General features: G+C 31.6%; 2 protein-coding genes across 2 annotated transcripts in view; both read right to left on the bottom strand.

Moving 5' to 3' along the window:
• LOC143245836 (G-protein coupled receptor GRL101-like) overlaps positions 1-255 on the bottom strand; it is a 72,109-nt gene extending 71,854 nt beyond the window's left edge. Inside the window, exon 1 of the mRNA XM_076492092.1 lies at positions 221-255. Coding sequence (XP_076348207.1) covers positions 221-255 — 35 coding nt within the window. The remainder of the gene's footprint in view (positions 1-220) is intronic.
• A 17,605-nt stretch (positions 256-17,860) lies between these two features.
• Positions 17,861-44,487, bottom strand: LOC143245835 (G-protein coupled receptor GRL101-like). The gene is made up of 8 exons (XM_076492091.1): positions 44,361-44,487; positions 39,958-40,074; positions 37,302-37,436; positions 36,824-36,943; positions 23,696-23,807; positions 19,056-19,130; positions 18,438-18,509; positions 17,861-17,936 (listed from the first exon to the last, which is right to left on the bottom strand). The coding sequence occupies exons 1-8, from the start codon at positions 44,485-44,487 to the stop codon at positions 17,861-17,863; spliced, it is 834 nt and encodes a 277-aa protein (XP_076348206.1).
• Positions 44,488-72,089: the final 27,602 nt, after the last annotated feature.

The following is a 72,089-nucleotide window of genomic DNA, read 5'->3' as shown; positions in this document are numbered from 1 at the left end:
TACTCATGGCTGATAACCCCTTCCATGTATATGATACAGAATATCTCATTCTTCAGGGACTTAGTCGTGAGCCTTAAGGCTTAAACGCTAGAAATCGAATTTTGACACCTTTGGTGATTATATCACTGATAGTTCACTGGGTATGTTTGTGTGTAAATCGATAAACAGAGTACCACCTTGGAACATGAGAAACCAAACCACAAGGTCTATATTATCTTACTCAAAATCAACACCAGAATGTAAAACGGTGTACATGAAACTTTGAAAGTAACATCAAATAATAGAACTATTTCGTTGTTGCTAAACCTAGAGCGACACAATTAGCTCTCTGTGCACTATCTACTATTAATAATAATCTCACACAAAATTATAAGTGTTATCTGTCCTGTCCTTTCAGAATCCCAAAATGTAGTATATGGTTGGCATATTTCCATCAAAACATCGTATTCGTCATGTGTAACCGAAAAGCCCAGATCTGGTTAGAATTGTTACGTTGGTTAAAGAAAAAGAGCTACATTATTCATAATTAGAATCAGCTACGAATAGCAGGAATATAAGATCATGTTCGAGTCTCTACATTTCAATACAAACTAAAGTAAGAGTAATATGTAGATTATAAAAGTTATAACATCTGGTAGACAAAGCATTTCAATATCCCCTATATGCTATTATAGAAAAGGATAAACTGTGTAGTCAACTAAACGAAGGTGTATTTATTAAAATATGTTCCTATCCTACTACTGTAAGTAAGAATAAACTGTGTAGTCAACTAAACGAAGGTATATTTATTAAAATATGTTCATATCCCACTACTGTAAGTAAGAATAAACTGTGTAGTCAACTAAACAAAGTTGTATTTATTAAAATATGTTCCTATCCCACTACTGTAAGTAAGAATAAACTGTGTAGTCAACTAAACGAAGGTATATTTATTAAAATATGTTCCTATCTTACTACTGTAAGTAAGAATAAGCTGTGTAGTCAACTAAACGGAGGTGTATTTATTAAAATATGTTCCTATCCTACTACTATAAGTAAGAATAAACTGTATAGTCAACTAAACGAAGGTATATTTATTAAAATATGTTCATATCCCACTACTGTAAGTAAGAATAAACTGTGTAGTCAACTAAACAAAGTTATATTTATTAAAATATGTTCCTATCCCACTACTGTAAGTAAGAATAAACTGTGTAGTCAACTAAACGAAGGTGTATTTATTAAAATATGTTCCTATCCCACTACTGTAAGTAAGAATAAACTGTGTAGTCAACTAAACGAAGGTATATTTATTAAAATATGTTCATATCCCACTACTGTAGGTAAGAATAAACTGTGTAGTCAACTAAACAAAGTTGTATTTATTAAAATATGTTCCTATCCCACTACTGTAAGTAAGAATAAACTGTGTAGTCAACTAAACGAAGGTGTATTTATTAAAATATGTTCATATCCCACTACTGTAAGTAAGAATAAACTGTGTAGTCAACTAAACAAAGTTGTATTTATTAAAATATGTTCCTATCCCACTACTGTAAGTAAGAATAAACTGTGTAGTCAACTAAACAAAGTTGTATTTATTAAAATATGTTCCTATCCCACTACTGTAAGTAAGAATAAACTGTGTAGTCAACTAAACGAAGGTATATTTATTAAAATATGTTCCTATCCCACTACTGTAAGTAAGAATAAACTGTGTAGTCAACTAAAGGAAGGTGTATTTATTAATATATGTTCCTATCCGACTACTGTAAGTAAGAATAAACTGTGTAGTCAACTAAACGAAGGTGTATTTATTAAAATATGTTCCTATCCCACTACTGTAAGTAAGAATAAACTGTGTAGTCAACTAAACGAAGGTTTATTTATTAAAATATGTTCCTATCCCACTACTGTAAGTAAGAATAAACTGTGTAGTCAACTAAACGAAGGTGTATTTATTAAAATATGTTCCTATCCCACTACTGTAAGTAAGAATAAACTGTGTAGTCAACTAAACGAAGGTGTATTTATTAAAATATGTTCATATCCCACTACTATAAGTAAGAATAAACTGTGTAGTCAACTAAACGAAGGTATATTTATTAAAATATGTTCATATCCCACTACTGTAAGTAAGAATAAACTGTGTACTCAACTAAACAAAGTTGTATTTATTAAAATATGATCCTATCCCACTACTGTAAGTAAGAATAAACTGTGTAGTCAACTAAACGAAGGTATATTTATTAAAATATGTTCCTATCTTACTACTGTAAGTAAGAATAAACTGTGTAGTCAACTAAACGGAGGTGTATTTATTAAAATATGTTCCTATCCTACTACTGTAAGTAAGAATAAAGTGCATAGTCAACTAAACGAAGGTATATTTATTAAAATATGTTCATATCCCACTACTGTAGGTAAGAATAAACTGTGTAGTCAACTAAACAAAGTTGTATTTATTAAAATATGTTCCTATCCCACTACTGTAAGTAAGAATAAACTGTGTAGTCAACTAAACGAAGGTGTATTTATTAAAATATGTTCATATCCCACTACTGTAAGTAAGAATAAACTGTGTAGTCAACTAAACAAAGTTGTATTTATTAAAATATGTTCCTATCCCACTACTGTAAGTAAGAATAAAATGTGTAGTCAACTAAACGAAGGTGTATTTATTAAAATATGTTCCTATCCCACTACTGTAAGTAAGAATAAACTGTGTAGCCAACTAAACGAAGGTATATTTATTAAAATATGTTCATATCCCACTACTGTAGGTAAGAATAAACTGTGTAGTCAACTAAACAAAGTTGTATTTATTAAAATATGTTCCTATCCCACTACTGTAAGTAAGAATAAACTGTGTAGTCAACTAAACGAAGGTGTATTTATTAAAATATGTTCATATCCTACTACTGTAAGTAAGAATAAACTGTGTAGTCAACTAAACAAAGTTGTATTTATTAAAATATGTTCCTATCCCACTACTGTAAGTAAGAATAAACTGTGTAGTCAACTAAACAAAGTTGTATTTATTAAAATATGTTCCTATCCCGCTACTGTAAGTAAGAATAAACTGTGTAGTCAACTAAACGAAGGTATATTTATTAAAATATGTTCCTATCCCACTACTGTAAGTAAGAATAAACTGTGTAGTCAACTAAAGGAAGGTGTATTTATTAAAATATCTTCCTATCCCACTACTGTAAGTAAGAATAAACTGTGTAGTCAACTAAACGAAGGTGTATTTATTAAAATATGTTCCTATCCCACTACTGTATGTAAGAATAACCTGTGTAGTCAACTAAACGAAGGTGTATTTATTAAAATATGTTCCTATCCCACTACTGTAAGTAAGAATAAACTGTGTAGTCAACTAAACGAAGGTTTATTTATTAAAATATGTTCCTATCCCACTACTGTAAGTAACAATAAACTGTGTAGTCAACTAAACGAAGGTGTATTTATTAAAATATGTTCCTATCCCACTACTGTAAGTAAGAATAAACTGTGTAGTCAACTAAACGAAGGTGTATTTATTAAAATATGTTCATATCCCACTACTATAAGTAAGAATAAACTGTGTAGTCAACTAAACGAAGGTATATTTATTAAAGTATGTTCATATCCCACTACTGTAAGTAAGAATAAACTGTGTAGTCAACTAAACAAAGTTGTATTTATTAAAATATGTTCCTATCCCACTACTGTAAGTAAGAATAAACTGTGTAGTCAACTAAACGAAGGTATATTTATTAAAATATGTTCCTATCTTACTACTGTAAGTAAGAATAAACTGTGTAGTCAACTAAACGGAGGTGTATTTATTAAAATATGTTCCTATCCTACTACTGTAAGTAAGAATAAACTGTATAGTCAACTAAACGAAGGTATATTTATTAAAATATGTTCATATCCCACTACTGTAAGTAAGAATAAACTGTGTAGTCAACTAAACAAAGTTGTATTTATTAAAATATGTTCCTATCCCACTACTGTAAGTAAGAATAAAATGTGTAGTCAACTAAACGAAGGTGTATTTATTAAAATATGTTCCTATCCCACTACTGTAAGTAAGAATAAACTGTGTAGTCAACTAAACGAAGGTATATTTATTAAAATATGTTCATATCCCACTACTGTAAGTAAGAATAAACTGTGTAGTCAACTAAACAAAGTTGTATTTATTAAAATATGTTCCTATCCCACTACTGTAAGTAAGAATAAACTGTATAGTCAACTAAACAAAGTTGTATTTATTAAAATATGTTCCTATCCCACTACTGTAAGTAAGAATAAAATGTGTAGTCAACTAAACGAAGGTGTATTTATTAAAATATGTTCCTATCCCACTACTGTAAGTAAGAATAAACTGTGTAGTCAACTAAACGAAGGTATATTTATTAAAATATGTTCATATCCCACTACTGTAGGTAAGAATAAACTGTGTAGTCAACTAAACAAAGTTGTATTTATTAAAATATGTTCCTATCCCACTACTGTAAGTAAGAATAAACTGTGTAGTCAACTAAACGAAGGTGTATTTATTAAAATATGTTCATATCCCACTACTGTAAGTAAGAATAAACTGTGTAGTCAACTAAACAAAGTTGTATTTATTAAAATATGTTCCTATCCCACTACTGTAAGTAAGAATAAACTGTGTAGTCAACTAAACAAAGTTGTATTTATTAAAATATGTTCCTATCCCACTACTGTAAGTAAGAATAAACTGTGTAGTCAACTAAACGAAGGTATATTTATTAAAATATGTTCCTATCCCACTACTGTAAGTAAGAATAAACTGTGTAGTCAACTAAAGGAAGGTGTATTTATTAAAATATGTTCCTATCCCACTACTGTAAGTAAGAATAAACTGTGTAGTCAACTAAACGAAGGTGTATTTATTAAAATATGTTCCTATCCCACTACTGTATGTAAGAATAAACTGTGTAGTCAACTAAACGAAGGTGTATTTATTAAAATATGTTCCTATCCCACTACTGTAAGTAAGAATAAACTGTGTAGTCAACTAAACGAAGGTTTATTTATTAAAATATGTTCCTATCCCACTACTGTAAGTAAGAATAAACTGTGTAGTCTACTAAACGAAGGTGTATTTATTAAAATATGTTCATATCCCACTACTATAAGTAAGAATAAACTGTGTAGTCAACTAAACAAAGTTGTATTTATTAAAATAAGTTCCTATCCCACTACTGTAAGTAAGAATAAACTGTGTTGTCAACTGAACGAAGTTCTATTTATTAAAATATGTTCCTATCCCACTACTGTAAGTAAGAATAAACTGTGTAGTCAACTAAACGAAGGTGTATTTATTAAAATATGTTCCTATCCCACTATAGTATGTAAGAATAAACTGTGTAGTCAACTAAACGAAGGTATATTTATTAAAATATGTTCCTATCCCACTACTGTAAGTAAGAATAAACTGTGTAGTCAACTAAACGAAGGTATATTTATTAAAATATGTTCCTATCCTACTACTGTAAGTAAGAATAAACTGTGTAGTCAACTAAACGAAGGTGTATTTATTAAAATATGTTCCTATCCTACTACTGTAAGTAAGAATAAACTGTGTAGTCAACTGAACGAAGGTGTATTTATTAAAATATGTTCCTATCCCACAATAGTATGTAAGAATAAACTGTGTAGTCAACTAAACGAAGGTATATTTATTAAAATATGTTCATATCCCACTACTGTAAGTAAGAATAAACTGTGTAGTCAACTAAACGAAGGTATATTTATTAAAATATGTTCCTATCCCACTACTGTAAGTAAGAATAAACTGTGTAGTCAACTAAAGGAAGGTGTATTTATTAATATATGTTCCTATCCCACTACTGTAAGTAAGAATAAACTGTGTAGTCAACTAAACGAAGGTATATTTATTAAAATATGTTCATATCCCACTACTGTAGGTAAGAATAAACTGTGTAGTCAACTAAACAAAGTTGTATTTATTAAAATATGTTCCTATCCCACTACTGTAAGTAAGAATAAACTGTGTAGTCAACTAAACGAAGGTGTATTTATTAAAATATGTTCATATCCCACTACTGTAAGTAAGAATAAACTGTGTAGTCAACTAAACAAAGTTGTATTTATTAAAATATGTTCCTATCCCACTACTGTAAGTAAGAATAAACTGTGTAGTCAACTAAACAAAGTTGTATTTATTAAAATATGTTCCTATCCCACTACTGTAAGTAAGAATAAAATGTGTAGTCAACTAAACGAAGGTGTATTTATTAAAATATGTTCCTATCCCACTACTGTAAGTAAGAATAAACTGTGTAGTCAACTAAACGAAGGTATATTTATTAAAATATGTTCATATCCCACTACTGTAGGTAAGAATAAACTGTGTAGTCAACTAAACAAAGTTGTATTTATTAAAATATGTTCCTATCCCACTACTGTAAGTAAGAATAAACTGTGTAGTCAACTAAACGAAGGTGTATTTATTAAAATATGTTCATATCCCACTACTGTAAGTAAGAATAAACTGTGTAGTCAACTAAACAAAGTTGTATTTATTAAAATATGTTCCTATCCCACTACTGTAAGTAAGAATAAACTGTGTAGTCAACTAAACAAAGTTGTATTTATTAAAATATGTTCCTATCCCACTACTGTAAGTAAGAATAAACTGTGTAGTCAACTAAACGAAGGTATATTTATTAAAATATGTTCCTATCCCACTACTGTAAGTAAGAATAAACTGTGTAGTCAACTAAAGGAAGGTGTATTTATTAAAATATGTTCCTATCCCACTACTGTAAGTAAGAATAAACTGTGTAGTCAACTAAACGAAGGTGTATTTATTAAAATATGTTTCTATCCCACTACTGTATGTAAGAATAAACTGTGTAGTCAACTAAACGAAGGTGTATTTATTAAAATATGTTCCTATCCCACTACTGTAAGTAAGAATAAACTGTGTAGTCAACTAAACGAAGGTTTATTTATTAAAATATGTTCCTATCCCACTACTGTAAGTAAGAATAAACTGTGTAGTCAACTAAACGAAGGTGTATTTATTAAAATATGTTCATATCCCACTACTATAAGTAAGAATAAACTGTGTAGTCAACTAAACAAAGTTGTATTTATTAAAATAAGTTCCTATCCCACTACTGTAAGTAAGAATAAACTGTGTAGTCAACTAAACGAAGGTATATTTATTAAAATATGTTCCTATCCTACTACTGTAAGTAAGAATAAACTGTGTAGTCATCTGAACGAAGTTCTATTTATTAAAATATGTTCCTATCCCACTACTGTAAGTAAGAATAAACTGTGTAGTCAACTAAACGAAGGTGTATTTATTAAAATATGTTCCTATCCCACTATAGTATGTAAGAATAAACTGTGTAGTCAACTAAACGAAGGTATATTTATTAAAATATGTTCCTATCCCACTACTGTAAGTAAGAATAAACTGTGTAGTCAACTAAACGAAGGTATATTTATTAAAATATGTTCCTATCCTACTACTGTAAGTAAGAATAAACTGTGTAGTCAACTAAACGAAGGTGTATTTATTAAAATATGTTCCTATCCTACTACTGTAAGTAAGAATAAACTGTGTAGTCAACTGAACGAAGGTGTATTTATTAAAATATGTTCCTATCCTACTACTGTAAGTAAGAATAAACTGTGTAGTCAACTAAACGAAGGTATATTTATTAAAATATGTTCATATCCCACTACTGTAAGTAAGAATAAACTGTGTAGTCAACTAAACGAAGGTATATTTATTAAAATATGTTCCTATCCCACTACTGTAAGTAAGAATAAACTGTGTAGTCAACTAAACAAAGTTGTATTTATTAAAATATCTTCCTATCCCACTACTGTAAGTAAGAATAAACTGTGTAGTCAACTAAACGAAGGTATATTTATTAAAATATGTTCCTATCCCACTACTGTAAGTAAGAATAAACTGTGTAGTCAACTAAACGAAGGTGTATTTATTAAAATATGTTCCTATCCCACTACTGTAAGTAAGAATAAACTGTGTAGTCAACTAAACGAAGGTGTATTTATTAAAATATGTTCCTATCCCACCACTGTAAGTAAGAATAAACTGTGTAGTCAACTAAACGAAGGTTTATTTATTAAAATATGTTTCTATCCCACTACTGTAAGTAAGAATAAACTGTGTAGTCAACTAAACGAAGGTGTATTTATTAAAATATCTTCCTATCCCACTGCTGTAGGTAAGAATAAACTGTGTAGTCAACTAAACGAAGGTATATTTATTAAAATATGTTCCTATCCTACTACTGTAAGTAAGAATAAACTGTGTAGTCAACTGAACGAAGTTCTATTTATTAAAATATGTTCCTATCCCACTACTGTAAGTAAGAATAAACTGTGTAGTCAACTAAACGAAGGTGTATTTATTAAAATATGTTCCTATCCCACTATAGTATGTAAGAATAAACTGTGTAGTCAACTAAACGAAGGTATATTTATTAAAATATGTTCCTATCCCACTACTGTAAGTAAGAATAAACTGTGTAGTCAACTAAACGAAGGTATATTTATTAAAATATGTTGCTATCCTACTACTATAAGTAAGAATAAACTGTGTAGTCAACTAAACGAAGGTGTATTTATTAAAATATGTTCCTATCCCACTATAGTATGTAAGAATAAACTGTGTAGTCAACTAAACGAAGGTATATTTATTAAAATATGTTCATATCCCACTACTGTAAGTTAGAATAAACGGTGTAGTCAACTAAACAAAGTTGTATTTATTAAAATATGTTCCTATCCCACTACTGTAAATAAGAATAAACTGTGTAGTCAACTAAACAAAGTTGTATTTATTAAAATATGTTCCTATCCCACTACTGTAAGTAAGAATAAACTGTGTAGTCAACTAAACGAAGGTATATTTATTAAAATATGTTCCTATCCCACCACTGTAAGTAAGAATAAACTGTGTAGTCAACTAAAGGAAGGTGTATTTATTAAAATATGTTCCTATCCCACTACTGTAAGTAAGAATAAACTGTGTAGTCAACTAAACGAAGGTGTATTTATTAAAATATGTTCCTATCCCACTATAGTATGTAAGAATAAACTGTGTAGTCAACTAAACGAAGGTGTATTTATTAAAATATGTCCCTATCCCACTACTGTAAGTAAGAATAAACTGTGTAGTCAACTAAACGAAGGTGTATTTATTAAAATATGTTCCTATCCCACTACTGTAAGTAAGAATAAACTGTGTAGTCAACTAAACGAAGGTTTATTTATTAAAATATGTTCCTATCCCACTACTGTAAATAAGAATAAACTGTGTAGTCAACTAAACGAAGGTGTATTTATTAAAATATGTTCCTATCCCACTACTGTAAGTAAGAATAAACTGTGTAGTCAACTAAACGAAGGTGTATTTATTAAAATATGTTCATATCCCACTACTATAAGTAAGAATAAACTGTGTAGTCAACTAAACAAAGTTGTATTTATTAAAATATGTTCCTATCCCACTACTGTAAGTAAGAATAAACTGTGTAGTCAACTAAACGAAGGTATATTTATTAAAATATGTTCCTATCCTACTACTGTAAGTAAGAATAAACTGTGTAGTCAACTGAACGAAGTTCTATTTATTAAAATATGTTCCTATCCCACTACTGTAAGTAAGAATAAACTGTGTAGTCAACTAAACGAAGGTGTATTTATTAAAATATGTTCCTATCCCACTACTGTAAGTAAGAATAAACTGTGTAGTCAACTAAACGAAGGTGTATTTATTAAAATATGTTCATATCCCACTACTATAAGTAAGAATAAACTGTGTAGTCAACTAAACGAAGGTATATTTATTAAAATATGTTCCTATCCTACTACTGTAAGTAAGAATAAACTGTGTAGTCAACTAAACAAAGTTGTATTTATTAAAATATGTTCCTATCCCACTACTGTAGGTAAGAATAAACTGTGTAGTCAACTAAACGAAGGTATATTTATTAAAATATGTTCCTATCCCACTACTGTAAGTAAGAATAAACTGTGTAGTCAACTAAACGAAGGTATATTTATTAAAATATGTTCCTATCCTACTACTGTAAGTAAGAATAAACTGTGTAGTCAACTAAACGAAGGTGTATTTATTAAAATATGTTCCTATCCTACCACTGTAAGTAAGAATAAACTGTGTAGTCAACTGAACGAAGGTGTATTTATTAAAATATGTTCCTATCCCACTATAGTATGTAAGAATAAACTGTGTAGTCAACTAAACGAAGGTGTATTTATTAAAATATGTTCCTATCCCTCTACTGTAAGTAAGAATAAACTGTGTAGTCAATTAAACGAATGTGTATTTATTAAAATATGTTCCTATCCTACTACTGTAAGTAAGAATAAACTGTGTAGTCAACTAAACGAAGGTATATTTATTAAAATATGTTCCTATCCTACTACTGTAAGTAAAAATAAACTGTGTAGTCAACTAAACGAAAGTGTATTTATAAAAATATGTACCTATTCTACTACTGTAAGTAAGAATAAACTGTGTAGTCAACTAAACGAAGGTGTATTTATTAAAATATGTTCCTATCTTACTACTGTAAGTAAGAATAAACTGTGTAGTCAACTAAACGAAGGTGTATTTATTAAAATATGTTCCTATCCCACTACTGTAAGTAAGAATAAACTGTGTAGTCAACTAAACGAAGGTATATTTATTAAAATATGTTCCTATCCTACTACTGTAAGTAAGAATAAACTGTGTAGTCAACTAAACGAAGGTGTATTTATTAAAATATGTTCCTATCCTACTACTGTAAGTAAGAATTAACTGTGTAGTCAACTAAACGAAGGTATATTTATTAAAATATGTTCCTATCCTACTACTGTAAGTAAGAATAAACTGTGTAGTCAACTGAACGAAGTTCTATTTATTAAAATATGTTTCAATCCCACTACTGTAAGTAAGAATAAACTGTGTAGTCATCTAAACGAAGGTGTATTTATTAAAATATGTTCCTATCCCACTATAGTATCTAAGAATAAACTGTGTAGTCAACTAAACGAAGGTATATTTATTAAAATATGTTCCTATCCCACTACTGTAAGTAAGAATAAACTGTGTAGTCAACTAAACGAAGTTATATTTATTAAAATATGTTCCTATCCTACTACTGTAAGTAAGAATAAACTGTGTAGTCAACTAAACGAAGGTGTATTTATTAAAATATGTTCCTATCCCACTACTGTAAGTAAGATAAAACTGTGTAGACAACTAAACGAATGTGTATTTATTAAAATATGTTCCTATCCTACTAATGTAAGTAAGAATAAACTGTGTAGTCAATTAAACGAAGGTTTATTTATTAAAATATGTTCCTATCCTACTACTGCAAGTAAGAATAAACTGTTTATCAACTAAAAGTATATTTATTAAAATATGTTCCTATCCTACTACTGTAAGTAAGAATAACCTGTGTAGTCAACTAAACGAAGGTATATTTATTAAAATATGTTCCTATCCTACTACTGTAAGTAAGAATAAACTGTGTAGTCAACTAAACGAAAGTGTATTTATTAAAATATGTTCCTATTCTACTACTGTAAGTATGAATAAACTGTGTAGTCAACTAAACGAAGGTGTATTTATTAAAATATGTCCCTATCCCACTACTGTAAGTAAGAATAAACTGTGTAGTCAACTAAACGAAGGTGTATTTATTAAAATATGTTCCTATCCCACTATAGTATGTAAGAATAAACTGTGTAGTCAACTAAACGAAGGTATATTTATTAAAATATGTTCCTATCCTACTACTGTAAGTAAGAATAAACTGTGTAGTCAACTAAACGAAGGTGTATTTATTAAAATATGTTCCTATCCTACTACTGTAAGTAAGAATAAACTGTGTAGTCAACTGAACGAAGGTGTATTTATTAAAATATGTTCCTATCCCACAATAGTATGTAAGAATAAACTGTGTAGTCAACTAAACGAAGGTATATTTATTAAAATATGTTCATATCCCACTACTGTAAGTAAGAATAAACTGTGTAGTCAACTAAACGAAGGTATATTTATTAAAATATGTTCCTATCCCACTACTGTAAGTAAGAATAAACTGTGTAGTCAACTAAACAAAGTTGTATTTATTAAAATATCTTCCTATCCCACTACTGTAAGTAAGAATAAACTGTGTAGTCAACTAAACGAAGGTATATTTATTAAAATATGTTCCTATCCCACTACTGTAAGTAAGAATAAACTGTGTAGTCAACTAAACGAAGGTGTATTTATTAAAATATGTTCCTATCCCACTACTGTAAGTAAGAATAAACTGTGTAGTCAACTAAACGAAGGTGTATTTATTAAAATATGTTCCTATCCCACCACTGTAAGTAAGAATAAACTGTGTAGTCAACTAAACGAAGGTTTATTTATTAAAATATGTTCCTATCCCACTACTGTAAGTAAGAATAAACTGTGTAGTCTACTAAACGAAGGTGTATTTATTAAAATATCTTCCTATCCCACTGCTGTAGGTAAGAATAAACTGTGTAGTCAACTAAACGAAGGTATATTTATTAAAATATGTTCCTATCCTACTACTGTAAGTAAGAATAAACTGTGTAGTCAACTGAACGAAGTTCTATTTATTAAAATATGTTCCTATCCCACTACTGTAAGTAAGAATAAACTGTGTAGTCAACTAAACGAAGGTGTATTTATTAAAATATGTTCCTATCCCACTATAGTATGTAAGAATAAACTGTGTAGTCAACTAAACGAAGGTATATTTATTAAAATATGTTCCTATCCCACTACTGTAAGTAAGAATAAACTGTGTAGTCAACTAAACGAAGGTATATTTATTAAAATATGTTGCTATCCTACTACTATAAGTAAGAATAAACTGTGTAGTCAACTAAACGAAGGTGTATTTATTAAAATATGTTCCTATCCCACTATAGTATGTAAGAATAAACTGTGTAGTCAACTAAACGAAGGTATATTTATTAAAATATGTTCATATCCCACTACTGTAAGTTAGAATAAACGGTGTAGTCAACTAAACAAAGTTGTATTTATTAAAATATGTTCCTATCCCACTACTGTAAATAAGAATAAACTGTGTAGTCAACTAAACAAAGTTGTATTTATTAAAATATGTTCCTATCCCACTACTGTAAGTAAGAATAAACTGTGTAGTCAACTAAACGAAGGTATATTTATTAAAATATGTTCCTATCCCACTACTGTAAGTAAGAATAAACTGTGTAGTCAACTAAAGGAAGGTGTATTTATTAAAATATGTTCCTATCCCACTACTGTAAGTAAGAATAAACTGTGTAGTCAACTAAACGAAGGTGTATTTATTAAAATATGTTCCTATCCCACTACTGTAAGTAAGAATAAACTGTGTAGTCAACTAAACGAAGGTGTATTTATTTAAATATATTTTCCTATCCCACTACTGTAAGTAAGAATAAACTGTGTAGTCAACTAAACGAAGGTGTATTTATTAAAATATGTTCCTATCCCACTACTGTAAGTAAGAATAAACTGTGTAGTCAACTAAACGAAGGTATATTTATTAAAATATGTTCCTATCCCACTACTGTAAGTTAGAATAAACTGTGTAGTCAACTAAACGAAGGTGTATTTATTAAAATATGTTCCTATCCCACTACTGTATGTAAGAATAAACTGTGTAGTCAACTAAACGAAGGTGTATTTATTAAAATATGTTCCTATCCCACTACTGTAAGTAAGAATAAACTGTGTAGTCAACTAAACGAAGGTTTATTTATTAAAATATGTTCCTATCCCACTACTGTAAGTAAGAATAAACTGTGTAGTCAACTAAACGAAGGTGTATTTATTAAAATATGTTCCTATCCCACTACTGTAAGTAAGAATAAACTGTGTAGTCAACTAAACGAAGGTGTATTTATTAAAATATGTTCCTATCCCACTACTGTAAGTAAGAATAAACTGTGTAGTCAACTAAACGAAGGTATATTTATTAAAATATGATCCTATCCTACTACTGTAAGTAAGAATAAACTGTGTAGTCAACTGAACGAAGGTGTATTTATTAAAATAAGTTCCTATCCCACTACTGTAAGTAAGCATAAACTGTGTAGTCAACTAAACGAAGGTATATTTATTAAAATATGTTCCTATCCTACTACTGTAAGTAAGAATAAACTGTGTAGTCAACTGAACGAAGTTCTATTTATTAAAATATGTTCCTATCCCACTACTGTAAGTAAGAATAAACTGTGTAGTCAACTAAACGAAGGTGTATTTATTAAAATATGTTCCTATCCCACTATAGTATGTAAGAATAAACTGTGTAGTCAACTAAACGAAGGTATATTTATTAAAATATGTTCCTATCCCACTACTGTAAGTAAGAATAAACTGTGTAGTCAACTAAACGAAGGTATATTTATTAAAATATGTTCCTATCCTACTACTGTAAGTAAGAATAAACTGTGTAGTCAACTGAACGAAGGTGTATTTATTAAAATATGTTCCTATCCCACTATAGTATGTAAGAATAAACTGTGTAGTCAACTAAACGAAGGTGTATTTATTAAAATATGTCCCTATCCCACTACTGTAAGTAAGAATAAACTGTGTAGTCAACTAAACGAAGGTTTATTTATTAAAATATGTTCCTATGCCACTACTGTAAGTAAGAATAAACTGTGTAGTCAACTAAACGAAGGTATATTTATTAAAATATGTTCCTATCCCACTACTGTAAGTAAGAATAAACTGTGTATTCAACTAAACGAAGGTATATTTATTAAAATATGTTCCTATCTTACTACTGTAAGTAAGAATAAACTGTGTAGTCAACAAAACGAAGGTATATTTATTAAAATATGTTCCTATCCTACTACTGTAAGTAAGAATAAACTGTGTAGTCAACTGAACGAAGTTCTATTTATTAAAATATGTTCCTATCCCACTACTGTAAGTAAGAATAAACTGTGTAGTCAACTAAACGAAGGTGTATTTATTAAAATATGTTCCTATCCCACTATAGTATGTAAGAATAAACTGTGTAGTCAACTAAACGAAGGTGTATTTATTAAAATATGTTCCTATCCCACTATAGTATGTAAGAATAAACTGTGTAGTCAACTAAACGAAGGTATATTTATTAAAATATGTTCCTATCCCACTACTGTAAGTAAGAATAAACTGTGTAGTCAACTAAACGAAGGTATATTTATTAAAATATGTTCCTATCCTACTACTGTAAGTAAGAATAAACTGTGTAGTCAACTGAACGAAGGTGTATTTATTAAAATATGTTCCTATCCCACTATAGTATGTAAGAATAAACTGTGTAGTCAACTAAACGAAGGTGTATTTATTAAAATATGTTCCTATCCCACTACTGTAAGTAAGAATAAACTGTGTAGTCAACTAAACGAAGGTGTATTTATTAAAATATGTCCCTATCCCACTACTGTAAGTAAGAATAAACTGTGTAGTCAACTAAACGAAGGTTTATTTATTAAAATATGTTCGTATGCCACTACTGTAAGTAAGAATAAACTGTGTAGTCAACTAAACGAAGGTATATTTATTAAAATATGTTCCTATCCCACTACTGTAAGTAAGAATAAACTGTGTATTCAACTAAACGAAGGTATATTTATTAAAATATGTTCCTATCTTACTACTGTAAGTAAGAATAAACTGTGTAGTCAACAAAACGAAGGTGTATTTATTAAAATATGTTCCTATCCCACTACTGTAAGTAAGAATAAACTGTGTAGTCAACTAAACGAAGGTATATTTATTAAAATATGTTCATATCCCACTACTGTAGGTAAGAATAAGCTGTGTAGTCAACTAAACAAAGTTGTATTTATTAAAATATGTTCCTATCCCACTACTGTAAGTAAGAATAAACTGTGTAGTCAACTAAACGAAGGTGTATTTATTAAAATATGTTCATATCCCACTACTGTAAGTAAGAATAAACTGTGTAGTCAACTAAACAAAGTTGTATTTATTAAAATATGTTCCTATCCCACTACTGTAAGTAAGAATAAACTGTGTAGTCAACTAAACAAAGTTGTATTTATTAAAATATGTTCCTATCCTACTACTGTAAGTAAGAATAAACTGTGTAGTCAACTAAACGAAGGTATATTTATTAAAATATGTTCCTATCCTACTACTGTAAGTAAGAATAAACTGTGTAGTCAACTAAACGAAGGTGTATTTATTAAAATATGTTCCTATCCTACTACTGTAAGTAAGAATAAACTGTGTAGTCAACTAAACGAAGGTGTATTTATTTTATTTAAAATGTTCCTGTTTTACCAAAGTTAGGTACAACAAACTATGTTTTAACACCCTTCTGTATAGGTTTTATGCTAGATTGTTTCACATATTTTAACACCCTGCTGTATAGAATTTATATTGGATTGTTCCACATATTTTAAGACCCTTCTGTATGGATTACAAACAAGTGTTCCAGACTTTGACCACCTTTCTATATAAATTTTATACTCTATTGTTCTACAGATTTTTACACCCTACTATATAGGTTTTAAACTGGACTTTTTTATAAACATTAATACCTCTCTGTATAGATTTTTAACTAGAGAGTAATGCACATTTAACATCTTTCAGTATAGATTTTAAAGTACGTTGTTTCACACATTTTAACACCATTCTGTATAAATTTTGTACTGGATTCTCCCACACATTTTAACAACTTTATTTATAGATTTTATCCTAGATTATTGACATATTTTAACACCATTTTGTATAGATTGTAAGACAGATTGTTCTCCATATTTTAACATCTTTCTGTATGGATTTTATACAAGGTTGTTTCACACATTTCAACACTCTTCTGTATAGATTTTATACAAGATTGTTTCACACATTTCAACACTCTTCTGTGTAGATTTTATACAATGTTGTTTCACACATTTCAACATTTTTCTGTACAGATTTTATACAAGGTTGTTTCACACATTTCAACACTCTTCTGTATAGATTTTATACAAGATTGTTTCACACATTTCAACACTCTTCTGTATAGATTTTATACAAGATTGTTTCACACATTTCAACACTCTTCTGTATAGATTTTATACAAGATTGTTTCACACATTTCAACACTCTTCTCTATAGATTTTATACAAGATTGTTTCACACATTTCAACACTCTTCTCTATAGATTTTATACAAGATTGTTTCACACATTTCAACACTCTTCTGTATAGATTTTATACAAGATTGTTTCACACATTTCAACACTCTTCTGTATAGATTTTATACAAGATTGTTTCACACATTTCAACACTCTTCTCTATAGATTTTATACAAGATTGTTTCACACATTTCAACACTCTTCTGTATAGATTTTATACAAGATTGTTTCACACATTTCAACACTCTTCTGTATAGATTTTATACAAGATTGTTTCACACATTTCAACACTCTTCTCTATAGATTTTATACAAGATTGTTTCACTCATTTCAACACTCTTCTGTATAGATTTTATACAAGATTGTTTCACACATTTCAACACTCTTCTGTATAGATTTTAAAATGAATTGTTCCACACATTTTAACACCGTTCTACCTAGACTTTAAACTAGATTCTTCCACACATTTGACAAATGTATGTATAGATTTTAAACTAGATTGTTCCCATAGTTTAACAAACTTCTGTATGGGTTTTAAATTGGATTGTTCCACACATTTTAACACCCTTCTGTAAATATTTTAAAGTAGGTATTTTTTACACTTGTTGTTCAGTAAGTAAAATAAATAAAAGAGATTCCTCTACATATATTCTCACTTACAGTGAACGCAGCTGACCTAATCCCAGGAATGTGTTGGTAAGAAGTGACGTCAGAAGATTATCATCTAGATACCTAAAGAAATAAAAAAACAAAGAGAGTTTTAAAAATATTGATGTAATTTGTTCTGTCTCTCGTTGCTAGGTGATCGTCAATCGACCGATCGTTTTTCTCTTAACAAAGAAATTTGTTTTCTATCAAGAACGTGGAAGAACATTTCCTGGAGAGTAGTAAGATATTTCTTACACCAACTACTTAACCCTAATCCTCCTTAAATTAAAGCATTTCAGCTTGATATCCAGATAATAGTGTGATTAAGGTGTAATGTTAGACCTAAAATAGACATTAGATTGTAAGCACCTTTCTTATAAGGCAAAGAGAAAATAACTATATTACACTTGAGAAAATCAAAATCTAAAAACAAAATGTTTTTATTATTATTTGAAAAGAAACCTTATTTTTCGTCTTTAAAAATATTATGTATTTACTAGTTTTGTTTCATCCTGTGCGTTTTAAGTAAAATTATTTAGAACACATAAAATGTAACTATAACACTAGCATTTCAGTAGTACGTACAATATTTTAAGACGCCACAAATTTTGAAAAAGCCTTGGGGTAAGACTGGTTATTTGGTTTCTTCCAAGATCCCTGAAAAAATTTAAAAACAAAAAATTATCCGATTTTTGAAATTCAATATTGTGAGTTGGAAACAATTAATGTTATTTCATTAAAAATTAATTTAAAAAAATGCTGTATCGGTAATAATTAAACTAAAATATAATTAATGAATGTTGTTGGATAATTAATAATTAACTAAGTCACTTGTCGTTTCCTTATCGGTATAATGTTACTATCAATTATATAAGCTATTTCTTTGGTAAACCTAAGCCTAATTAATGTTCCTATCAATTAACAAACTGTTAGGCTGTGAGGCTTAATAATATATAAAGTGAGCTAAAGTGATTAAAACCCAAGATAAATACTGCTATAAGAACTGATTATAAATCCACGGTAACACTAGAGTATAAACTGAGTTTTAATTATAATCAATACGATAGATTAAAGGAGGATAAATTGTCACATAATTCGTGTCTTTAATTATCTGCAAGTTAGTATGCTTGATATTTCTCATGAATATTTCTTAACGTTATAATAAAGACAAAAAACGAATTAATGTGATATTATTTAACTTACAACAGTCCTGCCTTCTCCATGCCATGAAAAACTCCTTTCTGAAGAGAACCACTTAGATTGTTTCCTCGAAATAAACTAAACCAAGATACAAACATCTTAGATCATTAGTGTAGTTCTAATTCTATAAACATACTTGTCAGGTATAGACGTAAGTTGCCAGCTGGTACACAAGTAATCTCCACAAACTAACCACTCACAATCTTAAGTCACCAGCTGGTAAACAGATAACTCTTACCACCTATCTAGTTATCAACTAGTAAACAGGTAACGTCCACTATATTTCTAGATATCAACATAAGTCATCATCTAGTAAACAGGTAACCTCCACTATATTTCTAGATATCAACATAAGTCATCATCTAGTAAACAGGTAACCTCCACTATATTTCTAGATATCAACATAAGTCATCATCTAGTAAACAGGTAACCTCCACTATATTTCTAGATATCAACATAAGTCATCATCTAGTAAACAGGTAACCTCCACTATATTTCTAGATATCAACATAAGTCATCATCTAGTAAACAGGTAACCTCCACTATATTTCTAGATATCAACATAAGTCATCATCTAGTAACAGGTAACCTCCACTATATTTCTAGATATCAACATAGGTCATCATCTAGTAACAGGTAACCTCCACTATATTTCTAGATATCAACATAAGTCATCATCTAGTAAACAGGTAACCTCCACTATATTTCTAGATATCAACATAAGTCATCATCTAGTAAACAGGTAACATCCACTATATTTCTAGATATCAACATAAGTCATCATCTAATAAACAGGTAACATCCACTATATTTCTAGATATCAACATAAGTCATCATCTAGTAAACAGGTAATCTCCACTATATTTCTAGATATCAACATAAGTCATCATCTAGTAAACAGGTAATCTCCACTATATTTCTAGATATCAACATAGGTCATCATCTAGTAACAGGTAACCTCCACTATATTTCTAGATATCAACATAAGTCATCATCTAGTAAACAGGTAATCTCCACTATATTTCTAGATATCAACATAAGTCATCATCTAGTAAACAGGTAACCTCCACTATATTTCTAGATATCAACATAAGTCATCATCTAGTAAACAGGTAACCTCCACTATATTTCTAGATATCAACATAAGTCATCATCTAGTAAACAGGTAACCTCCACTATATTTCTAGATATCAACATAAGTCATCATCTAGTAAACAGGTAACCTCCACTATATTTCTAGATATCAACATAAGTCATCATCTAGTAACAGGTAACCTCCACTATATTTCTAGATATCAACATAGGTCATCATCTAGTAACAGGTAACCTCCACTATATTTCTAGATATCAACATAAGTCATCATCTAGTAAACAGGTAACCTCCACTATATTTCTAGATATCAACATAAGTCATCATCTAGTAAACAGGTAACATCCACTATATTTCTAGATATCAACATAAGTCATCATCTAATAAACAGGTAACATCCACTATATTTCTAGATATCAACATAAGTCATCATCTAGTAAACAGGTAATCTCCACTATATTTCTAGATATCACCATAAGTCATCATCTAGTAAACAGGTAACCTCCACTATATTTCTAGATATCAACATAAGTCATCATCTAGTAAACAGGTAACCTCCACTATATTTCTAGATATCAACATAAGTCATCATCTAGTAAACAGGTAACCTCCACTATATTTCTAGATATCAACATAAGTCATCATCTAGTAAACAGGTAACCTCCACTATATTTCTAGATATCAACATAAGTCATCATCTAGTAAACAGTTAATCTCCACTATATTTCTAGATATCAACATAAGTCATCATCTAGTAAACAGTTAATCTCCACTATATTTCTAGATATCAACATAAGTCATCATCTAGTAAACAGGTAATCTCTACTATATTTCTAGATATCAACATAAGTCATCATCTAGTAAACAGGTAACATCCACTATATTTCTAGATATCAACATAAGTCATCATCTAGTAAACAGGTAACATCCACTATATTTCTAGATATCAACATAAGTCATCATCTAGTAAACAGGTAACATCCACTATATTTCTAGATATCAACATAAGTCATCATCTAGTAAACAGGTAACATCCACTATATTTCTAGATATCAACATAGGTCATCATCTAGTAACAAGTAACCTCCATTATATTTCTAGATATCAACATAAGTCATCATCTAGTAAACAGGTAACCTCCACTATATTTCTAGTTATCAACATAAGTCATCATCTAGTAAACAGGTAACCTCCACTATATTTCTAGTCATCAATATAAGTCACCAATCAGTAAACAGGTAACAATCACTATATTAGAACCCTGTTTTTAAAACTACATTATATTTGTGAGAATTTTGATAATTTGTTAACGTAACGGTATCTATAACACATATTATGTAAATTAGAAGCAACTATAAAATATGTTGAAACTAAAACTCTTAACTTGTGTACATATGAGTGAAGTCTAAACTGAAACTCTTAACTTGTGTACATATGAGTGAAGTCTAAACGGAAACTCTTAACTTGTGTACATATGAGTGAAGTCTAAACTAAAACTCTTAACTTGTGTACATATGAGTGAAGTCTAAACTGAAACTCTTAACTTGTGTACATATGAGTGAAGTCTAAACTGAAACTCTTAACTTGTGTACATACGAGTGAAGTCTAAACTGAAACTCTTAACTTGTGTACATATGAGTGAAGTCTAAACGGAAACTATTAATTTGTGTACATATGAGTGAAGTCTAAACTAAAACTCTTAACTTGTGTACATATGAGTGAAGTCTAAACGGAAACTCTTAACTTGTGTACATATGAGTGAAGTCTAAACTGAAACTCTTAACTTGTGTACATATGAGTGAAGTCTAAACGGAAACTCTTAACTTGTGTACATATGAGTGAAGTCTAAACGGAAACTCTTAACTTGTGTACATATGAGTGAAGTCTAAACTGAAACTCTTAACTTGTGTACATATGAGTGAAGTCTAAACTGAAACTCTTAACTTGTGTACATACGAGTGAAGTCTAAACTGAAACTCTTAACTGGTGTACATATGAGTGAAGTCTAAACGGAAACTATTAATTTGTGTACATATGAGTGAAGTCTAAACTAAAACTCTTAACTTGTGTACATATGAGTGAAGTCTAAACGGAAACTCTTAACTTGTGTACATATGAGTGAAGTCTAAACTGAAACTCTTAACTTGTGTACATATGAGTGAAGTCTAAACGGAAACTCTTAACTTGTGTACATATGAGTGAAGTCTAAACGGAAACTCTTAACTTGTGTACATATGAGTGAAGTCTAAACTGAAACTCTTAACTTGTGTACATATGAGTGAAGTCTAAACGGAAACTCTTAACTTGTGTACATATGAGTGAAGTCTAAACGGAAACTCTTAACTTGTGTACATATGAGTGAAGTCTAAACTGAAACTCTTAACTTGTGTACATATGAGTGAAGTCTAAACTGAAACTCTTAACTTGTGTACATATGAGTGAAGTCCAATTAGGTGTTGCAATGAACTATATATAAACAGTACATTTAATCTTGAGTACGTAAATGTAGACGTGAAATAGAAAATTATAACAATTTCTATAATATACAAAACACCAACGATATAAACAATCGAAATTGTTTGTACTTATGTGTCAATTGGTTACTGGTAACTTTTAGTATAATATTTCACAATATTCGATCAGCTTATTGTATTAGTTAAACCAAAGAGATAATATTTACCAATAGTGTAAAGAAATGGATAATTAGCAAATAAACAAATGTCTACTTATAGCCTATATACATATGTATTAAATAATGTTCTAATAATCTATATACATATGTATTAAATAAGGTTCTAATAATCTATATACATATGTATTAAATAATGTTGTAATAATCTATACACATATGTATTCAATAATGTTGTAATAATCTATATACATATGTATTAAACAATGTTCTAATAATCTATATACATATGTATTAAATAATGTTGTAATAATCTATACACATATGTATTCAATAATGTTGTAATAATCTATATACATATGTATTAAACAATGTTCTAATAATCTATATACATATGTATTAAATAATGTTCTAATAATCTCTTCTATAATGTATATTAGTCAATTATATTGTTTTTCGTTACATAATATTTCATCGAATTATAAAGTTATTCAGTTAAGGATATTTAAGTATGGTATTTAGTTAATTAATAAAAGATATATAAATGTAGGATATCTTTATTTAAACGATATTGTACTCCAAGATAGATATTTCTTCAGAAAAAGTTTAAAAGTGAATGGTATAATTAAGTTGTTTAAGACGGTTTTCAATATTATTAGTATCAGATTATTTTCTAAAACGTAGTATCTGTATGTAAATAGATTATATACTTCTACGTAATATCTAAATTAATCATTTTTAAATTAGTTCTAGAATTTATAAAATATTTTGAGTAAAGTTTCACAGAAAACAATATTTATTTAATATCAATTATTTTGTCATTTTGTTATATTATTCCTTCCCTGGAGTTCCATAAACTTATTTACTAGACATGTCTTTAAATAAACGAATAAGAAATCTGAATTTGAAAACTCCTACACTTACAACCGTGACATCTGGTGTTCGATATTTTTAGGAAATAAAGTTAACCCTACATCAGTACAGTTGATGGTCACATCAATACATGGACAGCGTTCTTCTTCAGAACATTGAAAAGCTGGAAAGGAGAAAGTTAGTAAATCTATTAAATGACCTTTGTCACTTAAGACAAGTGACACATACAAGTGGTGAGCACTCTATATCTTAATTTCTACATTTTATATAAGCCTATCTGGTTGGAGGGTATAAAACTTTTCAATTTAAGTGTCGTCCATATATAACTGAAAGACTAGTACAAAGCTTTCTGAAGTATTTCATTTTATACGATAGAATTTTGTGTCTAAAGAAATGTTTCTGTTATCTTAGTCACTTGTATTGGAAGACCTTTGTGGTGTTTTGATAAGACGTGCTTCTGACATAATCATTCCTGTTATGTAAAGCTAAACACAAGCCAATCTCTTTATTTTTATCACTGATATGATAGAAATATATAACATAAATACATATGTTATAACCAGATATACAACCAGATATAAATAGATAAAAACAGAAAACAACACTGTATAAGATTACATAGAAACAGAAAACAACACTATACAAACACACAGAAACAGAAAACAGCACTATACAAACACATAGAAACAGAAACAACACTATACAAACACATAGAAACAGAAAACACTATACAAACACACAGAAACAGAAAACAACACTATACAAACACACAGAAACAGAAAACAGCACTATACAAACACATAGAAAAAGAAAACAACACTATACAAACACACAGAAACAAAAACAACACTATACAAACACACAGAAACAGAAAACAGCACTATACAAACACATAGAAACAGAAAACAACACTATACAAACACATAGAAACAGAAAACACTATACAAACACACAGAAACAGAAAACAACACTATACAAACACACAGAAACAAAAAAAGCAGCACTATACAAAACACATAGAAACAAAAAAACAACACTATACAAACACATAGAAACAGAAAACACTATACAAACACACAGAAACAGAAAACAACACTATACAAACACACAGAAACAAAAAACAGCACTATACAAACACACAGAAACAGAAAACAACACTATACAAACACACAGAAACAGAAAACACTATACAAAACACATAGAAACAGAAATAACACTATACAAAACACACAGAAACAGAAAAACACTATACAAACACACAGAAAACAGAAAACAGCACTATACAAACACATAGAAACAGAAAACAACACTATACAAACACATAGAAACAGAAAACACTATACAAACACACAGAAATAGAAAACAACACTATACAAACACAGAGAAACAAAAAACAGCACTATACAAACACACAGAAACAGAAAACAACACTATACAAACACACAGAAACAGAAAACACTATACAAACACATAGAAACAGAAATAACACTATAAAAACACAAAGAAACAGAAAACACTATACAAACACACAGAAACAGAAAACAACACTATACAAACACACAGAAACAGAAAACAACACTATACAAACACATAGAAACAGAAAACAGCACTATACAAACACATAGAAACAGAAAACAACACTATACAAACACATAGAAACAGAAAACACTATACAAACACACAGAAACAGAAAACAACACTATGCAAACACACAGAAACAGAAAACAGCACTATACAAACACACAGAAACAGAAAACAACACTATACAAACACATAGAAACAGAAATAACACTATACAAACACACAGAAACAGAAAACACTATACAAACACACAGAAACAGAAAACAACACTATAGAAACACACAGAAACAGAAAACAGCACTATACAAACACACAGAAACAAAAAACAGCACTATACAAACACACAGAAACAGAAAACAACACTATACAAACACATAGAAACAGAAATAACACTATACAAACACACAGAAACAGAAAACAGCACTATATATAAATACTTCAAAAGAGAATTGAACACTTACAAACTTGTTTTTTATATTGCTAATGTCTTTACTTAAACTTTCAAATAAGGTTCTAGTCACGAAGCCATGCGCTTAGTAGGTTTCTATAACTCTGAGAAAGCCGAATTATTCTCGTGATTCATGTCATGAACACATCTTAATGACATCACGACAGTACCAATTCAACGTTAAACGTCCCGTATGTAAAGTCATTTTAGTGTGTACTGATAAACTAACAGCACTGTAATGCAGTGGTGGTGTACCTGTGGCTTCTTTAAACCCTAACATCAACCCATAATGAATAAACATATATATAATTATTAACAGTATTTCCAATCTTGGAGCAGTGAAAATGTTCACAGGAGACATCTCACGCCCTCTTGGTATCAGTCATGTGGTTGCACGAACATGTGACATCGGATGAGGCGTTTTGAATTTCTAGCAGACCCAGTTTACACATCAATATTTGAGTAAAAAACAGAAGTGAACTGCTGGTATTGGCTGCGCTGTTTTTCTGTTGTTTGTGAGTGAATACTGGATATTTAGTGATAATAATATGTAATTATTTTTTTCGCAATAAATATATTATCAAAATTATATTATTTGGCGTGGCATGCATATATTTTTGATCAGTTAGATCTATTGTTATATCAGTGAAATAAAGTTTCACTTACTGTTACGTTACAGTAAGTTAAATTATCGTATTTACGTTAATTGGTGATATATTTTTAAAGTGCATTTACTCTTTTCAGCTTGTCAGAACGTCAGCTCAACCAGCAAAGAAAGTAAAAGGTTCAGATGGAAGGAGCAGCAACAGAGGTTTTGAAAAACCGTGGACTGAAACATTTGTCATGACCATAAAATGTGATAAAGTATTACGTATCTTATGTTCTGAAACAATGGTGTGCAGGACTTTGTAAAATGGAATTATGGAACTGTTCATAAATAACTTTGTGATAAGAGTGAGAAAGAACAAAAAGAACACATTTTTTAACAACAACAACAACATGAAGTCAAATGTTTTGATTGTTTCAGGTAGTTCCAACTTTGTTACTGCTAGCTTTGAGATTTCAAAGATTATTGCTCAACATGGAAAACCACTTAGTGATGGTGAACATATTAAAGAATCGTGGCTGGAATGTGCTCATTTCCTTTTGGACAGTTTTCCAGAGAAAGAAAATATATCCAGTACATTAAGGAATATCAACAAGTAGAAACACAGTAAAAAGTAGAATATTACAGATGGAAACAAACGCAGCAGAACAACTAACAAAAGATATTGGTTCATATAAATTATTCTCCATTTGTCTTGATAAGATCTCTGATGTTACGTCATCAGTTAGGCTAGCCATTATTGTTCGATTTTTTTACGGGTGAAGAAATCTGTGAAGAACTGGTTAACATGGTAACGTTACCTGAACATACAATAGGGGCTGAAATATGCAATATCCAGTCGACCTGTTGACCTTACAAAAATAGTTTCCGTGACGTCTCATGGTGCACCCAACATAAGTGGTAAAGAAACAGATTTGGTAAATTTGTTTGTAAAATATGTTGGACATCCACTGCTAGGCTTTCATTGTATTATACAAGAAGAGGTTTTATAGCTTGCCTTAAGAAGTTTGATGGATATTGTAACCAAGGTAGTTCATTTTATTTCTGCGCATGCTTTGAAAAAATACAATTTCAGAATTTAATGAAAAAGGCGAATTCCATGTACACACGACTACTTACGTACGACAATATTCGTTGGCTGAGTAGAGGTTCTGTCTTTAAACGATTTGTTGATTGTTTGGATAAAATAATTGACAAATGAATAATTTTCTTGGTCTGATGTCGTGTGGATTTGTTGATTGGTGTTTTTTACAGGTTTCGTATCACATTTAAATGATTTGAACTCCAAACTGCAGGAATCTGGTAAAACACTTGAAGTTATGTTTAGCAAGATTATGGTAAAACACTTGAAGTTATGTTTAGCAGAAATATGGTAAAACACTTGAAATTATATTTAGCAGGAATATGGTAAAACACTTGAAGTTATGTTTAGCAGGAATATGGTAAAACACTTAAAGTTATGTTTAGCATAAATCTGGTAAAACACTTGAAGTTATGTTTAGCAGGAATATGGTAAAACACTTGAAGTTATGTTTAGCAGGAATCTGGTAAAACACTTGAAGTTATGTTTAGCAGGAATCTGGTAAAACACTTGAAGTTATGTTTAACAGGAATATGGTAAAACACTTGAAGTTATGTTTAGCAGGAATCTGGTAAAACACTTGAAGTTATATTTAGCAGGAATATGGTAAAACACTTGAAGTTATGTTTAGCAGGAATATGGTAAAACACTTGAAGTTATGTTTAGCAGGAATATGGTAAAACACTTGAAGTTATGTTTAGCATAAATCTGGTAAAACACTTGAAGTTATGTTTAGCAGGAATATGGTAAAACACTTGAAGTTATGTTTACCAGGAATATGGTAAAACACTTGAAGTTATGTTTAGCAGGAATCTGGTAAAACACTTGAAGTTATGATTAGCAGGAATATGGTAAAACACTTAAAGTTATGTTTAGCAGGAATATGGTAAAACACTTGATGCTATGTTTAGCAGGAATATGGTAAAACACTTGAAGTTATGTTTAGCAGGAATATGGTAAAACACTTGAAGTTATGTGTAGCAAGATTATGGTAAAACACTTGAAGTTATGTTTAGCAGGAATCTGGTAAAACATTTGAAGTTATGTTTAGCAGGAATATGGTAAAACACTTGAAGTTATGTTTAGCAGGAATATGGTAAAACACTTGAAGTTATGTTTAGCAGGAATATGGTAAAACACTTGAAGTTATGTTTAGCAGGAATCTGGTAAAACACTTGAAGTTATGTTTAACAGGAATATGGTAAAACACTTGATGCTATGTTTAGCAGGAATATGGTAAAACACTTGAAGTTATGTTTAGCAGGAATATGGTAAAACACTTGAAGTTATGTTTAGCAGGAATATGGTAAAACACTTGAAGTTATGTTTAGCAGGAATCTGGTAAAACACTTGAAGTTATGTTTAGCAGGAATCTGGTAAAACAGTTGAAGTTATGTTTAGCAGGAATCTGGTAAAACACTTGAAATTATATTTAGCAGGAATATGGTAAAACACTTGAAGTTATGTTTAGCAGGAATATGGTAAAACACTTGATGTCATGTTTAGCAGGAATATGGTAAAACACTTGAAGTTATGTTTAGCATGAATCTGGTAAAACACTTAAAGTTATGTTTAGCAGGAATATGGTAAAACACTTGATGTTATGTTTAGCAGGAATATGGTAAAACACTTGAAGTTATGATTAGCAGGAATATGGTAAAACACTTAAAGTTATGTTTAGCAGGAATATGGTAAAACACTTGAAGTTATGTTTAGCAGAAATATGGTAAAACACTTGAAGTTATGTTTAGCAGAAATATGGTAAAACACTTGATGTTATGTTTAGCAGGAATCTTGTAAAACACTTGAAGTTATGTTTAGCAGGAATATGGTAAAACACTTGATGTTATGATTAATAACATAAATGCTTTTGAAATCAAACTTAAACATTTTAAACGTGATGTTTACAATGGAATTATTAAATATTTCTCAAACTTAAAAAAACACGTGAAAGACCTTGAGAAAGTATACATTCGTAGCTTGAAAATGTCAAGCAAAATAAATTCAAGTTTTGAACAATTTTCTTTAAGATTTAATAAGTTCAAGTTATTTGAAAAATTACGAAATGCATAAGTATACTGACAGTGTAACATTAGACAAACTGGATCTGGAAATATTGTAGTGGATTGACTTCAATAATTTTGAGACGCAACTGATTGATTTACAAAGCAGCTCAATTTGGAGGCAAAAATTTCTCGACTAAAGAGCTGAACTACAAAACATTGAAAGAGATCAGTTAGTGACTGGAATAACACAGAAAATAAGGTTCTGAAACTGTGGTATTGTGTTCCTGTGTGTCTGAAAAATGTCAGTAGTAACAGTATTGTCATCAACATGTTTAACTGTGGTATTGTGTTCCTGTGTGTCTGAAAAATGTCAGTAGTAACAGTATTGTCATCAACATGTTTAACTGTGGTATTGTGTTCCTGTGTGTCTGAAAAATGTCAGTGGCAACAGTGTTGTCATCAACATGTTTAACTGTGGTATTCTGTTCCTGTGTGTCTGAAAAATGTCAGTAGTAACAGTATTGTCATCAACATGTTTAACTGTGGTATTGTGTTCCTGTGTGTCTGAAAAATGTCAGTAGTAACAGTATTGTCATCAACATGTTTAACTGTGGTATTCTGTTTCTGAGTGTCTGAAATACGTCACAATGTGAATAGTAACAGTATTGTCATCAACATGTTTAACTGTGTTATTCTGTTTCTGAGTGTCTGAAATACGTCACAATGTGAGTAGTAACAGTATTGTCATCAACGTGTTTAACTGTGTTATTCTGTTTCTGAGTGTCTGAAATACGTCACAATGTGTATAGTAACAGTATTGTCATCAACATGTTTTGGTGAGTCATTCAGTGATGAACTTTGTAAAATATAATTATACGAATAGACTTGCTGATAAAACTAGTGTTTCATGTTTAGCTCTCAAAACAACCAATTACAGGCCTGATATAAAAGGTGTGTCATCGTTGGTGAACCAGCAGAAGTCTCATTGGGAGTAATATATGAATACTGCCTTTCTCTTAGTTTTAATATGAACCAAATCTTACGAGTTCACAAAATGCTTTCTGTTAATAGTAAAACAATGAATAAATGTAAGTAACTCCCTCTTTTATCTTTAAAATCCATTATTATTGTTACTAATTTAGTCATTTTATTTCTTGTGAATTATTATAGTTATTAACACCATGTAACACCTGTAGGTGTTTCAGTTAAATTAATTCAGAATAATAATAAATTATAATCTACTGCTGAAAATTACCATGATCACGTGGCATTAGACGTACACTTCCAGAACGATTTGTCATCCCTGCTCTAATGTAAGTGATTAAAACATTGATCCCTTCAGATGGCCTGAGGGAGTTAAATATATGAAAGTGGAAACAATAGTAAGACAAAATTTCTACAAAACATGTGTACTGTTATTTTGTCATGCTTATAAAAAGTTGTTTCTTTACCCACGTGTAAAGTTTACTGAGTATATATATCGAACAGAATGCAGGTACATCCAATTAGATGGAATACTTTACATATATATATAAATATTTCTACTTACACATACGTTAAACACTTGGTGTGTTTTGTCACTATCTGTCTCGTGGAATTATTTGGATTGGTCTTGTTAACACAGTAATCTCTCGTGATAGCTCACCATTCACAAATGTTTGCAGACACGAAACTACCTACCTTCACGTGTATTGGGTCCTTCTTAAAATTGTGTTTAAAATTTTGTTTTCAGTTTTCGTAGTTTTATAAGGTTGGTTCAGTCCCGAGAGCAAGTCTTGAACGTTTATGTAGTTTAGTGACAAATGAAATCACCTTATTTATACAAAACAGTCGTAATAATTTAAAATAATATTATTTTTGTTCCTTAATGATGGAAAACGTAATAAATGTTTTATAATCACCAAGAAACCAAACTCTAGGCCTATTTCTTGAATAACTGAAGATAAGTTTGTCGTACATTGCTTACAAGAATGGACTCAGACAAAAAGATAGAAACAGAGTAAATTCTGTAATGTTATGTGAAGTACTTGTTATCTTGAGTAGTAGCCCACACCATCAAGATTTTTAGGACTCGATTTGACGACGTTTTACTATTCAGAGCAGACCTGGGAATGTTTCCTGTTGTTCTAATGGTGTTTGATAAGTGCTAGTTAGCACTACTTTATGGTGCTGTTTTCTTTAGGAAATAAGATAATCACCTGGATTACACCTACAGCCACTCACTAATAAATAATCAAATTTCATCTCAGTCATCACATATGTTTCTCAAAAAATATTCCGAACGTACATTGAAGGTTATAGTTTCTTGCCAAGGTTCTACTAAAGGTTATAAACTTTCCACACAAGGTTATACTGAAACTTATAAGCTTTCAAGCAAATTTCTGATTTAACTTGTAAAGCTTCTAACAGGGGTATTGAGTTTCTAACAGGGGTATTGCTGTAGTTTGAAGCAGAATTCTTGTGAAGGTTAGAAAGGTTCTAATTTAATATTTCTTGAAAGTTATAAAAGTTCTAACTGAAGATCTCTTGAAGGTTAGAAAGGTTCTAACTGAAGTTTGTCATCGCATTATCTGACTCGTTTGAAAGTTAAAATATTTTTTCATAAGAAATCTTCCAAATGTTTCTTCCCTTTCTACACAGTCACCCTGTCCAAAACACTGACAACACATAACTACATGTGTTCCACAGTCACCGTGTCCAAAACACTGACAACACATAACTACATGTGTTCCACAGTCACCGTGTCCAAAACACTGACAACACATAACTACATGTGTTCCACAGTCACCGTGTCCAAAACACTGACAACACATAACTACATGCGTTCCATAGTCATCCTGTCCAAAACACTGACAACACATAACTACCTGTGTTCTGCAGTCGCTCTGAAGAAAACACTGATAACACATAACTACATGTGTTCCATAGTCATCCTGTCCAAAACACTGATAACACATAACTATATGTGTTCCATAGTCATCCTGTCCAAAACACTGACAACACATAACTATATGTGTTCCACAGTCACCGTGTCCAAAACACTGACAACACATAACTATATGTGTTCCATAGTCATCCTGTCCAAAACACTGACAACACATAACTATATGTGTTCCATAGTCATCCTGTCCAAAACACTGACAACACATAACTACATGTGTTCCACAGTCACCCTGTCCAAAACACTGACAACACATAACTACCTGTGTTCTGCAGTCGCTCTGAAGAAAACACTGATAACACATAACTGCCTGCGTTCCACAATCACCCTGTTTAAAACACTGGCAACACATGACTACATGTGTTCCACAATCACCCTGTTTAAAATACTGACAGTTCGTATCTCACTTTTCATAAAATGTTGATAGAATCATTAAAGTATTTTTAGATTTAAATATATTCACACCGGAACGTAGGAAATATTTAGGTCCATCATTCTCTATTATCGTATACGTTAAAACTCAGCATATGAAATATTTAGATCCATCATCCTCTATTATCGTATACGTTAAAACTCAGCATATGAAATATTTAGATCCATCATCCTCTATTATCGTATACGTTAAAACTAAGCATATGAAATATTTTGATCCATCATCCTCTATTGTCGTATACGTTAAAACTCAGCATATGAAATATTTAGATCCAGCATTCTCTGTTATCGTATACGTTAAAACTCAGCATATGAAATATTTTGATCCATCATCCTCTATTATCGTATGCGTTAAAACTTAGCATATGAAATATTTAGATCCAGCATTCTCTGTTATCGTATACGTTAAAACTCAGCATATGAAATATTTAGATCCAGCATTCTCTATTATCGTATACGTTAAAACTCAGCATATGAAATATTTAGATCCAGCATTCTCTGTTATCGTATACGTTAAAACTAAGCATATGAAATATTTAGATCCAGCATTCTCTATTATCGTATACGTTAAAACTAAGCATATGAAATATTTAGATCCAGCATTCTCTATTATCATATGCGTTAAAACTTAGCATATGAAATATGCTGATCCATCATTCTCTATTATCGTATACGTTAAAACTCAGCATATGAAATATTTAGATCCAGCATTCTCTGTTATCGTATACGTTAAAATTAAGCATATGAAATATTTAGATCCATCATTCTCTATTATCGTATACGTTAAAACTAAGCATATGAAATATTTAGATCCATCATTCTCTATTATCGTATATGTTAAAACTCAGCATATGAAATATTTAGATCCATCATTCTTTGTTATCGTATACGTTAAAACTAAGCATATGAAATATTTAGATCCAGCATTCTCTATTATCGTATGCGTTAAAACTTAGCATATGAAATATTTAGATCCAGCATTCTCTGTTATCGTATACGTTAAAACTAAGCATATGAAATATTTAGATTCATCATTCTCTGTTATCGTATACGTTAAAACTTAGCATATGAAATATTTAGATCCAGCATTCTCTATTATCGTATACGTTAAAACTCAGCATATGAAATATTTAGATCCATCATTCTCTCTTATCGTATACGTTAAAACTTAGCGTATGAAATATTTAGATCCATCATTCTCTATTATCGTATACGTTAAAACTTAGCATATGAAATTATTTTCTAACAATATCGTTTGACTTTTTCCGGCTTATTTAATAAATGAAGGTAATTTGAAACAATGTTGCACTGTGTCTGATACGACCTGAAATAAACATGAAAGAATGTTGTACTGTGTCTGATACGGCCTGAAACAAACATGAAACAGTGTTGTACTGTGTCTGATACGACCTCAAACAAACATGAAACAATGTTGTACTGTGTCTGATACGGCCTGAAACAAACATGAAACAGTGTTGTACTGTGTCTGATACGCCTTAAACAAACATGAAACAATGTTGTACTGGTCTGATACGACCTGAAACAAACATGAAACAATGTTGTACTGAGTGTGATACGAACTGAAACAAACATTAAACAATGTTCCTCTGAGTGTGATACGACCTCAAACAAACATGAAACAATGTTGTACTGAGTGTGATACGAACTGAAACAAACATGAAACAATGTTGTACTGAGTGTGATACGACCTGAAACAAACATGAAACAATGTTGTACTGTGTCTGATACGACCTGAAACAAACATGAAACAATGTTGTACTGTGTCTGATACGACCTGAAACAAACATGAAACAATGTTGTACTGTGTCTGATACGACCTGAAACAAACATGAAACAATGTTGTACTGTGTCTGATACGACTTAAACAAACATGAAACAATGTTGTACTGAGTGTGATACGAACTGAAACAAACATTAAACAATGTTCCTCTGAGTGTGATACGACCTCAAACAAACATGAAACAATGTTGTACTGAGTGTGATACGAACTGAAACAAACATGAAACAATGTTGTACTGAGTGTGATACGACCTGAAACAAACATGAAACAATGTTGTACTGTGTCTGATACGACCTGAAACAAACATGAAACAATGTTGTACTGTGTCTGATACGACCTGAAACAAACATGAAACAATGTTGTACTGTGTCTGATACGACCTGAAACAAACATGAAACAATGTTGTACTGTGTCTGATACGACTTAAACAAACATGAAACAATGTTGTACTGTGTCTGATACGACCTGAAACAAACATGAAACAATGTTGTACTGAGTGTGATACGACCTGAAACAAACATGAAACAATGTTGTACTGAGTGTGATACGGCCTGAAACAAACATGAAACAATGTTGTACTGTGTCTGATACGACCTGAAACAAACATGAAACAATGTTGTACTGAGTGTGATACGACATGAAACAAACATGAAACAATGTTGTACTGAGTGTGATACGGCCGGAAACAAACATGAAACAATGTTGTACTGTGTCTGATACGAACTGAAACAAACATGAAACAATGTTGTACTGTGTCTGATACGACCTCAAACAAACATGAAACAATGTTCTGCTGAGTGTGATACGACCTCAAACAAACATGAAACAGTGTTGTACTGTGTCTGATACGACCTGAAACAAACATGAAACAATGTTGTACTGTGTCTGATACGACCTCAAACAAACATGAAACAATGTTCTGCTGAGTGTGATACGACCTCAAACAAACATGAAACAGTGTTGTACTGTGTCTGATACGACCTGAAACAAACATGAAACAATGTTCTGCTGAGTGTGATACGACCTGAAACAAACATGAAACAATGTTGTACTGAGTGTGATACGGCCTGAAACAAACATGAAACAATGTTGTACTGAGTGTGATACGACCTGAAACAAACATGAAACAATGTTGTACTGTGTCTGATACGACCTGAAACAAACATGAAACAATGTTGTACTGTGTCTGATACGACCTGAAACAAACATGAAACAATGTTGTACTGTGTCTGATACGGCCTGAAACAAACATGAAACAATGTTGTACTGTGTCTGATACGACCTGAAACAAACATGAAACAATGTTGTACTGAGTGTGATACGACATGAAACAAACATGAAACAATGTTGTACTGAGTGTGATACGGCCTGAAACAAACATGAAACAATGTTGTACTGTGTCTGATACGAACTGAAACAAACATGAAACAATGTTGTACTGTGTCTGATACGACCTCAAACAAACATGAAACAATGTTCTGCTGAGTGTGATACGACCTCAAACAAACATGAAACAGTGTTGTACTGTGTCTGATACGACCTGAAACAAACATGAAACAATGTTGTACTGTGTCTGATACGACCTCAAACAAACATGAAACAATGTTGTACTGTGTCTGATACGACCTGAAACAAACATGAAACAATGTTGTACTGTGTCTGATACGCCTTAAACAAACATGAAACAATGTTGTACTGAGTGTGATACGACCTGAAACAAACATGAAACAATGTTGTACTGAGTGTGATACGGCCTGAAACAAACATGAAACAATGTTGTACTGTGTCTGATACGACCTGAAACAAACATGAAACAATGTTGTACTGAGTGTGATACAACCTGAAACAAACATGAAACAATGTTGTACTGAGTGTGATACGGCCTGAAACAAACATGAAACAATGTTGTACTGTGTCTGATACGAACTGAAACAAACATGAAACAATGTTGTACTGTGTCTGATACGAACTGAAACAAACATGAAACAATGTTGTACTGTGTCTGATACGAACTGAAACAAACATGAAACAATGTTGTACTGAGTGTGATACGACCGGAAACAAACATGAAACAATGTCTGCTGAGTGTGATACGACCTTAAACAAACTTGATACAGTGTGAAACCGAGATTAATACGACCTGAAATAATTCGGTACTGAACCTATAAAATATAATCATAATTATAAAGCGAAAATTTGAAGAATTTAAATATTATGATATTTTCTCTGACGTATTAAAACTAAAATATTTTGTTAAAAGAAAGGATTTCAAAATAACTCACGACATCCTATTTCATCGGTCCAGGAAAACTGACAGTGGATGTCTCCATCACATACCAAGCTTCCATCAATACAGTAACTGTTAATACACTTTAGTTGACCAGTAGCACAGGTGGAGTTATCTAACGGAAGAGAAACAGTTAACATTTTAGTTCTTTATAAAGTGTTTGTAAAATCACACATTTTAGTTGTTTATAAAGTGTTTGTAAAATCACATATTTTAGTTCTTTATAAAGTGTTTGTAAAATCACACATTTTAGTTGTTTATAAAGTGTTTGTAAAATCACACATTTTAGTTGTTTATAAAGTGTTTGTAAAATCACACATTTTAGTTGTTTATAAAGTCTTTGTAAAATCACACAACCAATAATATCACAACCATGATGTACTTACCACAACCAATAATATCACAACCATCATCACATTCTTACCACGATGTACTTACCACAACCAATAATATGACAACCATGATGTACTTACCACAACCAATTAAATGAGAACCATCAGCACATCCTTCTCTGGGTTTGTTGCTACGAAAACATCTGTTGAACTGTGGGACACACTGACCGTTTGAACACTGGAACTCGTCAGCAGCACACGGTCTTACAGGCTCATCTGAAAAGTGAATCATAAAATAAGTCGGTTCTTACACAGTTTATGTACGAGTGAACCGAATGTTCCTTCTCAAATAATCTGTGATATTGTTACTGAAACTAGTGAAATCGACTAGTCCACATTACGATGTGACATCACTACACCTGAAACTGATCTGTACTAATAAGATATTTTGTGTAACAAAAATTACTGAAACTGGTCAAGTTCACAATAAATATTCTATGGTATCAGTATCACTGAATCTGGTCAGTTAACAACATATATTATATAGTATCAGTATTATAGAAACAGGTCAGTTTATAACAAATATTCTATAGTATCAGTACTATAGAAACAGATCAGTTCATAACAGATATTCTATAGTATCAGTATTATGAAACAGGTCAGTTCATAACAGATATTCTATAGTATCAGTATTATAGAAACTGGTCAGTTCATAACAGATATTCTATAGTGTCAGTACTATAGAAACTGGTCAGTTCATAACAGATATTCTATAGTATCAGTACTATAGAAACTGGTCAGTTCATAACAGATATTCTATAGTGTCAGTACTATAGAAACAGGTCAGTTCACAACATATATTCTATAGTATCAGTACCATAGAAACAGGTCAGTTCATAACAGATATTTTATAGTATCAGTATCACTGAATCTGGTCAGTTTATAATAGATATTCTATAGTATCAGTATTATAGAAACTGGTCAGTTTATAACAGATATTCTTCAGTGTCAGTATTATAGAAACAGGCCAGTTCGTTACAGATATTCTATAGTATCAGTACTATAGAAACAGGTCAGTTCATAATAGATATTCTATAGTGTCAGTACTATAGAAACTGGTCAGTTTATAATAGATATTCTATAGTATCAGTGCTATAGAAACAGGTCAGTTCATAACAGATATTCTATAGTATCAGTATCACTGAAACTGGTCAGTTCACAACATATATTATATAGTATCAGTATCACTGAAACTGGTCAGTTCACAACATATATTATATAGTATCAGTATTATAGAAACAGGTCAGTTCATAACAGATATTCTATAGTATCAGTACTATAGAAACGGGTCAGTTCATAACAGATATTCTATAGTATCAGTATCACTGAAACTGGTCAGTTCACAACATATATTATATAGTATCAGTATCACTGAAACTGGTCAGTTCACAACATATATTATATAGTATCAGTATTATAGAAACAGGTCAGTTCATAACAGATATTCTATAGTATCAGTATTATAGAAACAGGTCAGTTTATAACAGATATTCTATAGTATCAGTACTATAGAAACGGGTCAGTTCATAACAGATATTCTATAGTATCAGTATCACTGAATCTGGTCAGTTCATAATAGATATTCTATAGTATCAGTATCACTGAATCTGGTCAGTTTATAATACATATTCTATAGTATCAGTGTCACTGAATCTGGTCAGTTTATAATACATATTCTATAGTATCAGTATCACTGAATCTGGTCAGTTCATAACAGATATTCTATTGTATCACTATCACTGAAACTGGTCAGTTCACAACATATATTATATAGTATCAGTATTATAGAAACAGGTCAGTTCATAACAGATATTCTATAGTATCAGTATTATAGAAACAGGTCAGTTCATAACAGATATTCTATAGTATCAGTATCACTGAAACTGGTCAGTTCACAACATATATTATATAGTATCAGTATTATAGAAACAGGTCAGTTCATAACAGATATTCTGTAGTATCAGTATTATAGAAACAGGTCAGTTCATAACAGATATTCTATAGTATCAGTATCACTGAAACTGGTCAGTTCACAACATATATTATATAGTATCAGTATCACTGAAACTGGTCAGTTCACAACATATATTATATAGTATCAGTATTATAGAAACAGGTCAGTTCATAACAGATATTCTATAGTATCAGTATCACTGAAACTGGTCAGTTCACAACATACATTATATAGTATCAGTATTATAGAAACAGGTCAGTTCATAACAGATATTCTATAGTATCAGTATTATAGAAACAGGTCAGTTTATAATAGATTTTCTATAGTATCAGTATTATAGAAACAGGTCAGTTCATAACATATATTCTATAGTATCAGTATTATGGAAACAGGTCAGTTTATAATAGATTTTCTATAGTATCAGTATCACTGAGTCTGGTCAGTTTATAATAGATATTTACATATAATTATTGCATCACTTTGCTCAGAGGAAAGATAAAAAGGTTCTATATTAATAGCATTATTTGTGTAATAACAGACAAAACATATGTAAAAGCAGACAAAAAAAAGCCTCAAATCTATATTTTGCTATTAATTCGACTTATAAAAGGTTTAAATATTGTATAGGCAAAAGGTAAAATGATACGAGATAGTTTAAATCATTTCGAAAAGTGGCCCAGAAGTCTGTAGCATAAAAACCACTGACAATAAACGTTCTTTAAAGATAATAAAATCATTAAAAGAGTCGGAAATAAAAACAGAATAAAGACTTCAATACTTTACCACAAAACATTTCATCTGAAGAGTCCGGACAGTCTGGTATGAAATCACACCACCATTCTAACCGGATACATTGCCCTCCTAAACACTTCCTGCTGCCTTCAGAGCAAGTGATGTTCTCTAAATATAAACAAAGAAATATTTTTTACGAAGCATTTCCAATCACTCATCAATACATCAATATCAAAAATCAGGTTAATAAAGAAGGATCGTCAAGTCCTGAACCAGATCCAAAACCAAGTCAGAACCGTTACCTCCAAGGTGAATGAAACTGGTAATAAAAAGAACGTCAAACGTGACCTCAGTATTTCATGCACCTGATGTGCCACCAACTATTTATTGTAGAAGGCTTTGCAGTTGAATAAAAAACATTGTAATCTTATAATTTACAAGAACAGGAGTGTTACCTGCTTCAGGTCTAAAGAAATGTGATGTTATGTGTACCTCCAGTAGATCTCAGCTCGATGAAAATATTTACCTTAGAATAATATAACTTATTACCATCAGGTCAGATAAGGAGGACATGACCACCATCTTGAAATATGGTATTGGTAACAACCTAATGAGAGTTTATAGTTATATAAGAGGTAGAGCTGAAACAGTCACACGAATCCAGATGAAAACGACAACAGTCATCATGAGAAAGACTGAACTCGCAGCAACCGAACTTTGTGTCCTTGTTCAGTTCCATTGGAATTTTGTTTTTTGCATCTTATTAAACGTAGTCTTTTTAAGTGGACATTGACGAACAGAGAAGGGCGTTAGGTTGACCACGTCATTTATTGTTGAAGATTATTATTATCAAAATGACAGAAATATGTGATCACGACCTGAGACTAAAGAATAGAAAGAAGAAATAAGGACGATATTCTGCTGGAAGAGACGAACGTACCATCGATTTATTATAACCTTCCAGATAAGGTAACTTGTTGAGTTTTTGTACATTATCAAAATGTTTACTTTGAGTCACCAGAAAAACATGTAGAAAATTAAACAAGACAAAAGTTCGCTGTCTCGAAAAACTCAATAAGAATAAATATATGACAAGGCAGAAACTCCTATAAGTTTCTCATATAGACAAGGTTTTATTAAAACAACTCTAAGGCTAAGTTTTCATGTCTGATTAGAAATGTTATTCCTTAAGATGATAAGTTATCTTATTAACTTCTCGAGATTTAATGATCCTAAAGTAAGGTTAAGTAAAGTAAAGTTAACTTTAGTGTAAGCCAAGAAACAACAAATAACACAAGGAATGTTACAAACAAATTATCATATCACATGTATATAAACTGTAAGGAATGTTACAAACAAATTGTCATATCACATGTATATAAACTGTAAGGAATGTTACAAACAAATTATCATGTCACATGTATATAAACCGTAAGGAATGTTACAAACAAATTATCATATCACATGTATATAAACTGTAAGGAATGTTACAAACAAATTATCATGTCACATGTATATAAACCGTAAGGAATGTTACAAACAAATTATCATATCACATGTATATAAACTGTAAAAAATGTTACAAACAAATTGGCATATCACATGTATATAAACTGTAAGGAATGTTACAAACAAATTATCATGTCACATGTATATAAACTGTAAGGAATGTTACAAACAAATTATCATGTCACATATATATAAACTGTAAGGAATGTTACAAACAAATTATCATGTCACATGTATATAAACACTAAGGAATGTTACAAACAAATTATCATGTCACATGTATATAAACTGTAAGGAATGTTACAAACAAATAATCATGTCACATGTATATAAACTGTAAGGAATGTTACAAACAAATTATCATGTCACATGTATATAAACTGTAAATAATTTTACAAACAAATTATCATGTCACATGTATATAAACTGTAAGGAATGTTACAAACAAATTATCATATCACATGTATATAAACTGTAAAAATATTTATATCTTACAGATCATGTGTTGCACCTTTGTTTACTCTTTCATTAAATAAACATTACATTATTTTCATTACATTAGAGAATATAACATGAAACATACGTCATGAATAGAACAGCCTACAAATTTACATGTAGTGAACACAACATGAAACATTCATCATGAAGAGAACAGCCTATAAATCTACATGTAGTGAGCACCACATGAAACATTCATCATGAATAAAACAGCTTACAAATCCACATGTAGTGAACACCACATGAAACATCCATCATGGAGAGAACAGCTTACAAATCTACATGCAGTGAACACAACATGAAGCATCCATCATGAAGTGAACAGCTTACAAATCTACATGTAGTGAGCACAACATGAAACATCATCATGAAGAGAACAGCTTACAAATCTACATGTAGTGAGCACCACATGAAACATCCATCATGAAGAGAACAGCTTACAAATCTACATGTAGTGAGCACCATATGAAACATTCATCATGAATAAAACAGCTTACAAATCCACATGTAGTGAGCACCACATGAAACATCCATCATGAAGAGAACAGCTTACAAATCTACATGTAGTGAGCACCATATGAAACATTCATCATGAATAAAACAGCTTACAAATCTACATGTAGTGAGCACCACATGAAACATCCATCATGAAGAGAACAGCTTACAAATCTACATGTAGTGAGCACCATATGAAACATTCATCATGAATAAAACAGCTTACAAATCCACATATAGTGAACACCATATGAAACATTCATCATGAAGAGAACCGCTTACAAATCTACATGTAGTGAGCACCACATGAAACATCCATCATGAAGAGAACAGCTTTTAATTTAACGTTACAAAAGTACGAAGAATTTTTGTCTAATAAATGTTTCTGTGGTGTAATAGTTATATAATAGTTGTATAATAGCTATATAATAGCTATATAATAGTTACACATCTATAGCCCTTTTCGTCTCTCCGATATTTAATGAATTTATTTCATCTCTAAACTCACATCTTATAAAGTCGTTAGGAAAGCTTTCATTCAAATAACATTTTTAAACTGTAAACTTAAAATAGTACACAAACAACAGAAGTGTTAACATTGTAAACTTAAAATAGTACATCAATACAGAAGTGTTAACATTGTAAACTTAAAATAGTGAAGTGTTAACATTGTAAACTTAAAATAGTACATCAATACAGAAGTGTTAACATTGTAAACTTAAAATAGTACACAAACAACAGAAGTGTTAACATTGTAAACTATAAATAGTGAAGTGTTAACATTGTAAACTTAAAATAGTACACAAACAACAGAAGTGTTAACATTGTAAACTATAAATGGTACATCAATACAGAAGTGTTAACATTGTAAACTTAAAATAGTGAAGTGTTAACATTGTAAACTTAAAATAGTACATCAATACAGAAGTGTTAACATTGTAAACTTAAAATAGTACACCAATACAGAAGTGTTAACATTGTAAACTTAAAATAGTACATCAATACAGAAGTGTTAACATTGTAAACTTAAAATAGTACACAAACAACAGAAGTTTTAACATTGTAAACTTTAAATGGTACATCAATACAGAAGTGTTAACATTGTAAACTTAAAATAGTGAAGTGTTAACATTGTAAACTTTAAATGGTACATCAATACAGAAGTGTTAACATTGTAAACTTAAAATAGTGAAGTGTTAACATTGTAAACTTAAAATAGTACATCAATACAGAAGTGTTAACACTGTAATCCTAAAATAGTACATCAATATAGAAGTGTTAACATTGTAAACTTAAAATAGTACACCAATACAGAAGTGTTAACACTGTAATCCTAAAATAGTACATCAATACAGAAGTGTTAACATTGTAAACTTAAAATAGTACATCAATACAGAAGTGTTAACATTGTAAACTTAAAATAGTACATCAATACAGAAGTGTTAACATTGTAAACTTAAAATAGTACACCAATACAGAAGTGTTAACATTGTAAACTTAAAATAGTACACCAATACAGAAGTGTTAACATTGTAAACTTAAAATAGTACATCAATACAGAAGTGTTAACACTGTAATCCTAAAATAGTACATCAATACAGAAGTGTTAACATTGTAAACTTAAAATAGTACACCAATACAGAAGTGTTAACACTGTAATCCTAAAATAGTACATCAATACAGAAGTGTTAACATTGTAAACTTAAAATAGTACATCAATACAGAAGTGTTAACATTGTAAACTTAAAATAGTACATCAATACAGAAGTGTTAACATTGTAAACTTAAAATAGTACACCAATACAGAAGTGTTAACATTGTAAACTTAAAATAGTACACCAATACAGAAGTGTTAACATTGTAAACTTAAAATAGTACATCAATACAGAAGTGTTAACACTGTAATCCTAAAATAGTACATCAATACAGAAGTGTTAACACTCTAAACTTACCACAGTCAATCTCATCCGTCCGGTCAAGACAGTCGTAGAACGTGTCACAGCGAAGACGGCCGTCGATACACTGACTATTATTACAAGTGAACTCATATGGCGCACAGCTTCCGATAGCTACAGACATGAGAAATATCCGGTACACAATTATTATTGTGAAACCAACCATAGTCTGAGAAACCGGTGTTAAAGTCACGTAATAAGAAGATAATTTTATAAAACAAAAGTTGTTGTGATTATTCCAGAGAAAGAAAACAACAACAAGTCTATACAGTAGAATATAAAATATTTAACCCGTAAATTTATATAATGAAAGTTTGTAATATTATAGCTTTACCTTTACCATAGTTCGATATTGAAAAGCTAATAAGTATTATCTGTGATTTGTATCAGTTTAAAACATGTTGTATTTGTCCACATCCACTTTATACAAGAAATCATTTTGGGTTTACTAATACAAGGTCTCCGGGATATCATTTCGGGTTTACTAATACAAGGTCCCCAAGAAATCATTTCGGGTTTACTAATATAAGGTCTCCGAGTAATCATTTCGGGTTTACTAATACAAGGTCTCCAAGAAAACATTTCGGATTTACTAATACAAGGTCTCCAAGAAATCATTTCGGGTTTACTAATACAAGGTTTCCAAGAAATCATTTCGGGTTTATTAATACAAGGTCTCCAAGAAATCATTTCGGGTTCACTAATACAAGGTCTCCAAGAAATCATTTTGTGTTTACTTATACAAGGTCTCCAAGAAATCATTTCGGGTTTACTAATACAAGGTCTCCGAGGAATCATTTCGGGTTTATTAATACAAGGTCTCCAAGAAATCATTTCGGGTTTACTGATACAAGGTATCCAAAAAATCATTTCGGGTTTATTGATACAAGGTCTCCAAGAAATCATTTCGGATTTACTAATACAAGGTCTCCAAGAAATCATTTCGGGTTTACCATTGCAAGGTCTCTAAGAAAACATTTCGGGTTTACTAATACAAGGTCTCCAAGAAATCATTTCGGGTTTATTAATACAAGGTTTCCGAGGAATCATTTCGGGTTTACTAATACAAGGTCTCCAAGAAATCATTTCGGGTTTACTAATACAAGGTCTCCAAGAAATCATTTCGGGTTTACTAATACAAGGTCTCCAAGAAATCATTTCGGGTTTACTAATACAAGGTCTCCAAGAAATCATTTCGGGTTTATTGATACAAGGTCTCCAAGAAAACATTTCGGGTTTACTAATACAAGGTCTCCAAGAAATCATTTCGGGTTCACTAATACAAGATCTCCAAGAAATCATTTCGGGTTTACTAATACAAGGTCTCCAAGAAATCATTTCGGGTTTACTAATACAAAGTCTCCGGGATATCGTTTCGGGTTTACTAATACAAGGTCCCCAAGAAATCATTTCGGGTTTACTAATATAAGGTCTCCGAGTAATCATTTCGGGTTTACTAATACAAGGTCTCCAAGAAAACATTTCGGATTTACTAATACAAGGTCTCCAAGAAATCATTTCGGGTTTACTAATACAAGGTTTCCAAGAAATCATTTCGGGTTTATTAATACAAGGTCTCCAAGAAATCATTTCGGGTTCACTAATACAAGGTCTCCAAGAAATCATTTTGTGTTTACTTATACAAGGTCTCCAAGAAATCATTTCGGGTTTACTAATACAAGGTCTCCAAGAAATCATTTCGGGTTTACTAATACAAGGTCTCCAAGAAATCATTTCGGGTTTACTAATACAAGGTCTCCGAGGAATCATTTCGGGTTTATTAATACAAGGTCTCCAAGAAATCATTTCGGGTTTACTGATACAAGGTATCCAAAAAATCATTTCGGGTTTATTGATACAAGGTCTCCAAGAAATCATTTCGGATTTACTAATACAAGGTCTCCAAGAAATCATTTCGGGTTTACCATTGCAAGGTCTCTAAGAAAACATTTCGGGTTTACTAATACAAGGTCTCCAAGAAATCATTTCGGGTTTATTAATACAAGGTTTCCTGAGGAATCATTTCGAGTTTACTAATACAAGGTCTCCAAGAAATCATTTCGGGTTTACTAATACAAGGTCTCCAAGAAATCATTTCGGGTTTACTAATACAAGGTCTCCAAGAAATCATTTCGGGTTTACTAATACAAGGTCTCCAAGAAATCATTTCGGGTTTATTGATACAAGGTCTCCAAGAAAACATTTCGGGTTTACTAATACAAGGTCTCCAAGAAATCATTTCGGGTTCACTAATACAAGATCTCCAAGAAATCATTTCGGGTTTACTAATACAAGGTCTCCAAGAAATCATTTCGGGTTTACTAATACAAGGTCTTCGAGGAATCATTTCGGGCTTATTAATACAAAATCTCCAAGAAATCATTTCGGGTTTACTGATACAAGGTATCCAAAAAATCATTTCGGGTTTATTGATACAAGGTCTCCAAGAAATCATTTCGGATTTACTAACACAAGGTCTCCAAGAAATCATTTCGGGTTTACCATTGCAAGGTCTCCAAGAAAACATTTCGGGTTTACTAATACAAGGTCTCCAAGAAATCATTTCGGGTTTATTAATACAAGGTTTCCGAGGAATCATTTCGGGTTTACTAATACAAGGTCTCCAAGAAAACATTTCGGGTTTACTAATAAAAGGTCTCCAAGAAATCATTTCGGGTTCACTAATACAAGGTCTCCAAGAAATCATTTCGGGTTTACTAATACAAGGTCTCCAAGAAATCATTTCGGGTTTATTGATACAAGATCTCCAAGAAATCATTTCGGGTTTACTAATACAAGGTCTCCAAGAAATCATTTCGGGTTTATTGATACAAGATCTCCAAGAAATCATTTCGGGTTTACTAATACAAGGTCTCCAAGAAATCATTTCGGGTTTACTAATACAAGGTCTTCGAGGAATCATTTCGGGTTTATTAATACAAGGTCTCCAAGAAATCATTTCGGGTTTACTGATACAAGGTCTCCAAGAAATCATTTCGGGTTTACTAATACAAGGTCTCCGAGGTTCAAGTTTTTAATTATTTGTTCTCGGTTTGATATCAATATTTGTTTACTTCATTCTTTTAATTATGGTATTTGATATTCGGGATATAAAATTATGATATATTGTAAGTTATTTGAAACAAAGACGTTGTAACAAGTGCGTCACAGATTTATCTCGCACTCTGGTGTTTATGTAAATAAATGAAAGTGGATTTAGGCTGAATTAATAAATGTTACATTATAAGTTCATGTCAGGAATATAAATGTGAATATAACCACATTTGAAATTTTAATTTCAAACTATTGCAATCTCGCGACACCTCACGAGGCATAAAGCTGAGCTGTTAACAAATTTCTTGGTAACGTTCAACGCTTTGGTTACGAAAGTGAAACGTAACACGATAAACCAATATTCAGAACTACCAGAGTGGGTATTGTGGGCCCTATTATTGTTAGATAATCACCGACTCTAATTAAACAACTTACGGAAAATGTTAACAACTCAAAAAGCACAATTATAAACAATTATATCATATTTGGAAAAGACAAACATGGAAAACGTTCCTTCCGTTAGTAATTATCGGAATAAATATATTTCTCAGGTAGAACTGTAAACCAGTGTAAAACCAAATCTAACACCAAACAGTCTTTATTTAACAACTGTTGACGTAATGTAATACAATGTTTGTTTAGATTTAGTGTTTTTGTAAGTAGATTGAACAAACATTTGACCAAGATTAGTAAATTCTCTGTCCATTATTAAAAGTGTCTTCGAACCCATATTTATCACCGTAATGTAAGAAACACCGACATAGTGATTTTATGATCCGAGAAGATTGTAGATTTAGAGACAGAAAACTTATCAGATTTTAGTATGGGTCATCAGTCGTTATAATGGATGAAATAAATATTTCTATATTTGTAGAAAGTCTTCTTGGTTGGTCAAACGTGTGTATTATTTCCATTAATACAATAAGACACTTGTCAAGGTCTCACGTCTTGTTAAAATGTATTAAAAACAACAATCAAACATTAAGTAAGAAAGACAATAACACGAAGTTCAAGAAACACGTGGAGTTTATAAATGATAGAATAGTGACTGATGTTGGAAAACTGGTAGCAACGCATTTAATAAAAGTATTGTAATACACAAACATTTCAGGTCTAATAACGACTTACTTAACGATAGCTTAAAAATACACAAACATTTCAGGTTTAATAACTACTTACTTAACGATAGTTTTGGAATACACAAACATTTCAGGTTTAATAACTACTTACTTAACGATAGTTTTGTAATACGCAAACATTTCAGGTTTAATAACTACTTACTTAACGATAGTTTTGGAATACACAAACATTTCAGGTTTAAGAACTACTTACTTAACGATAGTTTTGGAATACACAAACATTTCAGGTTTAATAACGACTTACTTAACGATAGTTTTGGAATACACAAACATTTCAGGTTTAATAACGACTTACTTAACGACAGGTTTGGAATACACAAACATTTCAGGTTTAATAACGACTTACTTAACGATAGTTTTGGAATACACAAACATTTCAGGTTTAATAACGACTTACTTAACGATAGTTTTGCAATACGCAAACATTTCAGGTTCAATAACTACTTACTTAACGATAGTTTTGGAATACACAAACATTTCAGGTTTAATAACTACTTACTTAACGATAGCTTAAAAATACACAAACATTTCAGTTTTAATAACGACTTACTTAACGATAGGTTTGGAATACACAAACATTTCAGGTCTAATAACGACTTACTTAACGATAGCTTAAAAATACACAAACATTTCAGGTTTAATAACTACTTACTTAACGATAGTTTTGGAATACACAAACATTTCAGGTTTAATAACTACTTACTTAACGATAGTTTTGTAATACGCAAACATTTCAGGTTTAATAACTACTTACTTAACGATAGTTTTGGAATACACAAACATTTCAGGTTTAAGAACTACTTACTTAACGATAGTTTTGGAATACACAAACATTTCAGGTTTAATAACGACTTACTTAACGATAGTTTTGGAATACACAAACATTTCAGGTTTAATAACGACTTACTTAACGACAGGTTTGGAATACACAAACATTTCAGGTTTAATAACGACTTACTTAACGATAGTTTTGGAATACACAAACATTTCAGGTTTAATAACGACTTACTTAACGATAGTTTTGCAATACGCAAACATTTCAGGTTCAATAACTACTTACTTAACGATAGTTTTGGAATACACAAACATTTCAGGTTTAATAACTACTTACTTAACGATAGCTTAAAAATACACAAACATTTCAGTTTTAATAACGACTTACTTAACGATAGGTTTGGAATACACAAACATTTCAGGTCTAATAACGACTTACTTAACGATAGCTTAAAAATACACAAACATTTCAGGTTTAATAACTACTTACTTAACGATAGTTTTGGAATACACAAACATTTCAGGTTTAATAACGACTTACTTAACGATAGTTTTGGAATACACAAACATTTCAGGTTTAATAACGACTTACTTAACGACAGGTTTGGAATACGCAAACATTTCAGGTTTAATAACTACTTACTTAACGATAGTTTTGGAATACACAAACATTTCAGGTTTAATAACGACTTACTTAACGATAGTTTTGGAATACACAAACATTTCAGGTTTAAAAACGACTTACTTAACGATAGTTTTGCAATACGCAAACATTTCAGGTTCAATAACTACTTACTTAACGATAGTTTTGGAATACACAAACATTTCAGGTTTAACAACGACTTACTTAACGATAGTTTTGGAATACACAAACATTTCAGGTTTAATAACGACTTACTTAACGACAGGTTTGGAATACACAAACATTTCAGGTTTAATAACTACTTACTTCACGATAGGATTGGAATACAAAAACATTTCAGGTCTAATAACGACTTACTTAACGATAGCTTAAAAATAGACAAACATTTCAGGTTTAATAACGACTTACTTAACGATAGCTTAAAAATACACAAACATTTCAGGTTTAATAACTACTTACTTAACGATAGTTTTGGAATACACAAACATTTAAGGTTTAATAACTACTTACTTAACGATAGGTTTGGAATACACAAACATTTCAGGTCTAATAACGACTTACTTAACGATAGGTTTGGAATACACAAACATTTCAGGTTTAATAACTACTTAATTAACGATAGTTTTGGAATACACAAACATTTCAGGTTTAATAACTACTTACTTCACGATAGGTTTGGAATACACAAACATTTCAGGTTTAATAACTACTTACTTAACGATAGGTTTGGAATACACAAACATTTCAGGTCTAATAACGACTTACTTAACGATAGGTTTGGAATACACAAACATTTCAGGTTTAATAACTACTTACTTAACGACAGGTTTGGAATACACAAACATTTCAGGTTTAATAACTACTTACTTAACGATAGGTTTGGAATACACAAACATTTCAGGTCTAATAACGACTTACTTAACGATAGGTTTGGAATACACAAACATTTCAGGTTTAATAACTACTTAATTAACGATAGGTTTGGAATACACAAACATTTCAGGTTTAATAACTACTTACTTAACGATAGTTTTGGAATACACAAACATTTCAGGTTTAATAACTACTTACTTAACGATAGGTTTGGAATACACAAACATTTCAGGTTTAATAACTACTTACTTCACGATAGGTTTGGAATACACAAACATTTCAGGTTTAATAACTACTTACTTAACGATAGGTTTGGAATACACAAACATTTCAGGTCTAATAACGACTTACTTAACGATAGGTTTGGAATACACAAACATTTCAGGTTTAATAACTACTTACTTAACGATAGTTTTGGAATACACAAACATTTCAGGTTTAATAACTACTTACTTCACGATAGGTTTGGAATACACAAACATTTCAGGTTTAATAACTACTTACTTAACGATAGGTTTAGAATACACAAACATTTCAGGTTTAATAACGACTTACTTAACGATAGTTATGGAATACACAAACATTTCAGGTTTAAGAACTACTTACTTAACGATGGTTTTGGAATACACAAACATTTCAGGTTTAATAACGACTTACTTAACGATAGTTTTGGAATACACAAACATTTCAGATTTAAGAACTACTTACTTAACGATGGTTTTGGAATACACAAACATTTCAGGTTTAATAACGACTTACTTAACGATAGTTTTGGAATACACAAACATTTCAGGTTTAATAACGACTTACTTAACGATAGCTTAAAAATACACAAACATTTCAGGTTTAATAACGACTTACTTAACGATAGCTTAAAAATACACAAACATTTCAGGTTTAATAACGACTTACTTAACGATGGTTTTGGAATACACAAACATTTCAGGTTTAATAACGACTTACTTAACGATAGTTTTGGAATACACAAACATTTCAGGTTTAATAACGACTTACTTAACGATAGTTTTGGAATACACAAACATTTCAGGTTTAATAACGACTTACTTAACAATAGTTTTGGAATACACAAACATTTCAGGTCTAATAACGACTTACTTAACGATAGCTTAAAAATACACAAACATTTCAGGTTTAATAACGACTTACTTAACGACAGGTTTGGAATACACAAACATTTCAGGTTTAATAACTACTTACTTAACGATAGTTTTGGAATACACAAACATTTCAGGGTTAATAACTACTTACTTAACGATAGGTTTGGAATACACAAACATTTCAGGTTTAATAACTACTTACTTAACGATAGTTTTGGAATACACAAACATTTCAGGTTTAATAACTACTTCCTTAACGATAGGTTTAGAATACACAAACATTTCAGGTTTAATAACGACTTACTTAACGATAGTTATGGAATACACAAACATTTCAGGTTTAAGAACTACTTACTTAACGATGGTTTTGGAATACACAAACATTTCAGGTTTAATAACGACTTACTTAACGATAGTTTTGGAATACACAAACATTTCAGATTTAAGAACTACTTACTTAACGATGGTTTTGGAATACACAAACATTTCAGGTTTAATAACGACTTACTTAACGATAGTTTTGGAATACACAAACATTTCAGGTTTAATAACGACTTACTTAACGATAGCTTAAAAATACACAAACATTTCAGGTTTAATAACGACTTACTTAACGATAGCTTAAAAATACACAAACATTTCAGGTTTAATAACGACTTACTTAACGATGGTTTTGGAATACACAAACATTTCAGGTTTAATAACGACTTACTTAACGATAGTTTTGGAATACACAAACATTTCAGGTTTAATAACGACTTACTTAACGATAGTTTTGGAATACACAAACATTTCAGGTTTAATAACGACTTACTTAACAATAGTTTTGGAATACACAAACATTTCAGGTCTAATAACGACTTACTTAACGATAGCTTAAAAATACACAAACATTTCAGGTTTAATAACGACTTACTTAACGACAGGTTTGGAATACACAAACATTTCAGGTTTAATAACTACTTACTTAACGATAGTTTTGGAATACACAAACATTTCAGGGTTAATAACTACTTACTTAACGATAGGTTTGGAATACACAAACATTTCAGGTTTAATAACTACTTACTTAACGATAGTTTTGGAATACACAAACATTTCAGGTTTAATAACTACTTCCTTAACGATAGGTTTAGAATACACAAACATTTCAGGTTTAATAACGACTTACTTAACGATAGTTATGGAATACACAAACATTTCAGGTTTAAGAACTACTTACTTAACGATGGTTTTGGAATACACAAACATTTCAGGTTTAATAACGACTTACTTAACGATAGTTTTGGAATACACAAACATTTCAGGTTTAAGAACTACTTACTTAACGATGGTTTTGGAATACACAAACATTTCAGGTTTAATAACGACTTACTTAACGATAGTTTTGGAATACACAAACATTTCAGGTTTAATAACGACTTACTTAACGATAGCTTAAAAATACACAAACATTTCAGGTTTAATAACGACTTACTTAACGATAGCTTAAAAATACACAAACATTTCAGGTTTAATAACGACTTACTTAACGATGGTTTTGGAATACACAAACATTTCAGGTTTAATAACGACTTACTTAACGATAGTTTTGGAATACACAAACATTTCAGGTTTAATAACGACTTACTTAACGATAGTTTTGGAATACACAAACATTTCAGGTTTAATAACGACTTACTTAACAATAGTTTTGGAATACACAAACATTTCAGGTCTAATAACGACTTACTTAACGATAGCTTAAAAATACACAAACATTTCAGGTTTAATAACGACTTACTTAACGACAGGTTTGGAATACACAAACATTTCAGGTTTAATAACTACTTACTTAACGATAGTTTTGGAATACACAAACATTTCAGGGTTAATAACTACTTACTTAACGATAGGTTTGGAATACACAAACATTTCAGGTTTAATAACTACTTACTTAACGATAGTTTTGGAATACACAAACATTTCAGGTCTAATAACGACTTACTTAACGATAGCTTAAAATTACACAAACATTTCAGGTTTAATAACGACTTACTTAACGATAGTTTTGGAATACACAAACATTTCAGGTTTAATAACTACTTAATTAACGATGGTTTTTGAATACACAAACATTTCAGGTTTAATAACGACTTACTTAACGATAGCTTAAAAATACACAAACATTTCAGGTTTAATAAATACTTACTTAACGATAGGTTTGGAATACACAAACATTTCAGGTTTAATAACTACTTACTTAACGATAGTTTTGGAATACACAAACATTTCAGGGTTAATAACTACTTACTTAACGATAGTTTTGGAATACACAAACATTTCAGGTTTAATAACTACTTACTTAACGATAGTTTTGGAATACACAAACATTTCAGGTCTAATAACGACTTACTTAACGATAGCTTAAAAATACACAAACATTTCAGGTTTAATAACGACTTACTTAACGATAGTTTTGGAATACACAAACATTTCAGGTTTAATAACTACTTAATTAACGATGGTTTTTGAATACACAAACATTTCAGGTTTAATAACGACTTACTTAGCGATAGTTTTGGAATACACAAACATTTCAGGTTTAATAACGACTTACTTAACGATAGTTTTGGAATACACAAACATTTCATGTTTAATGACTACTTACTTAACGATAGTTTTGGAATACACTTAGATAAATAAACAACACACAATTAAAGGTAACCTGACTTAACTTTGACAACACTGAACCTATTTAAATGAACATAGATAAACAAACAATACACAAGTAAAGGTAACGTGACTGAACTTTAACAACACTGAACTTATTTAAATGAACACAGATAAACAAACAACACACAAGTAAAGGTAACGTGACTGAACTTTAACAACACTGAACTTATTTAAATGAACATAGATAAACAAACAATACACAAGTAAAGGTAACGTGACTGAACTTTACGACACTGAACTTATTTAAATAAACACAGATAAACAAACAACACACAAGTAAAGGTAACCTGACTGAACTTTAACAACACTGAACTTATTTAAATGAACATAGATAAACAAACAATACACAAGTAAAGGTAACGTGACTGAACTTTAACATCAATAAACGTATTTAAATGAACATAGATAAACAAACAATACACAAGTAAAGGTAACCTGACTGAACTTTGACAACACTGAACTTATTTAAATAAACACAGATAAACAAACAATACACAAGTAAAGGTAACCTGACTGAACTTTAACAACACTGAACTTATTTAAATGAACATAGATAAACAAACAACACACAAGTAAAGGTAACCTGACTGAACTTTAACAACACTGAACTTATTTAAATGAACACAGATAAACAAACAACACACAAGTAAAGGTAACGTGACTGAACTTTAACAACACTGTGATTTATTTAAGTTAAATTGATTTTATTTATTCGATGATCGTTGTTAATTAGAAATTTCAAATTTGAATGATTTATAACTTAAACGATAAAATCAGATAAACTGTCCAGTACTTTGATAGTCCGAGGTGACAACAGAGATACAAGGAAATTAAATAGGAAATACCCACGTGAACGCTTACAAGTTACAGGGTTGGTGACGGTTGGAATTGAAGTTACCACAAAAACACAAAACATAAATGTAAGTAAGCTTTGTTAGTTGATATTGACGAACGTTGACTCGAAATACTGTAATAGAGTAAGTGTTCCATATGTTTACGAATATACACTGCATGAAAGTACATAACGTGTTTAGTGTATAAACTGTATGAAAGTACATAACGTGTTTAGTGTATAAACTGTATGAAGGTACAGTAACGTGTTTAGTATATACACTGTATGAAGGTACAGTAACGTGTTTAGTGTATACACTGTATGAAGGTACAGTAACGCGTTTAGTATATAAACTGTATGAACGTACAGTAACGTGTTTACTATATACACTGTATGAAGGTACAGTAACGTGTTTAGTATATAGACTGTATGAAGGTACAGTAACGTGTTTAGTATATAGACTGTATGAAGGTACAGTAACGTGTTTAGTGTATACACTGTATGAAGGTACAGTAACGCGTTTAGTATATACACTGTATGAAGGTACAGTAACGTGTTTAGTATATAGACTGTATGAAGGTACAGTAACGTGTTTACTATATACACTGTATGAAGGTACAGTAACGTGTTTAGTATATAGACTGTATGAAGGTACAGTAACGTGTTTAGTATATAGACTGTATGAAGGTACAGTAACGTGTTTAGTATATACACTGTATGAAGGTACAGTAACGTGTTTAGTATATACACTGTATGAAGGTACAGTAACGCGTTTAGTATATACACAGTATGAAGGTACAGTAACGTGTTTAGTATATACACTGTATGAAGGTACAGTAACGCGTTTAGTATATACACAGTATGAAGGTACAGTAACGTGTTTAGTATATACACTGTATGAAGGTACAGTAACGTGTTTAGTATATAGACTGTATGAAGGTACAGTAACGTTTTTAGTATATACACTGTATGAAGGTACAGTAACGTGTTTAGTATATAGACTGTATGAAGGTACAGTAACGTGTTTAGTATATAGACTGTATGATGGTACAGTAACGTGTTTAGTATATACACTGTATAAAGGTACAGTAACGTGTTTAGTATATACACAGTATGAAGGTACAGTAACGTGTTTAGTATATAGACTGTATGAAGGTACAGTAACGTGTTTAGTATATAGACTGTATGAAGGTACAGTAACGTGTTTAGTATATAGACTGTATGAAGGTACAGTAACATGTTTAGTATATACACTGTATGAAGGTACAGTAACGTGTTTAGTATATACACAGTATGAAGGTACAGTAACGTGTTTAGTATATAGACTGTATGAAGGTTCAGTAACGTGTTTAGTGTATAGACTGTATGAAGGTACAGTAACGTGTTTAGTATATAGACTGTATGAAGGTACAGTAACGTGTTTAGTATATACACTGTATGATGGTACAGTAACGTGTTTAGTGTATAGACTGTATGAAGGTACAGTAATGTGTTTAGTATATAGACTGTATGAAGGTACAGTAACGTGTTTAGTGTATAGACTGTATGAAGGTACAGTAACGTGTTTAGTATATACACAGTATGAAGGTACAGTAACGTGTTTAGTATATAGACTGTATGAAGGTACAGTAACGTGTTTAGTATATAGACTGTATGAAGGTACAGTAACATGTTTAGTATATACACTGTATGAAGGTACAGTAACGTGTTTAGTATATAGACTGTATGAAGGTACAGTAACGTGTTTAGTATATAGACTGTATGAAGGTACAGTAACGTGTTTAGTATATACACAGTATGAAGGTACAGTAACGTGTTTAGTATATAGACTGTATGAAGGTTCAGTAACGTGTTTAGTATATAGACTGTATGAAGGTACAGTAACGTGTTTAGTGTATAGACTGTATGAAGGTACAGTAACGTGTTTAGTATTTAGACTGTATGAAGGTACAGTAACGTGTTTAGTATATACACTGTATCAAGGTACCGTAACGTGTTTAGTATATAGACTGTATGAAGGTACAGTAACGTGTTTAGGATATAGACTGTATGAAGGTACAGTAACGTGTTTAGTATATAGACTGTATGAAGGTACAGTAACGTGTTTAGTATATACACTGTATCAAGGTACCGTAACGTGTTTAGTATATAGACTGTATGAAGGTACAGTAACGTGTTTAGTATATACACTGTATCAAGATACAGTAACGTGTTTAGTATATACACTGTATCAAGGTACAGTAACGTGTTTAGTATATACACTGTATCAAGGTACCGTAACGTGTTTAGTATATAGACTGTATGAAGGTACAGTAACGTGTTTAGTATATAGACTGTATGAAGGTACAGTAACGTGTTTAGTATATACACTGTATGAAGGTACAGTAACGTGTTTAGTATATAGACTGTATGAAGGTACAGTAACGTGTTTAGTGTATAGATTGTGTGAAGGTACAGTAACGTGTTTAGTATATTCACTGTATGAAGGTACAGTAACGTGTTTAGTATATTCACTGTATGAAGGTACAGTAACGTGTTTAGTGTATAGTTATTTAATTTAAACTACACATCACTACTGTGTACTTCAATGTAGATATATTAAATAAGCTACATAATAAATGACAAATAAATGTTTTCTTTTTATGTTTTTTAAGCAGGTATTCTACTATATTCTAGAAGAATCCAGAAGTTTATATTTTAGAAAGTTTATCATTAGATCATAACTTTGTTATCACTGTGAAGAAACAGTCACATCTTGAATTTCATGTCGAGTATTAAAACAGGTGATGAAATCCATGACAGTTTCTGTCGAAGTGCATGATGGTCTATGTTAAATTACGATATGGTGTGTGTTACAACTCAGAACAATACAGAAGTATCACTTTGTTGTGTTTATGTCAATAGTCGTGTCATAAGTTTGTTCTAGTATTCATCCCCTTTTAAACAATCACGATTAACTGTCTTTGTGGTAATTATATTAAGGTTAACATCACTTTTACTAGGTGAGTTGCTGTTAAACGTTATCATAAATTGTTAACAGTTACAAACATTATTTGTTAAGGGATATATCAAATAACGAGAAGTTACAAACATTGTTAACAGTTACAAACATTATTTGTTGAAGGGGTATATCAAATAACGAGAAGTGACAAACATTGTTAACAGTTACAAACATTATTTGTTGAAGGGATATATCAAATAACGAGAAGTGACAAACATTGTTAACAGTTACAAACATTATTTGTTGAAGGGGTATATCAAATAACGAGAAGTGACAAACATTGTTAACAGTTACAAACATTATTTGTTGAAGGGATATATCAAATAACGAGAAGTGACAAACATTGTTAACAGTTACAAACATTATTTGTTGAAGGGGTATATCAAATAACGAGATGTGACAAACATTGCTAACAGTTACAAACATTATTTGTTGAAGGGATATATCAAATAACGAGATGTGACAAACATTGTTAACAGTTAGAAACATTATTTGTTGAACCGATATATCAAATAACGAGATGTGACAAACATTTTTAACAGTTACAAACATTATTTGTTGAAGGGATATATCAAATAACGAGAAGTGACAAACATTGTTAACAGTTACAAACATTATTTGTTGAAGGGATATATCAATTAACGAGATGTGACAAACATTGTTAACATTTACAAACATTATTTGTTGAAGGGATATATCAAATAACGAGATGTGACAAACATTGTTAACAGTTAGAAACATTATTTGTTGAAGGGATATATCAAATAACGAGATGTGACAAACATTGTTAACAGTTAGAAACATTATTTGTTGAAGGGATATATCAAATAACGAGAAGTGACAAACATTGTTAACAGTTACAAACATTATTTGTTGAAGGGATATATCAAATAACGAGATGTGACAAACATTGTTAACAGTTACAAACATTATTTGTTGAAGGGATATATCAAATAACGAGAAGTGACAAACATTGTTAACAGTTACAAACATTATTTGTTGAAGGGATATATCAAATAACGAGATGTGACAAACATTGTTAACAGTTACAAACATTATTTGTTGAAGGGATATATCAATTAACGAGATGTGACAAACATTGTTAACATTTACAAACATTATTTGTTGAAGGGATATATCAAATAACGAGATGTGACAAACATTGCTAACAGTTACAAACATTATTTGTTGAAGGGATATATCAAATAACGAGATGTGACAAACATTGTTAACAGTTACAAACATTATTTGTTGAACCGATATATCAAATAACGAGATGTGACAAACATTGTTAACAGTTACAGACATTATTTGTTGAACCGATATATCAAATAACAAGATGTGACAAACAATCTGAACAGTTATAATTGTTACTTTTTCTTGTTCCTGGACAGAATGTGTTATTCCCTAATTGCTTGTGTCTAAAGTAAATAGAAAAGACATATTTTTCTCTTCAAACTTTGCTTTTGTGACCTGGGTAATGAAATTTTCAAACTTACCCATTTTACCGAACGTTCCAAGTAAATTCAGTGCTCAGTAGCTGATAGAGAATTTTCCAAAACTTACTAAATTTTCAAGAAGCTTTTAATAATTTTCTAGAAGTTTCCATAGTCGTGTATATTCAGAGACTCACCACTCACCACTTCAGTTTAGTTCTAGCTGCCTAAGTAAACACACAAGAAGCTGCAAGTGTTCTCCAGACACATTCTGCTATCATGTAACCAATTTATCAAGAAAAGAACGAAAAAGTACTCTGTGACAGCATCTGCTAAAACGTGTGAAGCATATTTCGGCATGCCTGCTAAAACGTGTGAAGCATATTTCGGCATGCCTGCTAAAACGTGTGAAGCATATTTCGGCATGCCTGCTAAAACGTGTGAAGCATATTTCGGCATGCCTGCTAAAACGTGTGAAGCATATTTCGGCATGCCTGCTAAAACGCGATGTGAAGCATATTTCGGCGTGCCTGCTAAAACGTGTGAAGCATATTTCGGCATGCCTGCTAAAACGTGTGAAGCATATTTCGGCATGCCTGCTAAAAACGTGAAGCATATTTCGGCGTGCCTGCTAAAACGATGTGGAGCATATTTCGGCATGCCCGCTAAAAAAGGCGTGTGAAGCATGTTTCGGCATGCCCGCTAAAACGTGTGAGCATACTTTCGGCATGCCTGCTAAAACGATGTGAAGCATGTTCGGCGTGCCTGCTAAAACGATGTGAGACATGTTTCGGCGTGCCTGCTAAAACGATGTGAGCATGTTTCGGCATGCCCGCTAAAACGTGTGAAGCCCTGTTTCGGCATGCCCGCTAAAAGGCGTGTGGAGCATATTTCGGCGTGCCTGCTAAGGCGATGTGAAGCATATTTCGGCATGCCCGCTAAAGACGATGTGAGCATATTTCGGCATGCCTTATAACTAAAACGTGTGAAGCATATTTCGGCATGCCTGCTAAAGGCGTGTGAGCATATTTCGGCGTACCTGCTAAAGGCGATGTGGAGCATATTTCGGCACGCCTGCTAAAGGCGATGTGAAGCATGTTCGGCATGCCTGCTAAAACGTGTGAGCATGTTTCGGCGTATCTGCTACAAAGCGATGTGGACATTTTCGGCGTGCCCGCTAAAGGCGATGTGAGCATGTTTCGGCGTGCCCGCTATAAAACGTGATGTGAAGCATATTTCGGCACGCCTGCTAAAACGTGTGAGCATATTTCGGCACGCCTGCTAAAAACGTGTGAGCATATTTCGGCGTGCCTGCTAAAAAACGATGTGAAGCCTATTTCGGCGTATGCTAAAAGGCGATGTGAAGCATGTTTCGGCACGTCTGCTAAAACGATGTGAGCATATTTCGGCGTGCTCTGCTGCTAAAGGCGATGTGAAGCATATTTCGGCGTGCCCGCGTAAAACGATGTGGAGCATATTTCGGCACGCCCGCTAAAACGATGTGAAGCATGTTTCGGCACGTATGCTAAAACGCGATGTGTGATACTTTCGGCACGTATATAACAAGGCGTGTGTGGAGCATGCTTCAGCATGCCCACTAAAACGATGTTGAAGCATATTTCGGCGTATATATTAAAACGTGGTGAGCATATTTCGGCATGCCCGCTAAGGCGTGTGAAGCATATTTCAGCATGTCTGCTAAAAAGGCGTGTGAGCATATTCAGCATGCCCGCTAAAACGTGTGAAGCATATTTCAACATGCCCGCTAAAACGATGGTGGAGCATATTTCAGCATGTCTGCTAAAAGGCGATGTGAAGCATATTTCAGCATGCCCGCTAAAACGTGTGAAGCATATTTCAACATGCCTGCTAAAAGGCGGTGTGAAGCATATTTCGGCGTACCCGCTAAAACGCGATGTGAGCATGTTTCGGCGTACTACTAACTAAAACGTGATGAAGCATGTTTTCAACACGCCTGCTAAAACGATGTGAAGCATACTCAACACGCATGCCTAACTAAAACGTTGGTGAAGCATATTTCAGCATGCGTATAACTAAAACGTGTGAAGCATATTTCAACATGCCCGCTAAAACGCGGTGGTGAGCATATTTCAACATGCCTAACTAAAACGTGTGGAGCGCATATTTCGGCGTGCCCGCTAAAGACGATGTGAAGCATATTTCGGCGTGCCTGCTAAAGGCGTGTGAAGCATATTTCGGCGTACCTGCTAAAAACGTGTGAAGCATATTTCGGCGTGCCTGCTAAACGTGTGAAGGAGCATATTTCGGCATGCCTGCTAAAGGCGATGTGGAGCCCTGTTTCCAGCATACCCGCTAAAACGTGTGAAGCATATTTCGGCGTGCTATAACCTGCTAAATGTGGAGCATGTTTCGGCACGCCCAACTAAAACGTGTGTGGGAGCATATTTCGGCGTACCTAGCAAAAAACGTGTGAAGCATATTTCGGCATGCCTGCTAAAACGGTGTGAGCATGTTTCAGCATGCCCGCTAAAACGTATGTGAAGCATTTTCAGCATGCCTGCTAAGGCGTGTGAAGCATGTTTCAGCATCTGCTAAAACGATGTGAAGCATATTCGGCGCCTGCTAAACAGCGTGTGAAGCATATTTCGGCGTGCCTAGCTAAAGGCGTGTGAGCATATTCAGCGTGCCTGCTAAGGCGTGTGAAGCATGTTTCGGCATGCCTGCTAAAACGTGTGAAGCATATTTCAGCATCTGCTAAAGGCGATGTGAGGCATATTTCGGCATGCCTGCTAAAACGTGTGAAGCATATTTCAGCATGCCTGCTAAAACGTGTGAGCATATTTCAGCGTGCCTGCTAAACGATGGTGAGCATATTTCAGCATGCCTGCTAAAACGTGTGAAGCATATTTCAGCATGCCTGCTAAAACGTGTGAAGCATATTTCAACATGCCTGCTAAAACGTGTGAAGCATATTTCAGCATCTGCTAAAACGTGTGAAGCATATTTCGGCATGCCTGCTAAAACGTGTGAAGCATATTTCAGCATGCCTGCTAAAACGTGTGAAGCATATTTCGGCATGCCTGCTAAAACGTGTGAAGCATATTTCAGCATGCCTGCTAAAACGTGTGAAGCATATTTCAGCATGCCTGCTAAAACGTGTGAAGCATATTTCAACATGCCAGTCAGGGATCAAGAAAAACCCTGAACATCTCATTTTATCTGCAAAAAAAACTCTAGAAGGTAAGATTTTAAATTATACAAATTTTAGACTTTTTAAAATTTAAATATCTTTTAATGTATATATTTGTAATTTCCAATAGTATAGAAAAATATCACATGTAAAATATTTTGTTTGAACCTGTTACACATTAGTTGTGAACGAAATATATTTATTCTTAATAATAACAATTTTATTTTGCTCTTCTGCAGGATGGTACAGAGGAGAAGAGAGCCATGAAGTTTGCTATTCCAAAAATTTGGCGTGAACCCACTGGCCAAGTCAAGCAATTGCTACTTCTGCATGGTAGACACTTTCAAACGTCAGGCAGGCAAGAATGGATCTGCTATCATGTATCCGGACCTTCCATCATCCATCTTCCCACTGCCACACTACCCTGAGCTCCCTATATCTACTCTGCCAGAGCGAAAACAGCCATCCTCAGAAGAGAGCAGCAAATCAGAAGAGGAGGTAGACATTGAAGATCCAGATTACAATTTCAGAGGTGCAGCTGGTGAGAAAAACCCATACTACCCAACCAAAGAGACCCAATGACTTGATCAGAGATCTTGGTCTAACAAAGTCGAATGCCGAGACTGTATTTGTGGGCTGATACATGAAAGCGATTTACATTACAGTCACAAATCTTGAAAAGCTACTCACTTCTAAAAATGTCTGTATAACTTTAGTATAAATACATGTAAATCTTGGTTCATATGTTGTTTTATTCACACCTTATGTAAATAAAAATATGCAAATTTGTCCGTTTTTACATATAAAATAGGTTAATTTCTAAATTTCATTATCCAGGTCACAAAAGCAAGGTTTGAAAGGAATAATGGCCATTTTCTGTACTTTTACAACATAAGCAATTAAGAAATAACACATACTATCTGGGAACAAAATTTGTGTTACATAGTGTTATCTATTGAACAGATATTTCAAATAACGAGATATGATAAAAACAAACATTATTTATTAATCAGATAACTCACAACAATTGGACTCGTCGTCTCCTCCCACACAGTCCCGGATGTTATTACATTTAACACTTTGTGGTAGAAGTAAGAAGGTTTACACTACAGAAAAACATCTGGTACAACTGATGGATACTAACAATAACAGAGAAGTAAGAAGGTTTACACTACAGAAAAACATCTTGTACAACTGATGGACACTAACAATAACAGAGAAGTAAGAAGGTTTACACTACAAATAAACATCTGGTACAACTGATGGATACTAACAATAAGAGAGAAGTAAGAAGGATTACACTACAGAAAAACATCTGGTACAACTGATGGATACTAACAATAACAGAGAAGTAAGAAGGTTTACACTACAGAAAAACATCTTGTACAACTGATGGACACTAACAATAACAGAGAAGTAAGAAGGTTTACACTACAAATAAACATCTGATACAACTGATGGATACTAACAATAACAGAGAAGTATGAAGGTTTACACTACAGATAAACATCTGGTACAACTGATGAATACTAACAATAAGAGAGAAGTAAGAAGGTTTACACTACAGATAAACATCTGGTACGACTGATGGATACTAACAATAAGAGAAAAGTATGAAGGTTTACACTACAGATAAACATTGAGAACAAATGATAGATACTAACAATAAGAGAGAAGTATGAAGGTTTATACTACAGATAAACATCTGGTACAACTGATGGATACTAACAATAAGAGAGAAGTAAGAAGGTTTACACTACAAATAAACATCTGGTACAACTGATGGATACTAACAATAACAGAGAAGTATGAAGGTTTACACTACAGCTAAACATCTTGTACAACTGATGGAGGCTAACAATAACAGAGAAGTAAGAAGGTTTACACTACAGATAAACATCTGGTACAACTGATGGATACTAACAATAACAGAGAAGTATGAAGGTTTACACTACAGATAAACATCTGGTACAACTGATGGATACAAACAATAAGAGAGAAGTAAGAAGGTTTACACTACAGATAAATATCTAGTGCAACTGATGGATACTAACAATAAGAGAGAAGTATGAAGGTTTACACTACAGATAAACATTGGGTACAACTGATGGATACTAACAATATGAGAGAAGTATGAAGGTTTATACTACAGATAAACATCTGGTACAACTGATGGATACTAACAATAACAGAGAAGTATGAAGGTTTACACTACAGATAAACATCTGGTACAACTGATGGATACAAACAATAAGAGAGAAGTAAGAAGGTTTACACTACAGATAAATATCTAGTGCAACTGATGGATACTAACAATAAGAGAAATATATGAAGGTTTACACTACAGATAAACTTATTTGTACAACTGTTGGATTCTAACAATAACAGAAAAGTAAGAAGGTTTACATTACAGACAAACTTGTTTGTACAATTGTTGGATACTAAACGTATACTTCCTACTCACCACAACCATACTCGTCAGCTCCAACTGATCCAAAATGACAATCGTTTGTTCCGTCACAAACGTTACCAGCTCTAACACAACGATTGGTGTGAGCACAAACAATGGCTGTTTCGGACGTGCAAAGAGAAACACCTGTAACACCAGAGTGTAAAGTGGAATATCTTTAGCACAGTAACATGTGTCAGAGTAGCACAGTAACATGTGTTACAGTAAGGTGATTATGGAGGTTTTATTAACATGTGTTACAGTAAGGTGATCATGGAGGTTTTGTTAACATCTGTTACAGTAAGGTGATTATGGAGGTTTTATTAACATCTGTTACAGTAAGGTGATTATGGAGGATTTATTAACATCTGTTACAGTAAGGTGATTATGGAGGTTTTATTAACATCTCTTACGGTAAGGTGATTATGGAGGTTTTATTAACATGTGTTACAGTAAGGTGATTATGGAGGTTTTATTAACATGTGTTACAGTAAGGTGATTATGCAGATTTTATTAACATCTGTTACAGTAAGTTGATTATGGAGGTTTTATTAACATCTGTTACAGTAAGTTGATTATGGAGGTTTTATTAACATGTGTTACAGTAAGGTGATTATGGAGGTTTTATTAACATGTGTTACAGTAAGGTGATTATGGAGGTTTTATTAACATGTGTTACAGAAAGGTGATTATGGAGGTTTTATTAACATCTGTTACAGTAAGTTGATTATGGAGGTTTTATTAACATGTGTTACAGTAAGGTGATTATGGAGGATTTATTAACATGTGTTACAGTAAGGTGATTATGGAGGTTTTCTTAACATGTGTTACAGTAAGGTGATTATGGAGGTTTTATTAACATCTGTTACAGTAAGTTGATTATGGAGGTTTTATTAACATGTGTTACAGTAAGGTGATTATGGAGGTTTTATTAACATGTGTTACAGTAAGGTGATTATGGAGGTTTTATTAACATCTGTAACAGTAAGGTGATTATGGAGGTTTTATTAACATCTGTTACAGTAAGGTGATTATGGAGGTTTTATTAACATGTGTTACAGGAAGGTGATTATGGAGGTTTTATTAACATCTGTAACAGTAAGGTGATTATGGAGGTTTTATTAACATGTGTTACAGTAAGGTGATTATGGAGGTTTTATTAACATCTGTAACAGTAAGGTGATTATGGAGGTTTTATTAACATCTGTTACAGTAAGGTGATTATGGAAGTTTTATTAACATGTGTTACAGTAAGGTGATTATGGAGGTTTTATTAACATGTGTTACAGGAAGGTGATTATGGAGGTTTTATTAACATCTGTTACAGTAAGGTGATTATGGAGGTTTTATTAACAAGTGTTACAGTAAGGTGATTATGGAGGTTTTATTAAGATGTGTTACAGGAAGGTGATTATGGAGGTTTTATTAACATCTGTTACAGTAACGTGATTATTGAGGTTTTATTAACATGTTTTACAGTAAGGTGATTATGGAGGGTTTATTAACATGTGTTACAGTAATGTGATTATGGAGGTTTTATTAACATGTGTTACAGTAAGGTGATTATGGAGGTTTTATTAACATCTGTTACAGAAAGGTGATTATGGAGGTTTTATTAACATGTGTTACAGTAAGGTGATTATGGAGGATTTATTAACATGTGTTACAGTAAGGTGATTATGGAGGTTTTATTAACATGTGTTACAGTAAGGTTATTATGGAGGTTTTATTAACATGTGTTACAGTAAGGTGATTATGGAGGTTTTATTAACATCTGTAACAGTAAGGTGATTATGGAGGTTTTATTAACATGTGTTACAGTAAGGTGATTATGGAGGTTTTATTAACATGTGTTACTGTAAGGTGATTATGGAGGTTTTATTAACATCTGTTACAGTAAGGTGATTATGGAGGTTTTATTAACATTTGTTACAGTAAGGTGATTATTGAGGTTTTATTAACACGTGTTACAGTAAGGTGATTATGAAGGTTTTATTAACATCTGTTACAGTGAGGTGATTATGAGGGTTTTGTTAACTCAGGGGCGTCTGTAAACTGAGTTGTATAAAGAGGTATCATTAACCCAGCAACATGTATAACACTGAAGTGTAGAGGTAAGTATAATTATCAAAGCAACATGTATAACACTGAAGTGTAGAGGTGAATATAATTAACAAAGCAACATGTATAACACTGAAGTGTAGAGGTAAGTATAATTAACAAAGCAACATGTATAACACTGAAGTGTAGAGGTAAGCATAATTAACAAAGCAACATGTATAACACTGAAGTGTAGAGGTAAATATAATTAATAAAGCAACATGTATAACACTGAAGTATAGAGGTAAGTATAATTAACAAAGCAACATGGATAACACTGAAGTGTAGAGGTGAATATAATTAACAAAGCAACATGTATAACACTGAAGTGTAGAGGTGAATATAATTAACAAAGCAACATGTATAACACTGAAGTGTAGAGGTAAGTATAATTAACAAAGCAATATGTATAACACTGAAGTGTAGAGGTAAGTATAATTAACAAAGCAATATGTATAACACTGAAGTGTAGAGGTAAGTATAATTAACAAAGCAACATGTATAACACTGAAGTGTAGAGGTAAGTATAATTAACAAAGCAACATGTATAACACTGAAGTGTAGAGGTAAGTATAATTAACAAAGCAACATGTATAACACTGAAGTGTAGAGGTAAGTATAATTAACAAAGCAACATGTATAACACTGAAGTGTAGAGGTAAGTATAATTAACAAAGCAATATGTATAACACTGAAGTGTAGAGGTAAGTATAATTAACAAAGCAACATGTATAACACTGAAGTGTAGAGGTAAGTATAATTAACAAAGCAACATGTATAACACTGAAGTGTATAGGACAGGTTTCTGTATTAATTTTCATAGAACTGGTACTTAATCTCATAATGGAAAAAGATATCTGCCCAATTTACACACAAATAATAATTCCTTACATAAAAAGTGTGGAGAAACCTGTGACGTGAGTTCTCTAGATAAAGAGATAATAGCAAGGTGATATGAAATTTATCTATTCAAGTGTTAAGCAGTATCTTACCACTCTTAATATCATAATACTTTTCGCAGTTGTTTTCATCGTTACAGGTGTCGCCACAATCGCAGACCACGTCACACACACTTGCCTGTGGAATGCATCGAAAATTCTGACATTGAAATTCCAGTTCTGAACAGTTTCTGCCTGTTTGAGTAAGAACCATGAATAGTATTGTGAGGTAAAAACATGGATAGAACCATAAATAGTATTGTGAGGTAAAAACATGGATAGAACCATAAATAGTATTGTGAGGTAAAAATATATAGAACCATGAATAGTATTGTAAGGTAAAAATATATAGAACCATGAATAGTATTGTAAGGTAAAAATATATAGAACCATGAATAGTATTGTGAGGTAAAAATATATAGGACCATGAATAGTATTGTGAGGTAAAAATATGTAGAACCATAAATAGTATTGTAAGGTAAAAATATATAGGACCATGAATAGTATTGTGAGGTAAAAATATATAGGACCATGAATAGTATTGTGAGGTAAAAATATGTAGAACCATAAATAGTATTGTGAGGTAAAAATATGTAGAACCAAGAAAAAAACACAAATGAACCTTAACCTAAACAACCGATACATAAAACACCACAAATCCTACACCGCGATACAGACAGACACAATGCAGGTGAGAAACTACCAGATTATATGTATAACATGGCATATCCCGAATAACGTATACCCGGAGTTATTAACAAATAGGAAGCGTCAATAATATCTAGAACATGATAGATCCTGGAAGAGTAGACGATTCATAAACACGACATCTAGTGGTAATTTCTATGAATATATTACTTTACAACTCTGTTTTGTTTGTTTTTGAATTCCACGCAAAGCAAACATAGCACCCTAATCACCTAGACATGCCTAGCCTCTTTACAATTAATGGATATCATAAAATGTCAAAAACGTCACATTTTTCATGTAAAGAAAATTTTAGGAGTATTATGAATATTCCTGTAAACAGATAACACGATTAATCCTGAGGAAGATAAGTAAAATCAATGTAGGTTTGGTTGGTTTTTGTAATTTCGCACAAAGCTACTCGAGGGCTATCTGTGCTAGCCGTCCCTAATTTTGCAGTATAAGACTAGAGGTAAAAGAGTACTCTTTTACCAACGAATAGTGGAATTGACCATAACATTATAACGCCCCACGGCTGGGAGGGCGAGCATGTTTGGCGCGACGCGGGCGCGAACCCTTACGCGCTTGGCCATGCCAGGCCAAAATCAATGTAGAGTGACCTTAATATTGTTTTACATTTAAAGAATATTGATAAAGTTTGACATTCAACAAGTCTTCAATGAATGTATTAATATTATTGTTAACAGAGTTCAATGTACTTTCATCAGTTATCAATAGTTAGCTTGGTGGGCTACTGGTCGGAAGATCCAAGACTCGAGCCCACAATATCTCACTGAAATATAAAATTCAAAATTTTGCTGTATGTTTCAAAAATAACTGTGTAGGCGACACACGAGGCAGACTATATTTCCTTCTCCAAAGTCTCCAGCAGGAATGTCTGTGACCTGAACGATGGTCTATATAATATGAATATTTTGTCCTCGGGTTGAATACACCAAGCAAATGAACATTTTCATATAGAAGCCACAAAAACAAAAATGTTTTTTAATATATACCTCACGCAATGTTTTGTACACATACAACACAAAAAAATTCTTTGGTTACTTATAACGTTTATTTTCAAAGGTCTTCCTCGCTATATTTCTGGAAGGTCTTCCTTGCTTACATATTTATCTCATAACATTTCATCACTTCATAGAATCCAACTTTAATATCCTGTACAAGTATACGGTCTTGCGTAGGTAGAAATAAAGTGTTTGTGAAATTGTGTTGGCTTTTTTCATTTTTAGTAGTATTTGTTTAGTTGCGTCTCGTGTGTCTTTGTTGGATTTGTGTGTATTGGTTTAAATTTGTTTGTGTCTGATAGGATGTTCTTCATTTTATGAATGTATTCATTCGTGTTCATTATAACTATAGCGTTACCTTTATCTGCTTTCAGAATTTTTATGTTTTTATCTTGTTTTTGTCTTTTTGTAAGATTGTTTTTTAGTTTTCTGTTTTGTGAAATTATGTTGATGGTTTTGTGAGAAAATTCTTATAAAAATCGTTTAAGATGTTGTTTTTAGGTGTTTCTGGAAAATATAAATTTGTAATTTTACCTGGAAAGTTTGGCTGTTGGATGTCAATAAAATTATCTAAGTTGTCTTCTTTCTGTTGGTTGTTTTTGGTTGTTTCCTTGTTGTTGTTCTCTGTAGAAAGTATCACAAGTCTCCTGGCTCGGTCTTCTAAACATGTTTTGATTTCTATGGTTGGAATGTACCTGGGTGCTATTGGGAAGTTGAGTCCTTTGTTAAGTAGATGTATCTCGTCTGTGTTTAATTGTCAGTCAGATCTATTAATTATGACGTTAGTCAACGGTTTGTCGTTTTGGTGTCTTTTCTGTTGTTTGCATCTTAGTTTTTCTAGTTTTTTGTTGTGGCAGATCTTTTTGTCTCTGTCGTTCCTAGTGTTGATTTGATTTATGTTTTGTTGTATAAGTCCGTAAATCTCTGGTTAAATACATGTGGTAGTTGTTTGAAATTATTCAAAGTATTTTAAGATGTTTTGAATAAAAATAAAAACAAAACGCCATTTCCAGGATAAACTAGTCGATTATTTTTGACGAATATATTTTATAAAAACTGTTACGATATCATGCTTGAAACTAGTACCACGTAGTAATGGTATGAAACTTGAAACTAGTACCACGAAGTAATGGTATGACACTTGAAACTAGTACCACGTAGTAATGGTATGATACTTGACTGTATCAACGGGAGTCATTAATAGTTAAAAATAGTATTGTTTTACTCATTAAGATAAAATAGATTTAAAATAATTAACCCAATTTAGTGTTCCTTTTTTATTAATGGTAAAATCGGAATCTAGAAATGATAAATTATTATTCGATTGGTGAGAGAAGAGAGCATTTAATGTGATCTCTCACTTGTGTTCAGGAATATTCTGGATACACGTTCTTGTAAAACTGTCTAAGAATTACTTTGTCATGAAATCATTCTGATGTAACTGTGTTCAGAAAACCTCTAAAGAAAGACTCCACAGAAACGTCTTTTTGAAACTATCTACAATGTCTTACTCTGGATATTTTCTCCAGAAGCTATTCATAGAATTTTTTTACCGAAACAATGCAGAGTTGATGTCTTTGTTTGAAGTTAGGCACAAACGGACAAAATAGGCTATGTATGTTCTTTACCCTAGCATTGTAAGTCTGCATTACATAAAAACAATTCTTTTCTGAAACCCTCGTCTACAAGTTCCAGTAACAGTACATGGTATAAATGTTTTCTTCTATCATTTAGAGAAATTAGAAACTTACATTTTAGCTCGTCTGCTTG

Source organism: Tachypleus tridentatus, chromosome 3 (assembly GCF_004210375.1).
Source record: "Tachypleus tridentatus isolate NWPU-2018 chromosome 3, ASM421037v1, whole genome shotgun sequence".
NCBI lineage: Eukaryota > Metazoa > Arthropoda > Merostomata > Xiphosura > Limulidae > Tachypleus > Tachypleus tridentatus.
The sequence above is the reverse complement of the archived record's forward strand: the minus strand, read 5'-3'. Positions and strand labels throughout refer to the sequence as shown.

What these genes read in the sequence shown, in the direction of transcription:
- LOC143245835 (XM_076492091.1), bottom strand. Translation starts at nt 44,487, where the DNA reads ATGTCTGTAGCTATCGGAAGCTGTGCGCCATATGAGTTCACTTGTAAT. An exon ending in TTCTCATTTAATTGGTTGTG is followed by an intron (nt 36,944 to 37,301) that starts GTAAGTACATCA and finishes CTCTTCCGTTAG; the next exon opens with ATAACTCCACCTGTGCTACT. An exon ending in TTGTGGCGTCTTAAAATATT is followed by an intron (nt 17,937 to 18,437) that starts GTACGTACTACT and finishes TTATTTCTTTAG; the next exon opens with GTATCTAGATGATAATCTTC.